The sequence below is a fragment of the Tupaia chinensis genome, unplaced genomic scaffold, assembly GCF_000334495.1.
Source record: "Tupaia chinensis unplaced genomic scaffold, TupChi_1.0 Scaffold000138_1, whole genome shotgun sequence".
Classification (NCBI taxonomy): Eukaryota; Metazoa; Chordata; class Mammalia; order Scandentia; family Tupaiidae; genus Tupaia; species Tupaia belangeri.
Genome location: NW_006159608.1, coordinates 4,560,106 through 4,627,359, shown reverse-complemented (window position 1 = coordinate 4,627,359; position 67,254 = coordinate 4,560,106). Strand labels below are relative to the sequence as shown.

Genomic DNA, 67,254 nt, shown 5'->3' with positions numbered 1-67,254 from the left:
TTGATCCACCTTGACTTGATTTTTGTCAAAGGTGAGAGGTAGGGGTTCAGATTCATCTTTCTGAAAGTGGAAATCCAGTTTTTCCAGCACCATTTTCTGAAGAGTTTTCCTTTTCCCACTGGATTGACTGGTACCCCTTGTCAAAAATCAGTTGACTGTATGTTTGGGAATTTATTTCTGCAGACTCTATTCTGTTCCATTGGTCCACATGTCTGTTTCTGTGCCAATACCATGCTGTTTTGATTACCACAGATTTGTAGTATATTTTTAGGTCAGGGAGTGAGATGCCACCCATTCCTCTCTTGTTGTGTAGAATTGCTTTGGCAATATGGGGTCTTTTATGATTCTAGACTAATTTTATGCTTGTCTTTTCTAGATCTGTGAAGAATGTGTCTGGTACTTTGATTGGCATTGCATTAAATATGTAGATTAATTTGGGTAGAATTGCCATTTTTATTACATTGATTCTTCCAATCCAGGAACATGGGATGCCCTTCCACTTTTTTGTGTCATTTTCAATTTCTTTTTTAGGTTATCATAGTTTTCCTTGTGGAGGTCTTTAACTTCTTTGGTTAGATTTATTCCTAAATATCTTATACCTTTGGTGGCTATGGTAAATGGAATAACTTTTTTCAGTTCTATCTCAGTCTGCCTGTTATCCGTATATGGAAATACTATCAATTTCTGTATATTGATTTTATATCCTGCAACTTTACTGTAATCATGTATTACTTCCAGTAATTTTTCCATGGAGACAATTGGGTCGTCTATGTATACACTCATGTCATCTCTGAATAGAGAGAATTTCACCTCTTCTTTTCCTATTTGAATGCCTTTTATTTTTTATTCTTTTCTGATTGTGTTGGCGAGGACTTCCAGTACTATATTAAAAACGAGTGCAGAAAGTGGGGGCATCCTTGTCTTGTTCCCGTGTTTATTGGGAAAGCTTTCAGCTTTTCTCCATTCAGGATGATGTTCAGGCAACTAAGACAATGGCCAACTTAAACATCGGTACAGATCCCGTAACATCAATAATAACAGTATTTTTGTCTTTAAGAGTTCAGCTGCTAATAATAAAGAAACATGTGTAATGAAAATGCATGGGAGGCTGGCTGAAATTCAGAGTGTAAACTCTACCTAAACTTCAGTTTAAACCCTGAGATACACATGTGTAAAGAAGATAGAAAGCAGCCCTGTCAAGAATAAAAGAACTGGGAGTGTGGACTCCAGATAGGAGTTTAGGGTTTAGGTATTCAGAGGGGAGATTCTCTCCTTCTATTAGTAAGGAAGTTAGGCAGAAAGAATTCCCCCAAAGTCTCCCATTTGTAGTAGAGGAGGGAAATTGGCACAGATTGTATGCATATCATAAAGAAGTACATGAGCACACAGCTATAGAAATCTACTCTAAATAAGTAGGAAGAAGTAAGTGTATCACCACATGACTAATAATCAAAGCAGAGCCTGAAGACATAGGAAAAAGTCAGGAAATACTTCCCCCTCAAAGGATTATCACTCCTGACCAACACTGGATAAAATACAAGAGATTGCAGAAATGTCAGAAAAATAATTCAGAATATTCATTGTAACAATATTCAACAAGATGCAAAAGAAAACAGAGAACAAATTGCAGGAGATGAAGGAATCCTTCCATGACATGAAGGAGAAACTCCATAAGGAGATATACACACTGAAAAACAATCAAACAGAACTTCTGTAGATAAAGAATACATTGTAAGAAATCAAAACCTCCTTTGATAGTATCAACAGCAGATTAGAACACACAGAAGAAAAAAATCTCTGACCTTGAAGATAAAACCTCCAATTTAGTACAAGCAACTGAAAAGAATAGAATAACCTTTAAAAGTGAGGACAATAGGGACCAGCAGATGGAGTATCAGTTATATTACTGGACTATCACATGGCTGATGGTGGTTCGAGTCCTGGACCCGGTGACTTGAAAATCACGCTGGGTGCCTGCCCAAGATTCTGGAAGGAGAAGAGATTGCAGTGTGGCCATCCCCCCGGGGAATGATTTCTCACTTTCCTCCTCACCATCTCTGTCTCTCTCTCTCTTGCCAGCAAACTCAAAACCTCTTAAAAAAAAAAACAGTGAGGACACTATACAAGAAATCCTAGACACCATTAAACAGCCAAACAGACACATGCTAAGTATTTCAGAAGGTGATAAGATAAGCAAAGGCATAGAAAACATCTTTCATAATATATTAGCTGAAAAACTTTCCAAATTTACAGAGGTATGCAGACATTCACTCCAGGAGCTACAAAGGATATCAAATAGATATAAGATTCTCTCCAAGGGATATCATGAAAAATTGGTAAAAATCAAAGACAAAGACAAAATTCTAAAACTGGCAAGACAGAAACACCAAGTAACAGAGGGTACTTCACTGGACAAACATCAGATCTTTGACCTGAAACAATGCACACAAGAAAAGAATGGGAAGAAATATTAAAAATTCTGAAAGAAAAGCAATTTCAGCCAAGAGTACTATACCCAGCAAGATGATCTATCAAATGGGAAGGAGAAATAAAAAAAAAAATATTCCCAGATAAACAATGTTTTAAGAATTCACAAAATGAAACCAGCTCTTCAGGAAATACTACTATATCAGAAATAGTGTATACTATTATATAGTATCAGAAATGCTAAAGAGTGACAACAAACAGAGGTAATAGGACACACACACACACACACAAAAAAAAAAAAAAAAAAAAAAAAAACACTAGAAAGAAAAGGTAAAAGGTAGGTCCACACATATTAACAATAACATTGAATGTTGGGACGATATGTATATTCAATAATCTTATACACAAACAGATTTAAACACAAATTCACTATTTGATAGAGAGTCGTCTCCACAGGTTTCAACTTATATAATTATTATAACCATTACTCAGTGTATAAAACTAGATAATACAGAAATCCAAAATGTTACAGCTTAGTCTTTCTTTTGAATGAACTTTTAAAAAGGCTAAAATCAAGAATTTTGTAAAGCCTATAAATCACCCAATCACTGACTTTACCAATTTTCCAGTTGTTTTTGTCTTTGCGTTGAGGACTTATTTATCCACAGTGAATACTATGGTCTCACTAGAGCTCACAGTGTGTGAGTAAAGGTGTGCATTTTCTACCTCTTTCTAATGAGCTATTATGTGCAATTTTACCTGTTTTAGCTGGGCCAGTGATTGATGCCCACAGATTTTTTTAAGATCATAAAGTCTTATCTACCAGAATCTGCTACATGGAAATTACACATTCTTCTTTCATTGGCTATGTTAAGATTATCTTTATTAATTTATGACATTGTTTGTTGCCTAATTTTTAATCAATATGTTTGTCTTTTGCACGGTACCTCACAGTAAAGAATGCCATAGACAATTCATCACATATTTGCAGAATAACCATTGGAGCGAGGTTTTGACTGTTCACGATATAATGTTAAATGTTGAAGGTGGTGAATGTGCTTATATCCTCAATTTGCTTATTACACACTTATACATGCTTTTAAAGATCATTTTGTAACCTATGAAGACTTGTAATGATGATTTGTAAATCATAAATTACAGTAAATGTTTAAAGAGGATAAAAAAATAAAGAACTGAACTGAAGTAAGAGATTTATTTCACTGCCAAAGAGAAAGTGTTTATAGTTTTTGAGTTCAGTAAGTTAATTGACTGCTATAACAGCAAAAACAAAATCAAAAGATTTTAGGGGAATATAGCTTAATCCAGTCCCTACACTAAAATATTCATCATGTTATGAGTAAAATCCAAACTTATTTATCCTATAAGGAAATAAGAAAACATGACCTGTAATCAAGAAAAGCAGAGGGGCAAGGTGGTGCTACAGGGGCTATGCAATGAGATCCATTTTGGAAAGATCCTAGGCTTGCATCCCAGGCCGACTCTGAGCATGCTGGCAGGTGCATGCTTTCCTATCACCTAAGCCAGCTGACACTGGAGGTGGACAGTGTCAGTATCTTGTTGGGGGAGCTCGTCTCTCTCCCTCTTTCACTTTCATAGAAATAAACTTTAAAAAAAAAAGGCAAAAAACAATCATCGTGAGTCAAATGTTGGAAGTGGTGCATGACAGCATTAGAACAGCTGTTTTAATTATTACATTGGAATAAAGAGAACTTTACTTGCAATAAATGAAAGATTAGGAATTCCAGGTAGATAAATAGAAACTATAAGGTAATCATCAAATTAAAATTCTAGAACTAAACTCTAAAATCTTCAAAATTAATGTAAAAATTCATGGGCTAACCAGCAGTAGGGTGCTGGATTCCAAATGACCAAGAGACTCAGCAGTTGAAAACTATGCAAATGCATGCCCAAAATCTGGAGAAAATGGAAGAGAAGGGATTGTAGCATGGCCATGCCCCCTGGGTGTGCATTCTTGGTCACTGTCTCTCCCTTTCTCTGTCTCTTTCTGATGAGTAGACACACTCAGTAGCATTTTTTTTTTAAAAGTGAAAATAAAATTCTCATAGGGCTGCTATGAAGATAAAAAAGAAAGAATCCGAGAATTTAAAATGAAGCCAATAGAAATTGCCAATTATATAGAAGAAGAAAGTAATATTTTAAAAAGAAAGAGAGCATTAGAGACATAATTATAGCACCATAAGGAGAAAAGAGGAGAATATTAGAATAAATAATGGGCAAAATTTTTCCAAATTTGATGAAAGACATAAATTTACGGATTCCAGTTGCCCAGTGAATTCAAATCAGGATAAATGTGGAGGAAACAATATACCAGCACAGCACAGTCAAACTACTGAAAAGCAAAGAGGAAGAGTTATAGTTTTTCATGACGGAGAATATATGAGCATGCAAATGAAAGAAAAAGAAAAGCACTTTCTGTACGGTCTCAACATTCCATGACCTCCTTTTCCCAATCCTCCAGATCAAATTAAAATATATAAATAAATAAATAAAGTTAAATATAATAATTCTTTTAAAAAAACAGGAGGAAAATAATCACATATTAAAACAAATTATTAACAATTTGAAATATTTCTGACTTCTGATCAAAAACTATAGAGGGGGCCAAATGGCGGTGCAGTGGTAAAACAGTGCTCTGAAAGGCTGATCCACAGAGTAGGGTTCAGGGGTTTTGTCCAGAAACTTCCGTGCAGACACTGAGCATGTGCCTGCCCCTTACTGCCGGGGTCTGGCCTCGGCAGTGGTGGGTGGCTCGTACACAGGAAGGCAACACGGGTGATCAGGAACAAAAAATTCGACTAAGACCTCAATGCCTCTTAGCATGTTCTCAGCCGGTCACAGCCAGAGCCAGCTCCAGGCTGCCGCGCTAGCAGCTACCAAACACACATATTTATTGAGGGATCTTACAGGAGTAGGAGGGGTGAGAGGGAAATAACAGATTTACTGTAAGAAATAGGGAATTCAAGGCACAGGAACAGTGATCATAAAACATGATGTCTGTCTTGTTTGAACAGGTGAAGCCAAACACAGTTCTCAAAACGAAGGGGTCTATTTGGGGCATTTTCTTCTTCTGTCTTGATTACCAGACAGGGTCTTTTGAAGAGGGGGTTTGCAGTCCCAGGTCAGCTTGATAACTTCAGTCCCGGGCCAGGGCGGCAACATTGCTGGTTACAATGGCCTAGATAGAAATCTTGTCTTGTTAAGTAAAGACACAGTTAATATATGGACTATTTATATATTACATCAAAAGACAATGAGTCTATTACCCATATGGGAAAGGAAGATGATCTTATAGCTCAGGAGACAACACAGGATGTTTTATTAGCAGTTTTTCATAGTCAACAGCACATAGATGAGAAACTCTTTGTAGTTGAAAACTACCTGTTGCTTTAGATAAGAGCTCCCAGCTAAGATAGGTAATCATTCTCTGGAGCCTTCAGGCTTGTTCATCTTGTCTTCATCAGTCAGGCTTTTTCTTTCTTATAAACTCACGGGTTCCTGTATTTTATTTGCTGTGTCTGTCAATTAGTGAGTTCTTTTGTTTTATCTCCGGATCCCTGTTATGTGGTGAATGTGCTGACTTTGCCTAGCATGAGTTAACTTTGGCCTGTAGCTTTACCAAGGGCTATTTACATAAAACTAGCCTTAAACTTAGTCTACATATGCTTCTAATGCTAATTTGATTTATACTAACTTAACCTATATGTTAATTTTGGCTTAAAACAGACAGGTGGGGGAGTCTCAAACTTCCTGGCCCTCCAGTGCCTATTTAAGGAAACCACATTCCTACCAGATCACTAATTGACTTTATTGTAATGGCTGGGGGTGATATTTTACCCTTGCAGAGTGTGGTAATAACAGTAAAACTCACGGCAGAGAAATTGAGTACCGGCCAGTAAAGGACACAAGGAGGGCTCGTAAACCAGGCCTTGCCTCAGTTTCTTCCCAGTCCAAGCCTTGCCTTAGGATGGGAGGCAGCCTCTTTACCAGTTTGTGTTGTCTGCATGGCCCCGTCACATGACCACTGAGGCTGGGGGTAGGTGGTGGTGTTTAAACCTTATGGGGGTACGCTCTCTCTCTCTCTCTCTTTCTCTCTCTCTCTCTCTCTTTCTCTCTCTCTCTCTGTCTCTCTCATTTATAGAATAAGTCAATACATAAACTTAAAACAAGAAGAAGAAAAATTATGGAGTTCAGAATATAGTAGGACACCATCTCTAACAGAATCTAGAAAAAAAAAACTAAACAAAAAGTCAGCATATCGTTATGTATCAGTTGAAAATATACTTCAAAATGAAAGCTAAAGAAAGACCTTATCAAACATAACACACTAAGGGAATCTGCCATCAGCAGACCTACATTAAAAGAAATACTAAAGAAAATTGTTTAGGTCAAAGGAAATCAGAACAAATGCAAACTCAAATCTTCAAGAAGAGCAAAGAGTGTTATAAGTTAAACTATCTGGATAAATAAAAACATAACAACTTTATTTTCCCAAAATATAAATATGTGTAACTCCTTAAAACAGTTATCATGCGGTGTTTTGTGATATGTATCATCTATAGAGATGCAGCAAGTGCATGTGTGTGGAAGGGGACTGTGGGGATGAGCATCAGGGCCGTATTGTGCAGCCGACTCACTCATCTAAATTTCCCATTAAATGCATTAGACTGAATGGGAAGAAAAGCTATTATTATTTTTCTTTTTTAAAATAATAATTTATTTATTTGCTTTAATTTGTCATTATCACTATGATTTTTTTATCTGACCAGAGAGGGACAGAGAAAGAGAGAAAGTGAAAAAGCAAGCCTCCAGATCCAGGACTTGAACCACAGTCACCCATGTGGGAGTCAGCCAAATTAGGAGTAGAGGCCCCAGGCACATGATCAGTTCAGTGATTGGTTCAAGATCATCTCATGGGAGTTCTTGACTGGTGAGGCCTTAGTTAATCAAATTCCTGTTCAGGTTTCTGTAGCTATGCAACCATAGTCTTTGAGCTCACAGCCAACAGTTTCCAACCTACAAAACATCTTACATATTGAAATGAAAAATCTTAGCTTACCTGTAAGTGAGCATTTTAGAGGTCAGATGGCCCTTTTTCATGCCCAATGTTGTTTCATTATTCTGACTAAACTCTGAAGTCTTACGCCTTACTCTGGGCCATTACAATGTAAATGTACCTTATATTCCAAGGCCTTAGAAAATACACTTTATTTTTAGTTCAGCCCTTATTGGATAAATAAAAACATAACAACTTTATTTTCCCAAAATATAAATATGTGTAACTCCTTAAAACAGTTATCATGCGGTGTTTTGTGATATGTATCATCTATAGAGATGCAGCAAGTGCATGTGTGTGGAAGGGGACTGTGGGGATGAGCATCAGGGCCGTATTGTGCAGCCGACTCACTCATCTAAATTTCCCATTAAATGCATTAGACTGAATGGGAAGAAAAGCTATTATTATTTTTCTTTTTTAAAATAATAATTTATTTATTTGCTTTAATTTGTCATTATCACTATGATTTTTTTATCTGACCAGAGAGGGACAGAGAAAGAGAGAAAGTGAAAAAGCAAGCCTCCAGATCCAGGACTTGAACCACAGTCACCCATGTGGGAGTCAGCCAAATTAGGAGTAGAGGCCCCAGGCACATGATCAGTTCAGTGATTGGTTCAAGATCATCTCATGGGAGTTCTTGACTGGTGAGGCCTTAGTTAATCAAATTCCTGTTCAGGTTTCTGTAGCTATGCAACCATAGTCTTTGAGCTCACAGCCAACAGTTTCCAACCTACAAAACATCTTACATATTGAAATGAAAAATCTTAGCTTACCTGTAAGTGAGCATTTTAGAGGTCAGATGGCCCTTTTTCATGCCCAATGTTGTTTCATTATTCTGACTAAACTCTGAAGTCTTACGCCTTACTCTGGGCCATTACAATGTAAATGTACCTTATATTCCAAGGCCTTAGAAAATACACTTTATTTTTAGTTCAGCCCTTATTAATTTTCAGTTTGAGAAATTCTTACTTTTTCTTCAAAAGAAGGGGAAACTGAGAACCCATCCCTTTTAGGGGTTCCCTGCTTGGTTTCATTTCCCCCTGTTCTTTGGGGAAAAACCTCTCAACCCTGAGGATAAATGGGTGACAATGGTTCTGGCTGCTTCTTGCGGAATGGGGAAGTATTTTCAGAGGTCAGGATTGGAGGAAATGGCATACTTCCATTTCAAAGTACTCAGAACTTTGCTTGCAGTTTTTCAATACCTTTCCACTAGCACCAGCTACCACTACTATGTTCCCAAATCTGAAGGCACATTTAATTATGGTAGACAACAAGGAAGACAGCAAAGTTGCTCGCCTACTTTCACTAGCAGCCAGTAGCTTAGTACTCTGTTTACCCAGATGAATTTTATTTTACCGAAGATTTGTGAGTGCCACATAAAAAGTTGCCATCATGAAGACTCCTCTTTAATAAGCCAAGACGAAAGCTATTCTTTGGTCTAAGACAAATTGTGCCAATATACAGGGAAAACATCCAGTTGACATGATCTGATAGAACTTCCTGGTGTGTAATTTGCATTTACAGTGGTTGTCTATCAGCTACTGTGGTGATTTAGGGAGTCTATCAAATTGACCATCCTCAGGGGGTAAAATTTCAGGAAAAGCAGCTTTAGCTTTAATGAATCAAAATTAAAAAATGTTAAGAAAAATTTGCTTAAGACTTAAAGTCAAGAAAAAGACTAGGATTCTGTCCAAACAGTAGGTAGATCCTAAAAACTCAAAAAACAAATATGGACAGGACTAAAATCTACCAACAAGTGCACTACAGTTTTCTTCTGAAATATTTTTCTTCTCTCCCTATTCCCCCTTTTAGCAAGGAGAAGCAAAGTAAAACTCACTTATTTGCAAAAAAATAAGTTTACTCTCAATTTGTTCTATTATTTGCACAAAGCTCAATAGTAATACTAATTGATTTAGCTGGCTTTGCTGGAACCTTTTATAAGGAACTTCTGATTAGTCTTTAAAAAGCCTCCCAAGGCTACTGAGCCATGTCAGGAATTCACCATTTAACTGTGGCTTTCCGTAATTGTACTCAAAAGTTTTGGGCCTGTCAAAAAGTGACATTCTTTACTTACCTGCCAGAACTGTTTACGGTACCACACAATCTTTCCAAGAGCTTCTATTGACTTTCTTGAGATCAACTTTAGTTCCTTAATTTTCTGGTCATATCTTCAAAGTCCTGACAATAATCAGTGTTTCCAATTTCTGATGTAAGTCAACAGGTATTATTGAACTTATGCAAATAACCATTCTGCACAAAATACGAATAATCAAAAACACTTTCCAACTCTGGAGGGGTCAGAAAGGGAGAATACTTTATGTTTCAATTCTGTTTTTAAAAAGCATTTTAATAAATTACTGAAGCTATCAATAGTGCGTGTGCACACACACACACACACACACACACACACACACACACAATCCTTAAACTTGGAAAACAAAGCATAGAAGAAAATCAGTAATGTTTTAGCCAAAAGTCATAAAATTCTATTTTACCAGGTCAGTCTCATGTAATTAGTTTCTCTTCTGTTGAGTTTGCAGTGCTACTGTGGTCCGATCTTTCCACTTAAATCCTGGAAGTTAAGAAATATGATCTCAAAGTTATCAAAAACCTATATTTAAGAGTACTTAATAGAGTCTTTTTCATTAATTTTTTTTAAAGAGGCAATTTTTGAATTGTAACCTATTACAAACTGTTTTAGAAATAGTATCAAAATAAAGCAATTAACTATGAACAACAAAACTTAAAATGACCCTTGATAGGTCACTTTGGCTTTGGGGGTACCAATAGTTACTTTTATATGTTGAGTGGACATTTGATCTTTGGTTGTATGCTGATTACTGGATGAAATTGGCTTTCTTTAGTTTTTGTTTTCTTCATGTACTTTTGTTAGGAAAACGTAAATATCTGATTCAGTCAGATAGCTGACAAAAAATAGCAATTTACTACAAGAGAAGTAACTTAGTCAAGGAACTTGTCGAGCCAGTCACCTGGCCTTGTTAACTAGTTCCTACACCATCTGCATACTTAGTAAAATATTGCAAGACATGTCTACAATTTTATGTTCCCTTGTTATCCATTTTGGTCAGCATTCTTTTTGTTTTTAAGATGCAAATTTCCTACTCTGCCTTCTCTAGAATTGGATTGAAGACTTTACCTATATGTGTGGATTAACTAACTTGTTCCATGTACAAAGATGCAGTTCAAAGCATACTATCCTTTCAAACTGATGATTTTTACAGTCTCGTGACTAAAATTCTAAATAAAAGCTGTAATTCTTTGACTCTGTATTATTTGTGTGTACACATATGCATGGTATGTTGTATTTACATATATGTGCTGCCTGGACATGTGGTACCAAATTGATTTAAATGCATGCTTCTGGTTAGAACAGGCTCAAACACTATTCAAGTTCACATGACTTGGGTAAAATCTTTGATAAATCTGATTTGAAATTGTTAAATATAAATTAAAATGTCTTCAGAATTGTCAGCATGTGAATCAAGGATCCAGGTGGCCTCTGTTCTTCATGGCCTTTCTGGGTGCCACATGGACACTTAGGGTAAAGGAAAACTTGGGAAACACCGGGTAAACATCTCTCTCTCTCTCTCTCTCTCTCTCTCTCTCTCTTAAGAGAGAGAGATTTTTGTGCTCACTGGAGAGACAAAGAAAGAAAGAAAGCGAGAAATCCCCCCCAAGGTGGTATGACATGCCACAATCCCTTCTTCTCCATTCTCCTCTTGGGACTTTGGACACACACACACCCAGCATGAGTTTGAGGTCACCAGGTCCAGGACTCAACTGCAGTAGGCCATGGTGAGTCCAGCAATGTAACCATTACACCATCTGCTGGCCGGTAAATCAGTCTTTAGATAAGATGAGACTAGATGATGTAGGGCTGGCTTGGTTTTCCTTTTCTTCAAAGGAAAGCACCTTAAATAGCCTTGTTTTCCATAAGTAACTTGAAAATAGAGTTAAAAAACAAACAAATTGGGTAAATGTAAATGGAGTAAATGTTTGTGATTGAACGTGTCATCATTTTTACATTTTTCAAAATAGTTTAAATCTCACGAGTCATGATATGTTAAATTAAGTAATAGAATGAACTGTTTGAGTTACTTCTACATATGGAAGCAATAATAATTAAATAGAAGTTTAAGTCTGTATACTTCAGCATCTTGTTCTATAGGATATAAAGAAGCTAAATATAATGGAATCTGTTAACAACCGTGTTGTAAGAAAATATTTCTAGATATTATAAAATGTATGCTAAAATTCCAAGATAATTTCCAAAACTAGAAATTAGAGCAACAATTCTGTATCCAAAATATACAAAGAAAATTAAAATGTTTTTGGTGAATAGGAAATAAAAAATATTTAGGCATATGTTTTTGTTCAAGAGTAGTTTTGTCTGATGTAGAGGATGTTCGAAAATTGTTTTAGAGCAAGAAAATGAAAAAGGAATATTATAAATATTCCTAAATTGATTTTCCTAAAACTAAATGAATATAAAAAGTTGGAAAAAGGAAATAAAGACTCTTTAAAGGTAAAACTAACTGAAATTGACTAAATTTATTCAAAAACACTGATAAAGTCTAAAGTTTCTTTTATTTTGTTTTTATATAATACTAAAAATAATAGGTAACTTTTTTTAAACTTTTTGAGTAGAAAAAAAAAAGAATCTGTCTGTCTTCTGCTGGCTTAATCAGGTTATTAGCTATTGTAGTTAAAAAGTCTGGTTCTACTCTATTAAAGAGTAACTTTTTTTTGTAGCTATGCTTTAAAATATTTTAAATTGTCACTTTGGTTAAGTAAATGACAGATAGTCACAGTGACCTGGTCCTGTTTTGATAAAGTATTGTAAACCTTTGATATTTGACTGTTTCCCAAGTCAAATTTCAATTCCAATTTAAGTTTTTTTTATTTCAGATGAATTTTTTGAAATTCTTAACAGGGCCCTTGGAAGTCTTAGAAAGACAGATTAGACTTTCTGACATGTTGAAATTATATGGGAAACTGTCAAATGTGAAATGTTGTTTAACTCTCTGCTCATAGAAATTTGCACCAATAGGTGTTCCAGAATTGTATGACACTCTTAAATATTTTTTCTGTATTAGTATTAGTCATACTTGTAACACTAAATAGTTCTAATGCAGTTCTTAATAGAGTCTTTTTCATTAATTTTTTTTAAAGAGGCAATTTTTGAATTGTAACCTATTACAAACTGTTTTAGAAATAGTATCAAAATAAAGCAATTAACTATGAACAACAAAACTTAAAATGACCCTTGATAGGTCACTTTGGCTTTGGGGGTACCAATAGTTACTTTTATATGTTGAGTGGACATTTGATCTTTGGTTGTATGCTGATTACTGGATGAAATTGGCTTTCTTTAGTTTTTGTTTTCTTCATGTACTTTTGTTAGGAAAACGTAAATATCTGATTCAGTCAGATAGCTGACAAAAAATAGCAATTTACTACAAGAGAAGTAACTTAGTCAAGGAACTTGTCGAGCCAGTCACCTGGCCTTGTTAACTAGTTCCTACACCATCTGCATACTTAGTAAAATATTGCAAGACATGTCTACAATTTTATGTTCCCTTGTTATCCATTTTGGTCAGCATTCTTTTTGTTTTTAAGATGCAAATTTCCTACTCTGCCTTCTCTAGAATTGGATTGAAGACTTTACCTATATGTGTGGATTAACTAACTTGTTCCATGTACAAAGATGCAGTTCAAAGCATACTATCCTTTCAAACTGATGATTTTTACAGTCTCGTGACTAAAATTCTAAATAAAAGCTGTAATTCTTTGACTCTGTATTATTTGTGTGTACACATATGCATGGTATGTTGTATTTACATATATGTGCTGCCTGGACATGTGGTACCAAATTGATTTAAATGCATGCTTCTGGTTAGAACAGGCTCAAACACTATTCAAGTTCACATGACTTGGGTAAAATCTTTGATAAATCTGATTTGAAATTGTTAAATATAAATTAAAATGTCTTCAGAATTGTCAGCATGTGAATCAAGGATCCAGGTGGCCTCTGTTCTTCATGGCCTTTCTGGGTGCCACATGGACACTTAGGGTAAAGGAAAACTTGGGAAACACCGGGTAAACATCTCTCTCTCTCTCTCTCTCTCTCTCTCTCTCTCTTAAGAGAGAGAGATTTTTGTGCTCACTGGAGAGACAAAGAAAGAAAGAAAGCGAGAAATCCCCCCCAAGGTGGTATGACATGCCACAATCCCTTCTTCTCCATTCTCCTCTTGGGACTTTGGACACACACACACCCAGCATGAGTTTGAGGTCACCAGGTCCAGGACTCAACTGCAGTAGGCCATGGTGAGTCCAGCAATGTAACCATTACACCATCTGCTGGCCGGTAAATCAGTCTTTAGATAAGATGAGACTAGATGATGTAGGGCTGGCTTGGTTTTCCTTTTCTTCAAAGGAAAGCACCTTAAATAGCCTTGTTTTCCATAAGTAACTTGAAAATAGAGTTAAAAAACAAACAAATTGGGTAAATGTAAATGGAGTAAATGTTTGTGATTGAACGTGTCATCATTTTTACATTTTTCAAAATAGTTTAAATCTCACGAGTCATGATATGTTAAATTAAGTAATAGAATGAACTGTTTGAGTTACTTCTACATATGGAAGCAATAATAATTAAATAGAAGTTTAAGTCTGTATACTTCAGCATCTTGTTCTATAGGATATAAAGAAGCTAAATATAATGGAATCTGTTAACAACCGTGTTGTAAGAAAATATTTCTAGATATTATAAAATGTATGCTAAAATTCCAAGATAATTTCCAAAACTAGAAATTAGAGCAACAATTCTGTATCCAAAATATACAAAGAAAATTAAAATGTTTTTGGTGAATAGGAAATAAAAAATATTTAGGCATATGTTTTTGTTCAAGAGTAGTTTTGTCTGATGTAGAGGATGTTCGAAAATTGTTTTAGAGCAAGAAAATGAAAAAGGAATATTATAAATATTCCTAAATTGATTTTCCTAAAACTAAATGAATATAAAAAGTTGGAAAAAGGAAATAAAGACTCTTTAAAGGTAAAACTAACTGAAATTGACTAAATTTATTCAAAAACACTGATAAAGTCTAAAGTTTCTTTTATTTTGTTTTTATATAATACTAAAAATAATAGGTAACTTTTTTTAAACTTTTTGAGTAGAAAAAAAAAAGAATCTGTCTGTCTTCTGCTGGCTTAATCAGGTTATTAGCTATTGTAGTTAAAAAGTCTGGTTCTACTCTATTAAAGAGTAACTTTTTTTTGTAGCTATGCTTTAAAATATTTTAAATTGTCACTTTGGTTAAGTAAATGACAGATAGTCACAGTGACCTGGTCCTGTTTTGATAAAGTATTGTAAACCTTTGATATTTGACTGTTTCCCAAGTCAAATTTCAATTCCAATTTAAGTTTTTTTTATTTCAGATGAATTTTTTGAAATTCTTAACAGGGCCCTTGGAAGTCTTAGAAAGACAGATTAGACTTTCTGACATGTTGAAATTATATGGGAAACTGTCAAATGTGAAATGTTGTTTAACTCTCTGCTCATAGAAATTTGCACCAATAGGTGTTCCAGAATTGTATGACACTCTTAAATATTTTTTCTGTATTAGTATTAGTCATACTTGTAACACTAAATAGTTCTAATGCAGTTTGTCACAGAAATTTTCAAATTTGTCCATCTTGGGTTATAGTATCAGATCTCAAAAAAATCAGATCTCAAACCATGGCCATTTTAGAGTAGAGAGGGGTTTACCACGGGACACTTATGCTCACTAGGAAGAAACAGAAAGAGGGAAAGTGAGAAATAGCTCCACAGGGGAGATGGCCACATTACAATCTCTTCTCTTCCATTGTCTCCCTAGGATTCTGGGCGTGCTCACACAGACACCTGGGGTGATTTGTAAGCCACCAAATCCAGGACTCAAACTGCAGTCAGCCATGTGGGAGTCCAGCACCTAAACCACTATTCTACCTGTGGGCCCCATACATTTTTTTTTCTTTTTAAAGTTTTTGTCACAGGGCATGTATGCTTGCCAGGAGAGATAAACAGAGACAGTGAGAGGGAAAGTGAGAAATCACTCTTCCCCTCCCCACAGGGGAGGGCCAAACAGCAATCCCTTCTTCCCCATTTTCTTCTTGGGATTTTGGGTACACATGCATATGCCGAGCATGCTTTTCAAGCCACTGAGACTAGAACTCAAATTGTGATTGGCCATGTGGGAGTCCAGCACCTTAACTACTATGCCACTTGCTGGTCCCAGTCATCCTTCTATTCACATTATACCAGTTAAAAAAGCCACTGCAATAAGATAAGAAAAGGAAAGTTAAAACTGATGATTTTTGAAAAAGAAATATATCTCTCACTATTTTCATAGAAAATATTAAGGAATCTTTCAAAGGATTTTTAGATGTAATAAGTAAATGCAATAAAAAATATCAAAATAGAAAGTTAATTCACAGAAATCAATTGCATATGAATAGGCTGGCAGTAAAAAACTTGAAAATACAATTCTGAATTCTTTACGTACATAAAAATATTTAGGAATAAATTCAATGAAAGTCATGCAAGTCTCTTTACTCAAAACCACATAACATTGCTGAAAGAAATTAAAATATTTTTATGTAAATGGTGATATATACCACAATGGGTGGGAAGATTAAATTTTGTTGTGAGTTCTCCCCAGATTCATCTGTAGATCCAGTACAATCCCTATTATACTCATCATAAGCTTCTTTTTTTTCTTTTTGAGAGGTTTTTGCTATAGGGCGTGTGGGCTTGCCAGACAGACAGAGAGACACAAAGCAAGAAATCACCCCCCAGGGGGGATGGCCAAGCCTCAATCCCTTTTCCTCCATTCTCCTCTCGGGATCTTGGGCATGCACGCACACATGTCCGGCGTGAGTTTTAAGCCACCGGGTCCGGGACGCGAACTGTGGTCGACTACATGGGAGTCCAGCGACATAGCCATGACACCAACTGCTGGTCTCATAAGCTTCTTTTTTTAAAATGAAATGGACAAATTGATTTTAAATATGTTCTGAAAATGTATTTAATATATCCAAAGTAATCTTATAAAATATTAAAAACGTATAAAGCTTAAACTATCTGATTTTAAGGTTTGTAGTACACCTATAGTAATTAAGACCATGAAATGCTCGCATATAAATTAATAAATACAGTAGTAGGACACTGTAAACCTTCCAGAAATAAGTCCACACATGTAAAATATTCTTGGTATTTGACATAGTTGCTGCTAAAGCAAGCAAAAGGAAAAAAAGAAAAATTTTAAAGCAAATATTACTGATACATCTGGATATCCATATGGAAAGAAATAAACCTTTACACTTACCTCCCTCTGTACTCAAAGTTTATTATGAGGTAGCTCAAAAATCAGAACATAAAATCTAAAATTACAATGTTATCAGAGAAAAAATATTGGGAACCAGCAGTTAGCGTAATGGCTATGTCGCTGGACTCCCACGTAGTCGACCACGGTTCACGTCCCAGACCCGGTGGCTTAAAATTCACACCGGGCGCGTGTGCGTGCGTGCCCAAGATCCCGAGAGGAGAATGGAGGAGAAGGGATTGCGGCGTGACCATCCCCCCTGGGGGGTGATTTCTCGCTTTCTGTCTCTATGTCTCTCTCTGTCTGGCTGGCAAGCGTACACGCCCTACAGTGAAAATCTCTCCCCCCCCCAAAAAAAAAGAAAAAAAAGAAAAAATATTGAGGATACTTTTACTCTACTGTTAGATAACAGGGTGCAGAATTTGACCACATTCTAGCTGATGGTTTGACTTTGTACATGGATGGATCTGCAAAACCCGAAACTAATGGGGTCTCTCAGGTCTGTAGTCATCCATCCCAAGGATGGCCACCTTGTAACTGAGACCTAAATGTAGTTATGGTGGATTTGCCTATGTTCATTCCCATAGCAATTTTCTACCACATACTACAGACTCATAAGTCATTAAGAACAGCTAGCCAACATGAACAACTGGTTGGTGGATTAATTATTGGACTATTACAGATGCCCCTGTGTGGCAACAGAAATTATGGCAGAAATTCAAAAAGTGAGACAGAGACCAATTTGTCACTCATTTGGTACTGATGGCAAATAACCATTCAAAAGAAAACATGAATGGACTCACAGATGACCCAGCATGTGCTCAGCAAATTATCTTGACTGCCCATCAGGTCCATGTCACAAAAGGACATTGGAGTCCACCTCAGGTACAAAAATAAGCCAAAGAACAAGGATTCACTCCAGTAAATAAAAGGCAAGAGGATGTAGCATAATCTGTGTCAAGGGTAGGCTATGCGGTGCGGTGAGTTGGCATTCATCAACCTTGGGCATAGAACCCAATCAAATGTGGCAAACTGACTTCATTGGACTACAGGTTCCAAGTGACAGATTCCAGTGGTGACTCACTGCCATAGCTACATGTTTAGAATTCCAGCATGATCAAAGTCCCTCACTCAGCAACCAAGACAACACAATGGGCATGTTTCCATGGCACCTTTCCTGTTCCCTATCTCTCATAGGCAAATGGAATGATAAAACTCTAAATCATCCAAGCAACAGCTACATAAAGGCCATCAGAAAGACAAGTTACTAGACGGTAGCCTCACCAAACGCCAGCCATTTGGACCTTAACCATTATATCCCAGTGGGAGAAAAGCAGAGCACCACCATGTAAGATGACAAATGCCAGGCTCAAGGGGCAGAGGATTAGGTGATCACTAGGCAGTCTGCTCCGGCTGATAAGCAGGAGGAGTTGAAAAGAGGAACTAAGCATATGAATGCATGAAATTATACAATTGCCTTCCCAGGAGGCTTCTTGGGAGAACCCCACTGGCCATTCCAACCAGGCTATCTGAATTTTCAGTAGTCCTCTACAATAGGATGAAGATGCAACACTAAAACATCCTTCAGAACATTTCTTTTTCAGAACATTCAAAAATTATAACTGCATCTTGAGAGCAGCAGTCAAGGTTCATGTAACTATTGCTGACAGAATTTTTAACAAGAAAAGTTATACTTTTCTGCTAACTGTACCCTGAGTCTGTGTGTGGAATGAGAGTTGTCAAGCGGGGTAGTGTGGGTGATAAAGTAATAGGATTGCTGCAGACAGTTAAGCCTGAAGAACACATAGATGTATAAAGATGGAACTGGAGGAGGATAAATCAAGCACTGCTAACTATCTGAAGTCTTCAGACTCCTATAGGTTCACAATATTTGAATTTGCATATTGAATATCTAGTTTATTTTTAGTATCTCACCTGCACAACAGAGATGATAACTTCCAAGAAACAATAAAAACTAAAATAAGAAGGATAGAAGTGGGAGTGCTCCCTCAAGAAATGATAATTATTATTCTCAGTGAGAAAATAATTAAGAATAGCTTATACAAAACAATAAATACATTTGAATTCATCTGAATGCAGTTGGATAGCAAGTCATCCATGTAGTTAAAGGTAAAGGATGAATTAAATATTATTGCAAAATTTCAAATATCGTCCCAAAGAAGAAGGTAAGAACATACTACAGCCTGGACCAGACAGTGGTGCAGTGGTGATGCAGCCCTCTGAGATGCTGAACCCACAGCAAGGGCCCGGGTCTGTGTCCTGAGATTTTGCTGTACAGTCCTGGTGCATGTGTGGGTATCCACGATCTTGACTGCTCTGATTGGGGGTTGATAATGGTGAGAAACCCCTATTGGAGATATGTGACTCTCTATTTCTTTCTCTCTCTATTTCCTAGAAGAAATACATAAAAAGTAAACTTTAAAAAAAAATTACATTCCACACTAGGCAATATTAAACTTGTACCAATTCAGCCACTGGGTGGTGGACCTTTCCATTGAGAGATCCAAGACAAGATGATAGACTGATCTCATGGTTCTGGTCTCTGAGCTGGACCTGATCTACTCATGGGGCCTCTCTGTAGGCTCTACTGTCTGCTCCCAGCATTATTCTCACAGTTGTATTCAAAGGCGAATGTGCCACAAATGCCCCCCACGATATTCAGTGATCCATGGAATCTGTCCATTAAACCCTAACAAATTGGGTATTTCTTATAAATAAATGTTGGCTAGCTTTATAATCCAGCTGTCAGTAGCAGGCGTAGACATGGACAAAGAAGGAGCAACCTTCAAAATTATTATTTGAGAGGACAAATTCTACTTGACTCTCTTTAATCTGTCAAAGTGCTGTGCTGTCTGAGTTTCCTGCATCAATGTTACAGGCTTTGGTCAAGCACTTCCCATGTGTATTTTCTTTTTGTCACAAACGAGGCCAACTTCTTTACTTCCAGTGCCTTGATGTGATGTATTTATCACGTATGAGCTAAACATAGAGCTAGCACTGGAAAGATGGGATCTCTTCATTGTAAGTATAGAGAAGACATTAAAGAGAAATCAAGTTTTATTTTCAAGATGTTGGTATTTTGATGATCCTATAATCACAACTCTACAAGGAGTATTATGGAATGAAAACAATCCGGATGGAAGATGGGCATCTGAATCCAGTACTAGCCTTTATACCAACCAACAGAACGACCTTGTAAAAGGTCACCTTTCCTCTCTGGATTGGCTTTTTCAACACAAAATATTACTAATAATAATTTTTCTGCCCAGGACCAGCAGTTAGCATAATGGCTGTGTCGCTGGACTCCTATGTAGTCGACTGCAGTTTGAGTCTAGGACCCCGTGGCTTAAACTTGTGCACATGTGCATGCATGCTCAAGATCCTGAGAGGAGAATGGAGGAGAAGGGATTGCACCATGGCCATGCCCCCTGCGGAGTGATTTCTCACTTTCTGTCTCTCTGTCTCTCTCTCTGGCAAGCGCACGCACCCTATAGCAAAAACCTCTCCAAAAAATAAAAAATTTCTCTGCCCTTCTCAGAAGACACTGCTTAAGCAACTCCAAATATAGTATTCTACCATGACCAGAATAGCTCCGGTCAAGGTAAAGTTCTTATCCCCCTGAGATTTTTCCAGTTCACAAATAGACATGAAAAGTAAGAGCAAAAGAAAAATAGAAAGCATAAGCTTTAGAAATAGAAAAGCAGCTTTGAGCAACAAAATATATCAACCAGCTTCCATAGTCCCTCCTTGTACGGAGTAGAAATCAGAAACTGAAGATGAAATTTCTTGGCTAAGAAAAGCATTAAACACTCTGTAGTGTTTGTAGACAACATTTATCAAGGATTTTCTCACAGCAGAAACTATGCTAAATACATTATCTCCTGCAATCCTCACAACCGTCTTAAGATATTGATAATATCTGTAAACACAATGAACTACAGAAAGCAATTCTATTAGTGTTTCTCAAATTTTGCTGTAGGAAAAAAATCGCTTGGAGAACCTATTATGAAAGTGCATGAGCTGTACTCCCAAGGATCCTGATTCAGCATGTGTTCAATATAGCTTGGGAATTTGCATTTTTAGCAATTCTCCAGGTGATCTGAAGCAGGTGGAATATGAACCACTTATACAGAAGCACTTTTATACATTATTAAATATGAACTATAAGGGGACATAGAGATCCTGGAGACCAGTATTTTCCAAATGTATATGACTATAGGTATCAACTGAAACGTTTGTTAAAGATATAGGCTACGACCTTTTGGCCAGAACCACCCTCTTCCAGTAATTCACCAAAATGATGAACACAAAGGAAAAGACGAGAGGCACCCCATAGGTTTTCTCTAGGCCATTTAGAAAACATGGAGTTGTTCCTTTGGCAACATAAATGCGAATCCACAAGAAAGGAGATATTGGGACCAGCAGTTAGCGTAATGGCTATGTCGCTGGACTCACATGTAGTCGACCGCGGTTCACATCCTGGACCCGGCAGCGTAAAATTCATGCCAGACACGTATGTGCACATGCCCAAGATCCCAAGAGGAGAATGGAGGAGAAGGGACTGCGGTGTGGCCATCCCCCCTGGGGGATGATTTCTCGCTTTCTGTCTCTCTGTCTCTCTCTGTCTGTTTGGCGAGCGCACGCGCCCTATAGCAAAAAACCTCTTCAAAAAAAAAAAAAAAAAAAGGAAAGAAAGAAAGAAAAGGAGATATTGTAGACATCAAAGGAATGGGTAATGTTCAAAAAGGAATGATCCACAAACGTTACCATGGCAAAACTGGAAGAGTCTACAACGTTACCCAGCATGCTGCTGGCATTGTTGTGAACAAACAAGTTAAGGGCAAGATTCTTGCCAAGAGAATTAATGTGCATATAGAGCATATTAAGAGTTCTAAGAGCAGAAATAGCTTCCTAAAATGTGTGAAAGAAAATGAGCAGAAAAAGAAGGAAGTCAAAGAGAAAGATACCTGGGTTCAACTAAAGCACTAGCCTGCTCCACCCAGAGAAGCAATGGAAAGGAGCCTGAGCTACTGAAACCTATTCCCTATGAATTCATGGCATGATGGGTGTTAAAATAAACTAATCTGTGGTGTATAGAAAAGAAAAAGATAGAGGGTACGAGGCTCATCCCTTGGAGATTCTGATTCAATACCTGAGGACAAGAACAAGATCCATTGTTGCTATTGTTATTGTTGTAAGTGCTTTCTGAGAGGTAGATAAGTCAAATGAATGAAGCTCAAATAGCCAACATTACAGGCTTACCTCCAAATAGGTTTGCCTACAGAAAATTTAAAATTTATTCTTAATTTCACAAATTCAAAATAACCCTTATATAAGAATTGACTAAAGCTAATTATTGTTGAAGTATTATTGACAAACATCAACTCCACTATGAGATGTTAGGCTTACGAATGTTAGCAAGGGGAGCATTTATAAGTGTAAAGATCCCCACTAGTATATCTATGCATGTCTTTACTCTTACATCTGCAAAGAGTGATAGGATCCTGAAACCTCAATGCCATAGTTCTTATCTGTTCTTATCTTATCCCTACCTGTTCCTGGACTTTGTGTCCCGAATTTAAGACAAAACAAAATTAAAAAAAAAAAAAAAAAAACACCTTTTTTTAAAACTTTGGTTATAAGAATTGCTGAGTGAAATGACTCATGGATTTTCAGCGCTGTGAGATACTATTGTTGTTGATTATCATGATAAGAAGACAATGATTGTGAAATTAATTGTAACAGGAGCTGATAATTATTGAGTGAAGGCTACATACATGCAAGTCATTAGCCCAAAGTATGCATATATTCTATTTAATCTTTCGAATAGAAGTATATAGCAGCCTGGGTTTACAAATGAGAAAGCTGAAACTGAGACTTTCCAGCCACCATAGAATTGTAAGCAGCAGAGGTGGGATTTGCCCTCAGACCTGTTTGAGTTCAATGCCAGCCCTCTAATGCCACACATGACTATCTGCATTGACTCAGTCTTTTCACTTCACAAATGTTGCTACTGAAATCTAAGAGGTTATATTTTGTAGCCAGGGTCAGTAAGTGAGTGATGAACAAATGACTAGAACCTAAGTGTCTCTACAGTTCTCTAGCTCTACTGTTGTTGTTGGTAACTGTTTATCAAGCACACTTTCAGTGTAATTCTCCCTCCAGATGCTTTCCCACTTACTGTTTCTTACTTAGGAAAATCTCTCTCAGGACTCACTCTTCAAGTCTCTGTTTAAATAGCTATCAGTCACAATGAGGCTATGTTACACCATGATGGTAAAGAGTCTTGGTAGCTTTAAACAATCATGGCTGACTTCACACTCATGCCCATGCACATTAAAAGGCAGCTCTGGGGGAACCAGCAGTTAGCGTAATGGCTATGTCGCTGGACTCCCACGTAGTCGACCGTGGTTCGTGTCCCAGACCCAGTGGCTTAAAACTCACACCGGGCGGGGAACCAGCAGTTAGCGTAATGGCTATGTCGCTGGACTCCCACGTAGTCGACCGTGGTTCGTGTCCCAGACCCAGTGGCTTAAAACTCACACCGGGCGGGGAACCAGCAGTTAGCGTAATGGCTATGTCGCTGGACTCCCACGTAGTCGACCGTGGTTCGTGTCCCAGACCCAGTGGCTTAAAACTCACACCGGGCGGGGAACCAGCAGTTAGCGTAATGGCTATGTCGCTGGACTCCCACGTAGTCGACCGTGGTTCGTGTCCCAGACCCAGTGGCTTAAAACTCACACCGGGCGGGGAACCAGCAGTTAGCGTAATGGCTATGTCGCTGGACTCCCACGTAGTCGACCGTGGTTCGTGTCCCAGACCCAGTGGCTTAAAACTCACACCGGGCGGGGAACCAGCAGTTAGCGTAATGGCTATGTCGCTGGACTCCCACGTAGTCGACCGTGGTTCGTGTCCCAGACCCAGTGGCTTAAAACTCACACCGGGCGGGGAACCAGCAGTTAGCGTAATGGCTATGTCGCTGGACTCCCACGTAGTCGACCGTGGTTCGTGTCCCAGACCCAGTGGCTTAAAACTCACACCGGGCGGGGAACCAGCAGTTAGCGTAATGGCTATGTCGCTGGACTCCCACGTAGTCGACCGTGGTTCGTGTCCCAGACCCAGTGGCTTAAAACTCACACCGGGCGGGGAACCAGCAGTTAGCGTAATGGCTATGTCGCTGGACTCCCACGTAGTCGACCGTGGTTCGTGTCCCAGACCCAGTGGCTTAAAACTCACACCGGGCGGGGAACCAGCAGTTAGCGTAATGGCTATGTCGCTGGACTCCCACGTAGTCGACCGTGGTTCGTGTCCCAGACCCAGTGGCTTAAAACTCACACCGGGCGGGGAACCAGCAGTTAGCGTAATGGCTATGTCGCTGGACTCCCACGTAGTCGACCGTGGTTCGTGTCCCAGACCCAGTGGCTTAAAACTCACACCGGGCGGGGAACCAGCAGTTAGCGTAATGGCTATGTCGCTGGACTCCCACGTAGTCGACCGTGGTTCGTGTCCCAGACCCAGTGGCTTAAAACTCACACCGGGCGGGGAACCAGCAGTTAGCGTAATGGCTATGTCGCTGGACTCCCACGTAGTCGACCGTGGTTCGTGTCCCAGACCCAGTGGCTTAAAACTCACACCGGGCGGGGAACCAGCAGTTAGCGTAATGGCTATGTCGCTGGACTCCCACGTAGTCGACCGTGGTTCGTGTCCCAGACCCAGTGGCTTAAAACTCACACCGGGCGGGGAACCAGCAGTTAGCGTAATGGCTATGTCGCTGGACTCCCACGTAGTCGACCGTGGTTCGTGTCCCAGACCCAGTGGCTTAAAACTCACACCGGGCGGGGAACCAGCAGTTAGCGTAATGGCTATGTCGCTGGACTCCCACGTAGTCGACCGTGGTTCGTGTCCCAGACCCAGTGGCTTAAAACTCACACCGGGCGGGGAACCAGCAGTTAGCGTAATGGCTATGTCGCTGGACTCCCACGTAGTCGACCGTGGTTCGTGTCCCAGACCCAGTGGCTTAAAACTCACACCGGGCGGGGAACCAGCAGTTAGCGTAATGGCTATGTCGCTGGACTCCCACGTAGTCGACCGTGGTTCGTGTCCCAGACCCAGTGGCTTAAAACTCACACCGGGCGGGGAACCAGCAGTTAGCGTAATGGCTATGTCGCTGGACTCCCACGTAGTCGACCGTGGTTCGTGTCCCAGACCCAGTGGCTTAAAACTCACACCGGGCGGGGAACCAGCAGTTAGCGTAATGGCTATGTCGTTGGACTCCCATGTAGTCGCCCGCCGTTCGTGTCCCGGACCCGGTGGCTTAAAACTCACGCCAGGCGCGTGTGCGTGCGTGCCCAAGATCCTGAGAGGAGAATGGAGGAGAAGGGATTGCGGCGTGACCATCACCCCTTGGGGGTGATTTCTCACTTTCTGTCTCTCTGTCTCTGTCTGTCTGGTGAGCGCATGCGCCCTATAGCGAAAACCTCTCAAAAAAAAAAAAAAAAAGAAAGAAAGAAAGGCAGCTCTGGGCTCTGGTCTTAGCAGCCTTACTCCCAGCACGTGTCGATGATGCAACCCGATCTGGGTGCGGCTAGTTCCTGAGCAGAGGAAAGGAGAGTGCTGCAGGTCTTAAACCATGTCATGCCGTGACCAAAGTCATGCACCTGGCGTCCATTCACAATCCTCTAGTTGCAAATGATGACACGATCCCGCCCAAGCATTATGGGGCCAGGCAGAGGATCTGCTATTTGCCTAAAAGGTGTGGAGCCCGAAATATTTATGGAACATCCTTGTGAAACTCCATAGTAACCTCCTCTGGAAAGAATCAGAGCCTCCTCCTGCTGATTCTCAGCTATGACTGCATTCTTCCTCTTGAGCTCTCAGCTCTGATGACTATACTTTCTGCTCTGTCAAAGCCCTTCCCTTCCCTGCAGTTGCTAGCCCTGCGGTTTCCTCACCCTTGCTGGCTACCTTGCCATGTAGATAGTTTCTTCATTAGGATGTCTTCAGCTTAATGAAGTGCTGTGTCATTATCCCCAGCACAGTGTCCCCTAACCTGCAATCTGACCTAACTCCGGAGTCTTGCTATTATTTCTCAACGGAGGAGGATTGATTGATTTCTTCTTATCAAAGCCTCCACTCTCTTCTTGGCACAGTGCAACATGTTTCTGCCTGTTCTGCTCTCCTATAATAGTTCTGTCTAACTTACAAGTAATCTCCATATTATACTGCAAATAGACGACATTCTGCTTTATCTCATTTCAATGCCCTTTTGACCTGCACAGATAGAAGTAGATCAACCTGCCTGCTATCTAAGGGCATAGACGGGCTTGGACCCACCACCTCAGGGGACAGCAGGCAACATTACCCTCGAAAAACTGCCACTGACCTTTCTTGCCTTACCATGGCCATCTTCTCATACTCATGGAGATTAGGGGATGATAATTGAGATCCTGTATTTTCATTTCTTTTAAGAGGTTTCTCCCCAACATATCTGTAGCTGTCCATAGAATATGTGAGTACTGTATATATCTTTGTCCTCACATTAGTCCTCTAAAATCCCCCTGATCTGGGGGCAATAGGACAATTTCATTTAGTATACTGCTGTAGCTTTCATTCTCATCTATTTTTACATGAAAAATAGTCAAAACTTAGTGCATTAAGACAACAGACATTTCATTAAATCTTATAATTTTGTGGTTCAGTAATTTGAGTAAGGCTAAGCTAGGCTATGCATCAAAGTCAGCTGCAGCTGGCTTGGATCAGCTTATGACAGCCAATTGCTAAATATCTAGAAATTTTATTTTGGCTTTGATTTTGATAAAAAACATTTCCTTTATTATTTCTTCTTAGGGATTAAATGGTTAAAAAGTCATTCCTTTTTCTATGAAATGAATAAAAAAGCTTCTTTTAAAGGAGTCCGTGTTCATCTGTCACAATTGCCTTCAACATGGCAGAAGAAAATCTCCACAGTTCCACCTTGGCCAAATCAACCATAGAATTTGCTCTGGTTCTTCTCTTTCATATGTCATAACAAGAGTTTATTTAGGGGTCCTTTTGTCAACTCATGGTGGATATATTTTCTCTTGTTTTATTTATATTTTATTAGTGTATAACTTCACAGCATAAAAAAAGGAATCTCCCCAGCATGCATACACTTCATATTAGTCCAGTCAAAGATATTTCCATACACATCATCCTTAATGCATGATTTTCACTTTTGTGTAGTTGGATTTTTCTCTTTTTTTTCCTCTAATGCCCTCCCTCCTGCCCCCAGTGCTCACCATCCTCCCACACTGCTCCTAGTATCCACCATTACTCTCTATGCTCTTATACCTTACAGTCTTTAAGTTTCTGTTGCAGAGGGCAGACATTTGATATTTATTAAGTGGGTACATACAATGCTTATCTTTCATAGTCTAAGTTGCTTCACTTCACTTTCATCGTCTGGTCACGTTGAATCTTCCATATATGTCCACTTTCTATTAAATGCTAGGGTCTCATTTTTTTTTTAATGGCTGAGTCCATAGTGTATATGTGCCACACTTTTTCAATCCAGTCATCTATTCTTGGGCATTTGGGTTGATTCCATGTCTTAGAAATCATGAATAATGCTGCAATAAACATGACTGTTCAAATGTTTTTCTAACTGGCTATATTCTGATCCTTTAAATAGATACCCAAGAGTAGAATTACTGGATCATATGGCAGTTCTATTTGTAGGTCTTTGAAGAACCTCCATACTGTTTTCCACAGTGGCTGCACTAATGTATATTGCTACCGACTGTGTAGAAGAGTTCCTTTTCATTGCAGCTTCACCAGCATTTATGATTCTTAGTCTTTTAAATATTAGCCATTCTGACTGAGGTCAGGTGGTATCTCAGTGTGGTTTTGATCTGCATCTTCCTTATGAAAAGGGATTTTGAGCATTTTTTATATGCTTTTAGGTTGTTCATAGGTCTTCTTTGGAGAGTTGTCCATTCAGCTCATTTGCACTATTTTTTTGGTTGTTTTTTTAGAGAGGTTTTAGCTATAGGGTGCGTGCACTCGCCAGAAAGAGAGAGACAGAGAGACAGAAAGTAAGAAATCACCCCCCCCCCCAAGGAGGGATAGCCCTGCCACAATCCATTTTGCTCCATTTTCCTCTCAGGATCTTGTGCACGCATACGTATGCGCCCAACGTGAGTTTAACCCATCAGGTCTGGGACTCAAACTGTGGTCAACTACATGGGAGTCCAGCGACATAGCCATTACCCCATCTGCTGGTCCCATTTGCCCATCTTTTAAATGGATCAATGTTCTTTGGGGAGGGAGGATGTAAGCTGTTTGAGTTCTGTGTATATTATGGAATTGAGCCCCTTATCCAAGGCATAGTTTGCAAGTATATTCTCCCATTCCAAGAGTTATCTGTCCACTCTAATTATTGCTTCTTCTGTTGTGCAGAGCTTTTAAACCTGATGTAATCTCACTTATCTATTTTTAATACTACTGCCTCTGCTTTGCGGATTTTATTTAGGAAGTATTTGTCACTTCTGATGTCCCCAAGAGACTCCCCTGTGTTTTCCACCAGTAGTTTTATAGTTGGAGGTTTTATGTTCATATCTCTGATCCAGTTTGAATTTATTTTTGTTCATGGTGAGATATAGGGGTCCAGTTTCATTTTTCTGTAGGTGTATATCCAATTTTTCTAGCACTGTTGGCTGAAAAGATTTGCTTTTCCCAGTGAATTAACTTGTGTCCTTCATATTAAATCAGCTTATTGTATCTTTTGGGGTTTATTTATGGGTTCTCTATTCTGTTCCATTGGTCTACATGCTAGTACCATGATGTTTTGATTAGCACAATTTTGTAGTATATTTTAGGGTCAGGGAGAAAGATATCTTGTACTTTATTCTTTTTGCACAATATTACTTTGGCAATACAGGGCCTTTTATGATTTCAGACAAATTTTATGATTTTTTTTTCCTAATTCTGTGAAGAATATCTCTGGTAATTTGATTGTGATTACATTAAAATTGTAAATTAATTTGGGAAGGATTGACATTATGATAATATTAATTCTTTCAATTCAGGAACATGAAATGTCTTCCCACTTTTTTGTATAATTTTCTATTTCTTTTTTTAAGTTTTTTATGGTTTTCCTTATAGAGGTCTTTGACTTCTTTAGTTAGGTTTATTCCTATATATCTTATGTTTGTGTGGCTATTGTAAATGAGATTCCTTTTTTCAGTTCTACCTCACTCTGTTCAATATCAACATATACAAATGCTATAGATTTTTGTATGTTGATTTTATATCCTGTCACATTACTGTATTCATTTATCACTTGATTTTTTTCTTTTTCTTGTAGCCAAACCTTTTGAAGAATTGGTCACAGTGACGGTATTTACAAAACAGATATCAGCAAACACTAAAATCTTCTTTGTTTTTTCTCAGAGGGCCAGTTTACTAGCATAACATTACTCTTCCCCCTCCCCAAAGGAGATAACTCAAAGCCCCATTTAGATGTGGTATCCACCCCAAAACCTGGGCCTATGAATCATGCACAGCCCTATCCATCAGATGAGATACTGCTCCTGTGGTTCAGTGACTTTTGAATGAAAATCCACCTTACCTTTTTACAAGTCTCCAATGTCAGCTAATATACCATGGTGCAAGAAAACAGCAATAAATTCTGCATTTGGTAAAGGGAGAAAAAGACTCATCTGCTCCTGAACCATGGTAATTCAGGTCCAGTTCTTCCTGGATAGACACTTTAAAAGTTTTCTACCTTAAAGAAAGGGAGAAGTTGGCCTCACATTGTTTTCAAGAAGGAACTCCTGGCTCCTTGAACTCAAAGGCCATCTATTTTATCTCCTAAAGAGTTCCTTCATATCTATAGCCTCACTTGGTTACATCTGAAGGGAAATGTGGAGTACGTTTCGCCTGAGAACACTACAGCTTTTCAGTCTGCTTCTTGCTCATGAAAGATTGCGGTTGCAGAATCATTGCAGAATTACTTTGAGTCTTAAACTCTTTTTCCCCTTCTACTTTTATTTTGGTTCTGTTTCCATGGCTTCTTTAGAAAAACAACTTTCTTATGAACGTGATGGACTTCTGGTTTATTTTTCTTTAGTCAATCTCAATGCTAGTTTCTGAACCCAAAGTTTCCCTGTAAGTCATGCTTCTCCACTCCAATTTATTTCTTTGCTTCTTTGTTGTGAGGCTTCTTTCTTTCTCTAGTGAAGTATAGTTGATAACTGATGCATGCTGGAATAATGCATCCACATCGTTATTTTGATCTTTGCCACAGGGATGAGTCTTTTTATTCAAATAAAATATTGTAGCAAGTCTTTCACATGAAGCCTTCTAAAACTGCATATTTTCATTTGGGAGCTGAAATAGTTGGATTTTCCAACATGGTACAATTATGAATTTCTGGACTTTGGCATTTTCTTTCTTTTCTGCATGCCAATCAGCGAATTCTTTCCTCGGATAGATTTTTTATTTATTTATTTATTTATTTTTTTTTTTTGGAGAGATTTTCACTGTAGGGCGCGTGCGCTCGCCAGACAGACAGAGAGAGACATAGAGACAGAAAGCGAGAAATCACCCCCCAGGGGGGATGGTCACGCCGCAATCCCTTCTCCTCCATTCTCCTCTCGGGATCTTGGGCACGCACGCACACGCGCCCGGCGTGAGTTTTAAGCCACCGGGTCCAGGACACGAACCGCAGTCGACTAAGTGGGAGTCCAGCGACATAGTCATTACGCTAACTGCTGGTTCCCTCTCAGATAGATTTTTTTAATTTATTTAATCATTGCCAAACACACCTAGTAATAACTAACAAACACTAGTAAAATATGTTTCCAACCCCCTTTTTAGTTCATAAGGAACATAATCTTCCCTCCAAATTATCATGACAATTTCGGCAAATAATTTGTTGTGGTTGAGCTTGGATCTGTAGCCAGCCAGTCAGCTCTGCCTGACCATCTTCTTGTCACTTGCCAATCAACAGCTAAGGAAATGACCCTTAAGTTTATTTTATTTTGTTTAATTTTTGTTGTTTGTTTTTCCATCAATCCCCTACTTCAAGAAAGGGGGTTCATTTAGTCAGGCTCAGCTGATGTGTGTGAGAATCACCACCAGCCCTAACTGGCTTAACCTGGCCGAGTACTGCTCTCCACTCACAGTGCCTACTGTGTCCTCCTTCCATGACGGCTCAGAATCCCAGTCTGCCTTAATTCTTGGTTCTATCATCACACTGAAGCTCATCACTTGGCAGCCATGGAGCAGCTGGTAGATTTTAGGAGCTGGGACTTGGGGTGATGCTTACCGTGCATGTCCACATTTCGTTGGGTAGAACTCAGTCACACAGGTCTACAAATCAATATTCCTATGGGCCTAGGAGGAAAAATAAACAGGGTTGGTGAATATAGAATATTTCCTGAGTCCCAGTCCCATGATTCTCTGTCTACATTTTGTATATAATTGAATAATAATAACATTCTTCAATTAGCCTCAGATACAAGGTCAAGAAGTAAGGTCTGTATAGCTAGTCTTTTACTAAGTCTTCATCTCCTTGACATCTCTCCACATGCCCTTTCCTACTGTGACAACCATGGTCTCGGTTTAGACATTCCCTTTTACCTTCTGGAAACTTCTATAGTCACTGCCAACTTGATCTGCCCACCTCCCATCAGGACTTTGCCAGTCTCATGATACACTCTGCTGCTAGACTTATTTTAATGAAGTGACAATATGGCCATCCAACTTCAGAGTTTTAAACCTTTCTACTGTGCCCTGTCTTTCAGGATAGATTCACAAAACTCCGTTAATAATTTGACCCTTTCTGCCCAGCTAGGGTGTTTACTTTATGTTGCCCACCCCTCTCCACTGTGCTCCAGCCTACACTAATAGTGTTTTTTTCTTCTTTTTAATTGAACCTGTTTTTATTTTGAGATGTAGTTATAAAAAACACTTTCAACTCTTGAAATCTATCCCATCCCTTCTTCCAGAGAGAGGTTTCTATCTGAGTGTGCACAGTGTAGGCCTTCTTTCAGCCATTACCCTCAGTGGGAGTCAGCTCTCACTGCTCGGGTTGTGGGGTGCTCCTTGCCATCCATCCCGTAACACGTACCTTCACTTTCACACACATCTTGCAACACTGACTTGCTGGCCAACATTGACTTGTTGATCAGTCTATCCTACTGTATGTAGGAAGCATTTTTTTTTCTTTTTTTAGCTTTTGGACTAAAATTGTTTTAAAAACTGAAAATTAAACTTGTACCCCACAACCAAGTTAAAAAAAAAAAGTTTGATGCCAGAAGACATGTGTGACTGCAAGGGAGAGAGGAAAAGAGACAGAGAAAACATCCCCCAGTGGGGCCTGGTCACTCCACAGTCCCTGTACCTCCAATTCTCTATCCCATGAATACCTCGAGCACGCACCTGCATGCTCAGCATGTTTTTAAGCCCATGGGTTGGGGCTCTATTCCTAACCTGGCATGCAGCATTTGACTCGCTCTGCATAGCGCTTCATTGTCGCACTATAGGGCTGGCCTCCAGAGCAAAAGTTTGTCAATATAGGTATGAATGTGTGATTTGATTACCCGAGGTCACCTAGTCCTTCGGTGTTCATAAAGTTAACTCAAGGTCTTATCCATTGCTCTTTGGGAAGACTAGTCTCCACACCTACAAGTGACAGTTTATAAACTGTCACTTGTAGGTCTGAATGACTGTTCCCATCTGCTCCTAGTTCCTGCCTCTATCCCTGTTCACTTCTCTTTCCTCTTTGGGATCTTGGATGTGGCACACAATTCCTTGGTTTCCTCTTGAAATTACTTACCAGATATTTTTAAACGTGGGAACCAGCAGTTAGCATAATGGCTATGTTGCTGGACTCCCACGTAGTCGACCACGGTTCGCGTCCCGGACCCAGTGGCTTAAGACTCACGCCGGGCACATGTGCGTGCGTGCCCAAGATCCCGAGAGGAGAATGGAGGAGAAGGGATTGCAGCGTGACCATCACCCCTGGGGGGTGATTTCTCACTTTCTGTCTCTATGTCTCTGTCTGTCTGGCGAGTGCACGTGCCCTATAGCGAAAATCTCTCCAAAAAAAAAAAAAAAAAGAAAGAAAAAAAAGATCTCATTAAACGTTTGGTGGAGATAGAAGGACCTAACATCACTGTAGCATAAAATTGAATATTAATCTTTCTTTTTTTTTTTCTAGCGCACATATGCTTTCTGGAGAGACAGAGAGACAAAAAGAAGCAAGAAATCACCCCGCAGGAGGGATGATCACACTGTTGTCCCCGTTGTGAATTTTTTTTGGGGGGAGGGGGTTTGCTATAGGGCGCGTGTGCTTGCCAGAAAGACAGAGAGATAGAGAGACAGAAAGTGAGAAATGACCCTCTGGGGGGATGGCCTTGCCTCAATCCCTTCTCCTCCATTCTCCTCTCGGGATCTTGGGCACACACGCACATGCCCCTGGCATGAGTTTAAACCACTGGGTCCGGGATTCGAACCGCAGTTGACTACATGGGAGTTCAGCGATATAGCCTTTATGCTAACTGCTGGTCCCCCCGGTGTGAATTTTAAGCCACAAGGTCTGGGACTCAAACTGTGGTCAACTATGTGGGGGTCCAGAGATGTCACCACTCTGTCATCAACTGGTCCCAGTCTTTCCTCCTTTAAGAGGGCCTTTGGGCTCAGCTGCTGTGGCACAGTGCTAACATGGTCAACTGCAGATCCAGATTCCAGGGTCAGCTTGAAGACATACTCAGTGTGCGTGTGCGTGTGCGTGTGCGTGTGTGCGTGTGTGCGCTGCTGTCCCGGATCCTGAGAGCCTGAAAGGCTAGGAACAGGAGCTCATGGTGTGATGAAGCACTGCTGAGGGTGGGAGTCTCTCTCTTTCTCTCATACGTTCACACTCTTAAAAAAAAAAAGGCCTTTGATTACGCAATTTGTTTGGCCTACTCCTTTCTCAGAGTGCTCTTCACTTAATTTCCCTTGCTTCATTCATTTTGAAAGTTTGTGTATTTTTTTTTCCCATGACCAATAGAGATCTAGTTAAAAAAAGGGACAGGAAGTAGCACCCCCAAAAGGTTTTCAACACTACAACCCACTCCACCTTCAGCTGGCCCCAGATCTTGCCCCAGTGTGTCCCCAGCACACTCAGGGAAACTCTGAACATGAGCCTGGAGCTTCCCAAGTAGATCGGCCTTGCAGGGTAACTTTTTATTACTGCTGTGTCAACTCCAGGCTCCTCCCCTCATTTATAAAGACAACTCAGCTCTTATGCCTCCATAAAGCTCTGGGCTAACTTTCACTAATCTGCAGATTGAGTGCTTTGCTCCGCCTAGCAGTGAGGCGGCTGAGGAAGCTCTAAAGTTGTAGTGTTTCTTTCTTCCTCGCTAGCCCCCATCTCTATCGTCCCATCAGCCTTTATAAATTGAAGTAGGCAGTATAAAGATTTATTTTTTTCTACTTGTACGACTTGCCCATCTTCCCTCCAAAGGAAGTTCTGGCTTGGAAGATGATCTTTCTCATTCTGCTACGTGTAATATTGCACCAGTAACACTGCAAGTCATAGAGAGGTGACACACATCTTCGGTTGCCAGGGACAGCCCAGTGCTCACTTGTTGGCTTGGAGTTTTATTTTTTCTTTTCTTTTCTTTTTGCTTTTTTTCGTTGAAACACAATAATAGTACATATTTATAGGGCACGATGTGATGTTTTGATGCATGTATACATTGTATAATAATCAATGAACCCATTTACATGGTTATTGTTTTAAGCATTCGAGTTTGTGGTAAAACATTCTAAATTGTTTCTTCTATTTATTTTGAAATAGAAGGTGTAATATCAGTAACAATAATCCCTCTTCTGTGCAGCAGCACACCAGAATTTATTCCTGCTGTCAAATTGTGACTCTGTACCTGTTAAACAGTCTCTCACTTCCTCCCAGGAAAGGATCATTTATTTTCCAACATCATCACCCTTAGTACACCTAAGGCGTGACTACACCTAAGTGAGTACACCTAAGGCACAGCTCTCGGCCCTTAGAAAGTCCTTAGCGAAGACTAGGTTCCTTCTTGGTGGACTTCATAGCGGCTAAGCATGCAGCCTCTGGGCGCTAGTGGATTTTGTACAGTATAGACCGACTCAGCATGCCTAGTGCGTTCAGTTCTGCACGTTCTGCAGAGGAGACTGACCCATGGTAGGTTCCTGGGGGATAATGTTTGTGCCCTTGGAAAATCCTGCCCTTTGCTTTCCTGGGGTATTGGGTCTCTCTAGATAGCCTATGCTAACAGTGTTGTCATGGTGGGGACCGTGGGCCATGCTTTATCAGTTCCTCATCTGGAGAGGCTGGAGATGGACTGGTTAAGGTCAGCCAGCTGGATGTCCATACCTGTTTCACTTATTTCTAATGGAAACCCTGGACACCTAGACTCAGGTGAGCTTTGCTGGCTGGCAAAACTCCACACAAACGGCCACACATCGTGGCTGAGACAAACACTTCCTATACTTTTCTGAGAAGACAACTGGAAAATCTTGCATAGGATTTCCTGAACTCTATACTAGCTGCTGTTGTTGTTTTTAATCTCTCTGTCTGTCATTATAAACTGTAATTGAGAGTATAGCAGTTTTTCTTAGTTCTATGACTTTTTCTGGTAAACTGACGACTTAAGAGTGATCTTGGAGACAAAGCACAGAGTGGAGCCTGATTTGAACGTGAATAGCTATGCAATCACGGACAGATCACTCACACCTATTGATCTGTGTTGAGCTCAGGAGACTCTTGTTCAGGTTCCACATTGCATGTAAAGCATTGGACTAATTACTAGTCATTGATAAATACTGGGTGTTGTCATTATTATACCACGAACATTTCCATGTTATTACACATTTTTACAATTTTGATAAATGTTATTTAAAAATATTCCATCAAAAGGTGACCTCGTGGTTTGTTTAGCCACCTTTTTATTGTTGAACACCTCCGTTTTTTCTCGATTCTCTTTTATCATTACAGATAACATAATAATGAGACCAGCAGATGGCACAATGGTTACATTGCAAGACTCCCACACAGTTAACTGTGGTTCGAGTCTCGGGCATGGTGGCTTAAAATCATGCCAGCCATGAGACCCCCGAAACACTCAGATAAGAAGCCATTCTAAATCTGAGGTGCGTCCTGGCATGTTCAGGGACCAAGGCGACTAAAGCTATGTTCTAAGCCACACTCATTGAAATCCTCAACACTTACTGCTTTAAGAAGAAACTTCTTTTTATAAACTGAACTCGAAATCTCTTTCTGTGGATACCATGTTGCAAAACACAGTAGAGGAGAGATTTTGTCAAAGAATGACCAGAAACCACCACATAGGCACAAGAGCCATGAGAAACCAAGAAAATATCTCTCCCCTAAGTGAAAAGAGCAATCCTTCATCATCCACAGAGAGTAAAGTGGAATTTGTAGAAATGTCTGATAGAGAAGTCAGAATATTCACAGTCACAAAACTAAACAAGATGCAAGAACTGAGAGACAATGAACTCCAGACGATGCAGGAGAAAAGAGACAACGAATTCCAAGAGATGGGGAAGTTCTTGCATGATCTGAAAGAGGAAGTACACACCATATGAAAGAATCATGTGGAGCTGCTAGAGATGAAGTCTGCGATACAGGAAATCAAAACCTCCCTTGAAAGTATTAAAAGCAGATTAATCCATGCAGAAGATTGAATCAAGGATATTGAAGATAAAACCTCTGACCTAGAAAAAATAACCAAAAAAACCTGAAAAATAATTTAAAAAAATTAGAATACTATAGGGGAAATACTCAATACCATTAAGCACCCAACCATCTGGATAATCAGTATCTCAGAAAGTGAAGAAACCAATAAGGGCATTGATAGTCTATTCCATGAAATCCTGGAAGGAAACTTTCCAAACCTAGAGAAACATTCAAATATTCAGACCCAAGAAATACAAAGGACCCCTAATAGAATCAATGCAAGAAGATCTTCTCCAAGGCACGTCATAGCCAGATTGGCAAAATCCACAAAGACAAGATATTAAAATTGGCAAGAGAGAAATGTCAGGTTACTTATAAAGGATATCCCATCAGGCTAACCTCAGACCTTTTATCAGAAACAATGTGAGCAAGGAAAGAATGAGAAAATATATTCAGAGTGTTAAATGAAAAACAGTTTCAACCAAGAATACTAAACCCAGCAAGATTATCCTTCATATAGGAAGAAAAGATAAAAACATTCTCAGATAAAGAAAACCTGAAAGAATTTACTAACACCGGACCAGCATTTCAAGAAATTTTGAAAGGAGTGCTCTACCAGGAAAGCTAAAGACACACATACAGAAATAAGAGAACAGAAAGCAACCAAGAAAATGACCAACTTAATGCTGGGGACAAGAAATATCAATAACTTTGAACGTTAACTTCCAGGATTTCAATGGAAACCTTGAACTGCAGTAATGCTTCAAATTCAACAAATGAGAGATTAATTACATAAAGTTGAACTGGTGAAATAGAATTTTATGACTTTTGAGTAAAACATTACTGATTTTTGCATTACTATGCTTTTCTCAATTTAAGGATTTTGCTCTCTTTTGAGCTGTTGATAGTTTCAGCAATTTGTTAAAATGTTTTTTCTCCTTGTTTCTTTGTTTCTTTTTCTTTCAGCTACAACAAAGATCTAATTTATTTTTTATTTTTACATTTTTATTATTATTCATACATTAAATCGCTATACATCATTTGGACTGTGAAGAGACTTTACCCAGCATGATAGACACCTCAGTCCAGCCCAGTTGAGAACACTATACACATCCTTGTCAACAGATAATAAACCTTATCTGTGCCCCTCAAGTGTCTTACCTCTCCATTTCCCCCCCAAATTTCCTATGCTCTTCTTTATTTCTTTAAATGGAAACAAACTTTTCTCCCTTCCTGACCCCTCTGGAATTGGCAAATATTTGGGAGTATTCTTATTTTATGGCAGATGGTCATTTGCACACGTTCAATAATACCTGTTGCCTTGAATCAGAAATTAAAAATACTCATTATTGGACAGGGCTTTGACTGGAATGTCATATCTGAAGATCAAACCAGAGAACTATGGAACTACTAAGGTAGATCTCAATGAGCCAACAGAAGCTCTTGGGAAGATGGCCTGGCACCATAAACAGTTCTGCCTGGCAGAGAGGATTAGAAAAGCCATATAAAAGGATTCATATCATAAAATAACCTGGACTTTTCCAGTCCAGCATTGTAATCAGTAAAGATTGCCAAAGAGTAGCCACAACCAGAGAATTATCTTGAGAAAGATATTCAAGGAAGAAAAAGAGACTGATCTTTGCCAGCAGCTGGTATATCACAGAATACTAGGTAAGCGGAGTTGAATTGAGCTGCAAGGTCGTTGACAGGTAAAAACATTCTCAAAAATATTTAAAACCATACTGTCTCTGTTGTTATAGAGTCACAAACAGAATTATAACAAATAGTTCAAACACTAGCTTTAAAATTCAGTTTTTTGAAGTTTCGAAAGTCATTTATTAACTGTCAAGAACTATAGAGTATGGGACCAGCAGTTAGCATAATGGCTATATCGCTGGATTCCCATGTAGTCGAACGCTGTTCGAGTCCTGGACCCGGTGGCTTAAAAACTCATGCTGGGCGTGTGTGTGTGCGTGCCCAAGATCCCAAGAGGAGAATGGAGAAGGGATTGAGGTGTGGCCATACCCCCTGGGGGGTGATTTCTCACTTCCTATCTCTCTGTCTTTGTCTGTCTGGAGAGCGCACGTGCCCTATGGCAAAAACCTCTCCAAAAAAAAAAAAAAAAAAACTATGGAGTATGAGCAAAAATTTTTTGATATGTAAAGTAAACGTTTGTGGGAAAATATAAAAATAATAAATAAATGATAAAAAAGTGAAAAACAAAACAAATAAACAAAAACTTATGCTGGGTGCATATGTGTGCATGTCCAATATCCTGAAAGGAGAATGGAAGAGAAGGAATTACGGCTTGACCATTTCACCAAGGTGTGTTTGTATGTGTGTGTGTGTGGGGGGTGATTTCTCACTTTCTGTATCTCTGGGTAGTGTACAAGCCCTATAGCAAAATTCACTAAAAAAAAAAAAGTGCATAATAATGGATATAAATATTGTAATTTCTAAAGTTAGCATTATACACATTCTAGAGATAAATTTTCTGGGTCAAAATGATTAAACATTTTAAATTTTGCATGTATATTGAAAGACTGGTTTCCAAAAGATCAGTACCATTTTTCACTTGTAAAAGCAAAGTCGAATTTTGTATATTTTCTTAGAACCATGAGGGCATAGGAAAGAAATGATTTTCTTTGGATGGAATATTTCAGAGTAGCAGATCATTCTCATGTGACCATAAATTTCCTGAGAAAAAAACTGAAAAAAATGATTTTTGTTCCCTCTATTGCTGAAAATGGAAGGTCCATGTTTGCACAGACCCAGTTAAGAATATTTTCTATTCACTCATCTATGCATAAGGTGAGAATCCTTACTCATTAATAAATGAATCATAATTAGGGAAAAAATACTTCTATTAGCAAATCTGCATCTATTAGAGAGGATTAAGGGGAAAAGAAAACATTTTTACCTTTGGTTCCACAGAAGGAATTAATTCATTAGGCAGAGTTATGCTAATCACATACATCCCTAATGTGATAGTCCCGTCAGTAATATTTGCACCAATCTGAGGCAGGAAATGGATATTTTTCCAGAAGTGAATTTTAATTTTGGCTTCTCCAAGAGTATCACTGCCATTATTTCATTGTCACCTTTTCTACACACCTCTTCTAATGAAATGAAGTTGACAGTCCAGATGAAATTTGTAGCAGCATACTAAGCCATTATCCTTTTCATCTTTATATTGGAACTTAATGTTTCAGGTCTAGCTGATTGTTGTCACGCAGAGATACAACACAAACATCTTGTGAACCGACCTGGCAAAGGAAACCGCAATGTCCTCAGGTCACAAAATGGCACCCTGGTCATCTATGGAAGCTCTTAAGGAACGAAGACTGCACAGGCTCCTTCCGGCTCACTGCACACAAAGCAGAAGATGCCTGCAGTAAACATAGGGAGGGTCTTCCCAGATATGGGTGTCTAGGGGGCTTACACACAGGTACAGAAACTAGTGGTTTCATTCCGACTCACCAAACATGCACACCCTTTTTCTTTAAATAATCCCCACCTTCTGAACTTGTATTAAATGCTACCTCGATGCACATGTCGAATTGTTTCTAATGGTTGTGCTGTCCTCCTTCCATCTCTGCTTAGCCAAGCCTTCAATATCATCGCAGATGGCTCTGCTGAAGCGCATCTGCCCAAGATTCCTTCTCTGTCTTCCTTGTGGAAATTTCAATTTGCTCAACGCATTCAGGCTATGTTATAGTAATTTCTGCATATGTCTGCTCTCTCCTACATAGCAAATTCTAAAGGTGATAAGTTCTGTCTAACTTCTTCTTTTTCTTTACTTTTTTTTGTTTGTTTGTTTAAATTTGCCATGCAGCCCATGTTCCCACCAGAGAGAGACAGGGAGAGAGAGGGAAAGTCAGAAATCATCCCCAAAGGAAGATGGCCATGCCACAATCCCTTCTCTTCCGCTCACATCTAGGGATCTGGGGCACTCATGCATATGCATCTTGGATGTTTTCAAGGCATGCAGTCAGCCATGTGAGATCCAGCCTCCTTAACTGTCAAGCCACCTGGCTGGTCCTGTCTGATATTTTAAAAATATTTCCAACAAATACTTACATATAGAAGCTGTCAAAAGGAACGTGTAAATGAGTAAGGAAGCATGAATAGATATTCAAATAAATAAAAGCTATTGTGCAAATGTGCACCAGAGTAGGAAAAATATTCTGGTTTTAAGGATACTTCTTCTTTAATCCAAATATAAATGTATTTATCACACCCCTACTCTGTTTCAGACACAGCTCACATCTAGGTTCTGCTTCTTTATAAGCTATATGATTTGGGACAATTTATTTAACCTCTCTGAAACTCAGTCTCCTCACTCACAGAGTGAAAATTATCGTCTAACCTAGAGGGATTTCATGAGCACTCAATGAGTAAAATTACCTAAACCTCTTTCAACTCAGTATTTGCTCAAGAATTACTCAATAATTGATATTTTTCTTCTATTTGACAGAAAAGATAAATAAATATAAAAAACTAATTTCTTGTATAGTCAGGACTGTGGAGTTTTTTGTACTTCAGTTAAAAGAAAATCAGAAACAAAGAAGTTAATCCTCAAGAAAAAAATTAATTTCATCTGACTTTCAGGATACATAGAAGATGCTGACAACACTAGCATGTGTAATAAAATATTCTCATATTTCTATATAATGTGCCCCCCAAACCCTGTAGCTGAAAGGGGCTTAATTCTGTCTTTTTTGTATGAAAGCTGAGTCTCAGAGACGTCAGATTTCTTTCTTACGAATATCCAGGCAGGAAACACCAGAGGCAGAATGTGCACCCCCGTCCTGAAACCCAGGGGAACCCTTTCCGGAACCTCTATCTGTAAGAAGTGCGTTGCCTAAACATGCATTTCAGCAGGGCCGTCTCTCACCAGGAGCCTTCCACCTATTATTTCCCCAGCAGGCCGATGTAAGCAAGCCTCTCCTTTCTGTGAGCTTCTGGCCTCCTGCTCCTGGAACACTGCAAGCAAGGCCTGGGAAACAGGTCCAGCATGTCATAAATCCATCAGCCTTTCCCAGCTCTGTCACGCGCTGCCGGGCCCTGCGCGTGCATCCCAGGTAGGCGCTGGTGAGCCCTAATGGGAAAACAAATGAGCCTGCTTTCCATCAGCTGGAACCTTCTGCCCGAGTTAGTGTTTCAGTGGATTTGTTTGCTTCCTGCAGCTGGCTAAGCAGTTTTGGTGACTGTGACAACAGTTTCCACAGATTTGTTTTTACCCCTCATCAGACTTGACACAGCCATTCTGTTTTACAATTTCCAGGCTGGAAGTGCTTTGTGATGAGCTTGAAACAGAGGGCCCTGCTCATGGCTCCGAGGGTTGAGTGAGGACACCTGAAATTCTAGCACAAAGGAAGGGAACTCCACATAGCCATTATCTTTTCAAAATCAGAGTAGAATAAGCACCTGTGCAGACCTTACACATACATCTTTTTCAAGAGGTAATTTACTGAAACGACTCTTCTCTGGGAATCTGAGGAACTGGGCTTTGGTTCTTTTTCTGATAGGATGTTACTAGGTAACCACAGACAATTCACTTAAACTAAAAATTGACCTGCCTGTGAAAATCACGTGGGACCCCCTCATGGCTGTTGGATGAAACTCAGAATAAGATGACCCAATACCACATGAGTAGGAAACCTGTGTCATCTCAGTTCCACAGCCACATACTGGGTTGTGAGAAAGGGCAGACACCGTGGCCTCACATCTGGAAATGCCCTCACTCTGAGCTTCTACTGCAGGATATATTTCAGTATAGCCTCTTTGATATGGCTTCCTGCTTCTCCTAGGTTGTAATTATTTAAGAGCAAGGATGCGGTCTTATCCCGAAGTGCCTTATAAAATATACGGCATATGATAGGCGTCCCTTGAGGGATTTCAGATGAGGCGGTTTGATCACCTGAGATACACAAGGTATTCCTTGATGGACACTAAGCCTCACATGTCCTAGCCAGGTAAGTTACAGGTATTGAAGTAGGGTTCTGTTCTAACAGCAAGCATACTTAGTCTTACTGCTCATTTGACAGCATTTGAGTTGTGTTTGTAGACAGCACACCGATAATTGCACTGAGCTGGGGTGATGAGTGGACAAGACTACTTTGAAAGAAAGTAATAAGGGGGACGATGAGAATAAGTACCTCTTCTCTCTCCTCATGGCTCCTCCCTCAAGCTCCTCAATTGCATGCGATTGCTCCGGAATTGTGGGAGAGGCAGAGGATGCCACAAGCAGGGGCAAGGATTATAGGAGCAGAAAAACAATGAGCTCCCACCCTCCAGTTGGTGCCAGGGAGGATGACAAGCATGCCCACTGCTGTGCAAACGGTTTAGACAAATTCCTTCATGAGGGCTTGGAGATGCCCCATTGCTCTTCCAAGACAGTATGAAGAACTAGTACCTACCAAATTTTTTCTTTGGTAAAATAACTAATTATATTGTATTTCAGTCACAGTGGCTCATTTTATTATCCTACCAACTCCGTGAGGCAGGCAGCATAATTTGCTTGTTTGGCAAAAAGAAAACTGAGTAATGGAGAGAGGAAATAATTTGTAGTCAATCATGGGCAGAAAATGGGTTAGAATAAAAATTAACCTGATTCCAAGTGTGTGCTTTTAATTACCACCTTATATTGCATGTTTTTGAAGTGAAATAGGCAAGAATAACTATTTCGCCCTTCAACCCTCATTTTTCTCATCTATAAAACAAAGAAAAAGAACTACCTCTCAAAGCTCTTACATTAGGTAGATGACAAAAGTGTCATCTAATGTCTGTGTGTGTTTATGTGATGTGATATCTGCCACAGAGTTGGGTATTAAAATGCCTATTTTTTTCCAAGAATAATAGTCTGTAGTCCAGCATTGTAGCACATTCTTTCACTAAGACGTAATCTTTTATTCACTTCCTCATGCAAATACTCTTTAGCAATAGCAGTTATCTCTCTAGGGGAATTACTTACCCAATATCCCTACCTGGCATTTGGCTTTGAATATATTTAAAGATGTTTCATTTCCCTTGCTGTCTTTGTTTGAACATAGTTAATTATCACCTTCATCCCATCAAGTTTCTGGAAATCAATGGAGGCTTTGTGAAGGCATTTTCAGACCCCAAGGACTGGCGGATCTTATAATCTCGGTCCTTTACTTATGTCATTCCTTCTCTTTTCAACTGCGCTTCGAGACAGATAGTGGTATTTCAGTTCATCTTTGTGGTTGACACTGACTTCCCACTTTCTAAGGATAGTATTGCTTAAACATTATATATTTTCCTGGCCAGTACCTAACATAGAAAAGTTAGAATAGTTCAAATCACCACCTTCAGAGAGTCCACAACTCTTTAAGAGGGCAAGAGAGACGAATAAAGAGAGAATTACAGTGTGGCGTGAGAAAGCAATTTCTGCAAAGGCATTATGAGATTTCAGAAGAGAGAGCCACATCCAAGGGAGAGGAGGAATGACCTTGGGAAGATACACAAGGAGATGTATCTGCCTGGAATCCCAGAGAATGAGTTTGAGTTGGATGAAGGAAGGGAGCAAGTAAGAGGGTAAAAGCAAGCACTATGGCAAAGGAAAGGAGTTCTTCATTTACTACCTATTCGTTTAATAAGCAATGGCTCGGAACCAGTTCTATGCCATATGCTCACGGGGTCATCGGGAAAGTCACGACACATTTTTGCATAAGAAAACTTAGAAAAAGTTATGACTTTCCTGATGACCTAATATATCAGATAGCCATAATATGACTTCACATAAGAGAATTCAGGTCCTTCCCAGCCTTCAAAGGTCTTCTTGCCTAGTGGTCACATACCAGGATATGATAAACACAAATCTTGCTCAGAATATGTAACAGGGTTGGGATGTAAGCAGTAGAACTTGGAGGCAAGACTCAAACTTCCATGTTGGGCTTCAAGGGGTTCTGATGTCAGGCAAGAAATGAGAAGAGATAAGAGCAGCATAAACTGAATCCTAGAAAAACACACTGGGCATGTGTGCATGTGTGCCCCAAATTCCAACAAGATGGTGAAATAGAGAAGGGAATGAGACATGACCATACCCCATTGATGGTGTTTTCTGTTTCTCCCTTTCTCTCTTTCTATTTTTCTGTGTCTCTTTGGTAAGTTTGTGAACTCTCTTTGCAAGAATAAAAAGGAAACAGAGGAGAAGAAAAGGAGAGGCGGAGAGGAGAGGAAGAAGAGGAGAAGAGAGGAGAGAAAGAGAGAAGAAAGAAAGAAAGAAAAGAGAAGAAAAGAAAAGAACAGAAGGAGAAGAGAGGAGAGGAGAGAAGAGGAGAGAGAGGAGAGGGAAGGAGAGAAGATAAAAGAAACGATGCCCTTGATTACTATTCATAAGAGGGAACTGGTTCCAACTGAGGTAGTTTGAGGAGGATGAAACAGGGAAGAACTGACATTTTCAAAATACCTAGGTTTGGATGTTTCATCCGGTAGAGTAAAGCACATATACAGGAAAAAAGGGGATTCAATAATGACCAAAATTATTGCAAAAATACCATGATTCAAAATCAAGAACATGAATCAGGAACACACCACCCATACATTAGCATGTATGTCACCAGTGAACTGTGCGGAAGTCAGCAAAGATGGCCTAGTATGCACACTTTAGTAACAAGTACCCTGAATACGTTATGACTTCTATCTCATCGTGCAGTGCAGATCCAGGGTTATCTCTTGGAGAAAGAGGGTTGTCCTTGTCTCCCTACAGCAAAGTCATATTTGGAGAAGGAGGAAAGATTATCAAGGGGCAAATTTAAAAAGAGTTATAGAGCACAGGACAAAAATCCAAGACCTGAACAATCAGAATTTGGGAAGGTGCTTTCTCCTGGCAATGTAGGAACAAGCAACATGTCTCTCAGAAAGCTGAACAGTCAGATTCCTTAAGGAAGACTTCTTTAAGAAAGGTCTAAAGAATTATACTGTTTACATAAAAGGTCACCCAATTCTATTTTTAAAAAGGTTTGATATTGCCTCTGAAAACCAAGTAAATTCCTTCATAAAATAATCCAGCTTTAAATTAGATCAGAATAGCAAAATAATTTCCCACATATAGCAAATTTCTAAATATTTATATTTCAACAGATACTTACATTTTATGTGAGAAACTAACAGAAAGATAAATCCAAGTTGCTATTTTCATCAGGTTTTTCATTAAACAGAGAGAATCTGTTTATATATTAAAATTATGATTCATCGAATGTGGTTCTAGACTAAGTTTGCGGGACAGAGAGATGAATAACTTACAATTTCCCTCTGCAGGAGACAGTCTTTAGGGAGGTGGATGGAGGCCCAGAAAGTAGTTCTAATATGATGTGGTAAGGTTCATAGCAGTGAGTATGCAGCCTTAGGGTTCCAGAGAAGAGAGACCAGCAACCCATACACAGGGGTGCTCAGAGAGGGTATCTTACAGGTTGATAGGTTGCATGTATTGAGTTGTTGGAAAGTCATGATGTAGTTTTCTGTTATTCTATGCAAGAATGATCATGACTTTTGTGACAAACCAATGAGTATTAAAGGGAAAAGAGAGGTAAAAACAAATAGAGGAAGAACAGCAAAAAAAGAAGCTTTAACCCCAGAGGGCACCATTAGCAGAAAACGAAGAAGACAGAAGTCACCTCAAGGGTATGCACTCAAACCAGCCCGTCAGGATTCCTGAAGCACAGAGCATGGGCCAGGTTGTGGTGAATATGAAGACAGAACACGGGGGAAAGTGGCACACTGGTGTGACCTGATGCGTTGTACTAAGGTGCGCTACTAGGAATCTGAGTGAGCAGGATAGAGGAAAACAAGGCTGACAGCAGAGCCAGGTCAAGGTAGGATCTGCCTCCTATAGTCTATTTCTTATCCAGCCATACTTAGCAGCTGAGCTCACTGCTTACTACTACTTTTTCTTTTTTTTTTGGAGAGGTTTTTGCTACAGAGTGCGTGCTCTTGCCAGAAAGACAGAGAGAGACAGAAAGCAAGAAATCACCCCCTAGGCAGGATGGCCACGCTGCAATGCCTTCCCCTCCATTCTCCTCTCGGGATCTTGGGCACAAATACACATGCGCCTGGTATGAGTTTAAGATGCCGGGTCCGGGACTCGAACCACGGTTGACTACATGGGAGTCCAACGACATAGCCATTACACTTATTGCTGGTCCCACTGCTTACCCCTTCTAACCTCAGTTTTTTTCTTCTTTAAAATCACACATGCCACAGAGTTGGCTATAGTGACTCCATTAGAAATGACATAGAATATTAACAACATACACACAAAAAGGACCATGCCACCTCTTGGAGGCTGAGTTACACATAACACAGCCATAGTGTGAGACGATGAGATTTTTGGTGGCATTTAAATGGATACTTTTAATAGTAATTATATATTAATTGCATAGTAGAAAATTATGACTACATACAAAATCAACACCTGTGTGCAATATGCTGTTTTGTTTTGTTTTATCAGACATGGTTTTACTATGGCATGATATTTTTGCCTCAGCCTTCCGAGTAGCTGGGACTACAAACTGGGACTACAAGCTGGGACTACAGCCTTCCGAGTAGCTGGGACTATAATGTCCAACTTTCTGGAGTGGGACAGGAGGCAAACCTGTGTCTCCCATGTGGCCTCAGGCTCCTGAGCAACAGTGTCCTGCCCATGGCTGGGCCTGAAGTCAATGTTTTCATTTATATTAGTGCTCAGCAAAATTTCAGCTATATTTAAAACTGAATTCTTTAACTACATGAACAATGGTACAATTGTTGTAGAGATAGAATGAACACAATGCAAAGAATTTTGAAGGTGGTCTACAAATACATGAGGTTTAAAATCTAAATTAAAAGGGTAGCTTTGCATAAACATTATTGGAAGTGATGCAGATGGCAGAAGTGGGGCTTTATGTGGAATGAAAGTGATAGATTTGCAAAATACCGCGTAAGACACTAAGAGAAAAATTGAGGCTACTGATCATCCACATGGACAGCAGAAACCCTGTCAATATTCAGCCAGTTGGAGGATACAGGGGAGTCAGGGGTAGCAGCAAGCATTTCTCTTACGCATGTGCTCTCTGACATGAATGTAGTGAGCTCAGCACATGGGCTTAGAGCTCATTAAAGAGACACGGGTATAAACCAAAAAGGAATGTTTGAAAGTTTGCTACTGCCTGTCTGTCTTTCCACAAGTATTTGTTTAGCTCTTGCTATGTGTATCTGTGCTAGACAATAGACACACAGGATCAAGCCAACAAATAGTTATCTTCTCCACAATCAGTGTTTGGAAAGGAGAAAAATCCTAAACAAGTATCCACATAAAATTTCATAATTTAGCATCATCACTAGCATTATGAAGGAAACGGCAGGAGACAGTGAGGTTGGGGTCCAAATCTCCGAGGCGCAGAGCAGTCCTCCCTGATGATAAAAACTGCTGAGTAAGAGGCAGGGAGCCAGGCAAACAGTGCCTGCTGTGTAGACTGGGGTTGAAACCATGGGAAAAGCTCCCTGGGCCTGCAGTAAAGTGTGCAAAGTAGAAGTAGCAGTGGATCAAGATGGACTCTGGATGTACCACCTGCAGGCTGTGGGCTTCTGTGGAGGCTGAGAGGATGTGCACAGAGAGACACTGGAAAACCAAGAGAGTGGGACCTTAGGAATCAGAGTAGCTCAGACCTTCAGGGAGGAGGCGTGGAGGAGGCCACACTGCCAGATGCTAGTGAAGATGGTCAGTTATAAAGGCCACTTTTCACTTGGAAGAGCTTTGCTCAGATAGCTTGGTTCAGAAGAGACTCAGTGGAGGTTGCTCCTACCAGCCTGTATTTCCCCCACCCTCATGACCTGACCCACAAGGAGCCTTGGGAGGAGCCAAGGACCTACCGGGAGCCCTTTCTTGCCAGGTGACCTTGAATGCCTTGTCTTTGCTCTCTTGAGTCTCAATTTCCTTATCTAGAAAACAGGGAAGAAATAGCATTTTCTTAATACCAAGCATAGTGTAAGTGCTAGATTTAAAAAAAAAGAAAATACAAAGTTAGGAAAGGGAATAAGATTTGATGTGTTCAGTACCCAGCATCTGGCAAGTGCCAGATAAATGTTAATTTCTCTTTTCTTTATTTCCCCTATCATATTTATGTATCAAAATTCAAACAGTCACTGAAGAAAAGGAAAAAAAAGAAAGAAAAAATAGAAAATAAACAATAACAGCAACAAGGCAGAACTAACATTTTCCTTTCTTGAGCTCTCTTAGCAGTGTGTAAACATTTCAATTATAATAGTAATCATATCGGATAATTGTTTTTAATGTACTTATTTTTCTCACTCAAGATAAGGATATTTTTGTTTGTTCATTTTAATGATAGCATCTATTTTGAGTTTGCACTTCTAGTGCCGAATACTAGGAGTTGATACTTTTCAGTTTCAATGAAAATTTATTACATGTCCTGATAGATTCAATCAATGATCCCCGTGGACATGGTATTATTTCAAATATTTTACACTGATAACTTGGTAGTGCTCAGAGTCCATATGTGATTCGCCCAAGGTTTTCTAGCTCGTTCGCAGCAAATCTGAGACTCCAACCCCACGCCTTTGAGTGTTAATAGCATGCTCTTTTCTAAGCCAGCGTCCTAAGAAAGAAAAGCAAGAAAGATGGGGCCAGACAGCATGGTTCTGGGTGTAGGGAGAGAAGAATAAGAAATGAGAGTGAATTTGCCTCGTCTGTGTCATTTTTTGCATTTCCAAAGCAGAAAAAGTATGCGCGTAGCTCAGAATGACCTTCACAGCTGTTACATAAACAAGTAGTCATGGAATCGAATGCTCCTGTGAGAGACCTGGCCATAGCTATCTCCAGCAAGGGAAGGAGGAAGGAGGTCTGTGAGTGGAGACTTCAGTGGTTTGTACTGTTGTAATGTCACTTTTTTAAAAAAGAGCTGGAGAAAACTATGATGAAATGATCATATTTGTTAAGTGGAGGTGGTAAGTTCACAGGTGTAGTATATTCCACACTTTTTAGATGTTTAAAATATTTAGTTTTGTTTGTTTTGTAATTTTTGCTATACAATGTGTATGCTCACTGGAGAGAGACAGAAGAGAGAGAAACTGAAAAAGTATCCCCAGGGAGGATGGCCCTACCACAGTCCCTTCTTCTTCATTCTCCTCTCAGGGTTTTTGGGCACCCTCAACCGTGTCTGGGGCCTAAATCACAGAGGTGGCTATGTGGGACCCAGTGGCTTAACTGCCATGCCATCTGCTGGCCCTAAAATATTTAGGTTTTATTTTTTTTTCCTTTTTCTTATTTTAATTCTCAGTGCACAGGAATCTGGAGCTCCCACTGCTCACACAGCGCAGAGAAGCGGCAGGAACCAAATGACTGTCAACCTGGTGGAAGACACAGTAGAAGAGGAGGGTCACGCAGGATGGGACAGAGGCTAGGAGAGTGGGGAGGTCTGGGCCCCCTAAGGGAGGGCTGTTAGGGAAGTGAGAGATTCCTAAGGGGTAGTCCCCTCTGGGGAAGTCCCAGGAGCTGGAGCTAGAGGAAAGGCAGGCCTTGGGGGCTGTACTGCTTAGCTTCCCAGAGGCAGAGGGGACTCTTCTTCCTACCATCCAGGATCCACCTTTATGGGAAGAGTCTGAAACTTTGCACTAGTCAAATTGTCTTTTCTTCCTAGAAAAGGAACACGAAACTTTTCTTGGCTTTCCGTGAGAGCCTGATAATGCTCTGATAAACTTCTTTGGGCTAGAGGAACAAAAACGTTTTCATTTCCAGTATTATTCTCCTCATAATAATAACTCTAGTGTGTCAATATGGATTATTTCTTAAGTATTAGAAAACAATAAAAATAAAAAGCTGCAGAGCACCGTTCTAGAGATTATAACACTCATATCTTATAGTTTTTAGCAACTCTGTTTTGTGATCACACTAGATAAATATACATTTTAGTTTCAGAATTTACACTTTTTCCCTTTATTCCCAGAAAGTGGTTGCTATTAAATCAATGGTGCCACCTGGTGGTCATGTGTCATACAGCATCTGAGACTGGAGTACTGATTTTCTCCTCTGGGGCAAGGTGGTGACTTCTCTGAGTGGAAGATGTAAACTTTTCTTTTGTCACAGGGCCAGGGACAGAGCAAGGAGAGGGGGAAAATATCTGCCGACGTGGTGTGGTTATATTGTAATCCCTTCTTCCATCTTCCATCCTGCTGGGATTTGGGGCACACCCACGTGACTGGCCTGTTCTTCAAGCTTCTAGGACCAGGATTTGAACTACAGTCACCCATGTGGGACCTGGATCCCTTAACACTAGACTACAGTGCCAGGCCAGTAACTGATATTTAGCCAGAAAGCTTGTTCCTGATGAAATATCAAAGTTCTATTCAGTACTTTCACTCATTTAATTTTCACAACGACCCAATAAAACATCCTATATATAAGCATGTAGGGTTTTTTTTTTTCTTTTTTAACTCTCAGTGCACACGAATCTGGAGCTCTCACTGATCCAGATTTTACACACACACACTTTTTTTTTTTTTTTTTTTCGAGGAGTGGAAAACAGGTTGAAAGAGGAGAGAAATCTTGCTGGAAGTCTTGCTGCTAGTGCTGGGAGTTGAAATTGTGACTCAGAACTTCTAATTCTGCAACCGTTTCCTCCACTGTATATTGTAGTCCCTTCAACACGTGGCTATCTGTCTCGGGAGGAAACGAGTCATTGGCATATTGCCAGTTCTGGGAATGAGATAGATATTCAACATGGACTTACTTGTTCATTCAATCATCCATTCATGGAGCACATATTTGACATCCACTGGACGCTGCCAGACCGTCCATGCTGGAAATGGAAAGTAATCAGGTAACATCCGCTATCGGGGGTCTGCTCAGACTGGATGACCACTTTCACAATTAAAACATCCTAAGCAACAGCAAAAATATAATTATGGTCACTGTGGGAAATTTACATTATGAAAGCAATCTCTTGGAAATAATTGAGCAGTGAATTTAAATTATTTATGCGGCAGCCTCGGTCCTCCAATTTGATGTGTGAAACGCTGGCGAGATGCGCAGATGTGCCCTTACCCACATGTCTGGGCGTTTGAACCTGCTTTGTCATAGAGCTGCATCAGCCACTTAATGAATACCAACTGCTGCAATGGCGAAGCCCTGAAGTCCCAGTGGCTTAATACAATGAAAGTTTATTTCTTACTTGTATCACAGTTTGACGGGGTTCAACAGCTGTCTTTCATCTTGTACCTCTTTTCATCTTGAGTCTCCATCTGGAGTATATAGCCCCGAAAGTCGCCGCAGCGGAGAAAGGGGTAGAGGAGGTTACACCAGATTTTACGATCACGTTGCTCTCAGGCCATTGGCCAGAGCTGATCACATGGCCCAATATAACCGAAAAGGACACTGGGAAATAAAGGACAGCACAGCAATATAGTGAGCCTAATTATCTCAGCACCAGAGGGGACGCCAATACAAGTGACGGGTCACCTACGAATTTTACAAAGGGGGGAAAGAGACTTAACTGTTAAAGAAATGGGACTTACTGGAAGGCATTTGTGAGACAAACATTCTCTGGAAAGTTTGGCAAAATCATTTTTTTTAGTGTCAACAAAAAGAAAGAAATGGGAAAACCTCTCACTGGGGAAACAACTAGCTGCTCATGGCAGATTTCCATCGTTAAGACGTGTTAATTTTGCCGGTGTAGACTGCTGGGAACTGTCAGTGGAAAAAGTGATAGTGCCGGTTGCCAGGGCATGTCAAGAGCTTTTATTCAGGACCATCACCACAGGTATAGGGGCCACGGCAATGCGGCCTTCCAGTGGAGGAGACAGACGGGGCTCAATCCTAAGTACAGAGTAAGTGGCCACTGACAGTCAGAGCGGGGGCCAGCGGATGCCCATCACTAATAGGAAATGTTATGGAAAAGGAGGATTCTGGCTAAACCGACCTAAAAGGGTTCCTGAGATTCTTGCTGCAGACAGGCAGAGTGATAAGACATCACGGGGGGTGGTAGAGGAAGAAGCTGCTACAGTATCGAGGGTGGGTGTTATTGCTGGATTGAGGCAGACATGCCTAAAACGGGGTTTTACATGAAGTGTGCGGAAGGTCTGGAAACCTGACGAAATCTTGGACAAGCCAAAAATCTTTTGCCACTTTATTAGTAAAATAAAAATCTAAGACTTTCTTCTTCTAGAATTGTACTTGAACACAGGGTGTTAGGAGACAGGAACCTCTTGTTACTTTTGAGATCAGGTGCTTTTGTATATTGCCTTCATTCATAGTTTCTTTACTGTGTTTTTTCACTTGGTGCCACCTGTTATTGTAGCAGCAGTCACTGTTATGTCACTGCTAATTGTGCCTTCTGGTTTGTGGTTACATGAACATGACGAAGTTGTCTTTATTTTCTATCATCCTGTGTTTGGTGAGGTGAGAGAGACAGAGAGGTAGAAATGGAGACTGAAGCAAAAATGGAAACAGAAGAAAGTAGAGAAACATTGAGATGTATGAAGACAGAGACAGAGGAAGACAGATTTTTTTTAATGTAATGAGATCCTAAAGTTTATCGGCACTATAAGCATTCTGATTATTACTTATGTAAGTGATTGCTTCTGAAGTCAGGCGGCTTGTTCTGACTTGACTTTCTCACAGCCCACATGAATCTGAAGTCTTCTCTAGCTCAAACCAGAAGAAAATCAGGTAGAATTAAAATGACCATGGGGCCTAGGATAAAAAGAGGCAAGGCTCTGGATGAAAGAGATAAAGGATAACATGAGAAGAAGAGAAAGATGGGTCTCGGGGCAGCGTTTCTGAGGCCCAGAGAGAAGACACTCCTTCAGCAACAAAATTGCAAGCAAAGCCCACCCACCATGGAGTGCACGTTTTTCTGAATCCCAGCTAACCATGAACGCTGTTTGCTATTAATTTTTGGTGTTGATAGTGATGCTTTCCGGTAGCTGCTGAGGTTACCCTGCCTTTCTAAGACTAAGGGTGTAGTCAGAACCTAAATGTAAAATAGCATTAAAAAATAACCAAAAGATGTCGTGGCATTTTGCAGATGTGCTTCTTTTCGTGGAATGCTCACCACAAGGCTTTAAGAAAAGCCAAATGGGTATCATGAAGCCTGGCTTTGAAGATTAGCATTAATCAAGGTGTTGAAAGTAACATGACTGAGCCAGTACTATTGGGTTGTTGGAAAAGTCATGATGCATTTTTGCACAGAAAAACCGGAAAACACATGACTTTTCCAAAGACCCAATATTATAGTGGAAAACTTCCGATGACTCTTCTGTGGTTGATTAGAAAAAGTCATGCTTGGGACCAGAGGATGGCATATTAGTTATGTCGCTGGACTCCCACATAGTCAACCATGTTTCAAGTCTGGACTAAGCAACTTAAAAGTCACTCAGAGGGCCAGCAGGTGGCCAGCAGGTGGTGTGGTGGTTCAGGGTGTTGGACTCCCACATGGCTGATGGCAGTTTGAGTTCTGGACTTGGCAGCTTACTTTCTCACTTTCTCTCTCTTTCTCATTCTATCCCTCTCTGTTCAAATTAAAATAAATAAATAAAATTACATAAAGTAATTAAAAAAAAAAAAAAACCTCACACCAATCACGTGTGTGTGCATGCCAAGGTCCCTAGAGGAGAATGGAGAAAGGATTGTGGCATGGGCATACCCACTGGGAGATAATTTCTCATATTCTGTCTTGCTGTCTCTCACTGTCTCTCCAGTGAGTACATGCGCCCTATAGCAAAAATCTCTAAAAGAAAAAAAGAAATCGTGTTGAACCCAACCGGTACTACCAGTCCAATTATCATCTTTGTCAACTGTGACTCAAGCTACCCCTTCATAAAACAGGTTTCAATAAAGTTCTTATTAATACACATATGTCTTTTTTGTATATATAATATATATTTAACATATAAAATATATATCTAATTAGATATAGCTGATATATATTACATACGTATCTTTTGTACATATATTTATGCATTAATATATCTTTTGCATATATAACATATAAATGTTTATCTAATTCCTATTTAATATGTAAAATGGAATATATATACTATATATATTCTGATACTTCAAGATGTAGGATACATTTATATATATATATTAAGATCTGTATTTAGTTTCCGAGATGCCCTTTAGTTAGATTTCGAAAGCTATGAAACCATGTTGAAAGCTCAGAAAAGCAGATGCAGTTACGACGGGCACTTTCTGCCTCCCCAGAGGACCTGGGAAGCCAAGCCTTGGTAATGACCAGCCGAGGTTGAGACGATCTCATTAGCTCCAAGCAGTGTTCAGCAAAATGCTAAGTGGGCAGGCTGGGGAGCACGCCCGGAAGGTAATAAAGTGCTCATTAGGGCTGCGTGCCCACGGATAGCCTTCCGGTTTTGCTGATCTGCAAGACGAATTCGCAAACCTAGTCCTGAAATAGTAGGTTAGTTGACACTGCAGTGAAGAGGTTGCCAGAATCACTTCCAAAATAATTCTTTTTTTCTTTGGGGGTTTGGACAGAGAGCGTGGAGAAAGGAGATCTAGCATCTCTCCCACCTGCTATGGCCTTTTGAAGAATGATTATGTGTTGAAAAGTCCCACTAATAGAAAAAGAAAATATAAAACACACACACACACACACACACACACACACGCACACACACACACCCCACCCCAAAGATAGCAAAAACACCCAGGATTTTTATGTTTATTTTTAAAATATTTTTAAAGAATTATTATACACAATTTTATTTATCATCAGCATTACTTTTTAAATTTGATCACAGAGCAAGAAAGAAAAAAAGTGAGAAAGCAAATTGCCAAGTCCAGGACTTGAACCATGATTGGCCATGTGGGAGTCCAATGCCTTAACGAGTATGCAACCTGTCAGCCCTTCATATTTATTTTTTGTTAAGAAGAAAGGGAAGTGAAGAGAAAAGGAAGACTAGAAGGAAACAAGTGAGAAAATTTCTGCATATCAGAATGTTTCAGCAATATTTTAAGAGATTCTTACTTAGAAGTGTTTCCTCTGAAATATCTCAGCCTTGTGAAATCATACTTTCTCTCATCAGGCTGATAACTTTTATTGAAAAGAAATAGAAAATTAAGGATCTCAGTGTGACTGTCTAGAGGGAGAAATAAAGAAAAGCAATCCTTTGTTATTTGATTTTAAGATCCAAAGAGGACTCAGTGTCAACCCATGATTTAAATTACAGAAATGTCATTATCGGTGAATCAGTGGATCAATGGATCAGTTAATTCAGTCAGGAAGCACCAAGCACCAACTCTGCCAGATGCCACACTACGTGCTGAGAGGCAATCTTGACTCTTGTTACTAAAGTGCAGTTCATGAGCCAGAATTGATATTGCCTGGGAGTCTGTTACCATAGTTCAGGCTCCACTCTAGACCTACTGAATCGAAATCTGCGTTTTAACAAATGCCCAAGTTCTCTGCACATCGAACTTCGAGACGTGCCAGGTTAGACATTTCGTTGTACTAATGCACACTTTAACGCATTTGTTTGGAATCTAAAATTCAACAAGCTGGAGATCTAACACCTTGATACCTTCTTTCTTTTCTTTCTTTAGAATTATTTATTTTTATTTGTTATTATTAAGTTTTAATTTGCTAAAGAGCACACGGACTCACCAGCGAGAGACAGAGTGAGAAATCAAGCCACCTGGTCCAAGACTCGAACTGCAGTCGACCACGTGGGAGTCCAACACCTTGACCACCATGCCACCTGCTGACCTTTTTCATGGGCTTACATTTCTGGCTTCCAACCATGGCACATGGGATGATCCTTTCTCAGCACCCAAGACAAACATAAGGACCAATGATTCAGCTTATGAGCCAATTTTGAGCCTTGGCTTCTTCATCTGAAAATATTGGTGAAACTTGTATCCTGAGAGTTAAATGAAATGATATTTATAAACCATGTGTCTGAGTGGCATGCTCATGGCAAGGCCTTCATAGTCAGGATGAATTCCCACTGTAATCTTTCCTCCCATCGTCTATGCACATTAGTCCTGAGCAAACACAAAGTCTCACTTCATTTCCACACTGTCTGGACCATCTATGACCTCATAATTCATTTAAGATGGCTTCAGGTCTTTACCCTCCTAGAGCCTGAGGGCAGGGCTGTGCCGAGTTGTCCTGGAACCATCAAAGCTATGCTGCGCGAAGACTCGGGGTCCCGTAATGATCAGAAAGACCGGTCTTCCTCTGTGGCCAGAACACCTGCTGGGCACGTATTTGGTAAGAACTCCTTGGTGAAGGTATGTAAACTCCGTGCCTTTGTCTGACTGGTAAAACTACAGTGATAATAGTCACTGCCTCTCACCATGCTACGCTACAAAGCTCCTTGTAATTACGCCATTATTTCTCATAGTACTTCAACTCTATGTTCTCGTCGGCATCTCTTTTTCAGTGTTATTCCAGTGTATGCACTTCAAATAATTCATTCAAGTAATTACTGCTTAATGCTTATTCTGTGACAGGTATTGAGCTGGGTTTTATAGCTCTGTGGATGAGCACACACACACACGTATGATCTTGAAAATTGTCACATACTTATATAATTACACACATTACAAAGTACTCTTACTTGACGTGATTGATTTCACCAGGAAGACCTAAAATGGTGTATATTTGGCATTTTAATTGACCCAAGAGTATAAAGTATAAAGAAACGACCAGTAGAGGGCAGAATAACCTAACAAAAAGGGGGCCCATTGCTCTTAAATCCTAGCGCTTCTCTCCTGGTGGCATTACCTTCTTGCTACTTCTTGGAATCTTGTGGATATTCTTAGGGAAACTGAGATCAGGTTCAGTCTTTGCGAGGGTCTCCCAATTGCTCGTCCGCCATGGAGAGACATCACAGTGATTAGGAGTTCAGACTCAACACAGACTTGGGTCTCAATCTTATTATTTCACACTAAAACAGGGTTTAAGCTTAATTGTACATAAAAAAATATATATGTCAAACCGTTTCTGATGACCCAGATCCTAAGCCTGTTTTCTCCTCTGTAAAATGGGAATAGCAATAATGCCTACCGTGTAGAGTTATTCATAAAGAAGTTACTAAGAGGTTTAAAGACAATATATTAGTACTGTACTTTATGTTATAGACACTATATTAGTTCTGTACTATTATGTTGTAGACACTATATTAGTGCTGTGCCATTACGTTATAGACACCGTATTAGTGCTGTACTATTACGTTATAGACGCCGTATTAGTGCTGTGCTATCACGTTATAGACACCGTATTAGTGCTGTGCTATTACGTTATAAACGCCGTATTAGTGCTGTGCTATTACGTTATAGACACCATATTAGTGCTATGCTATTACGTTATAGACGCCGTATTAGTGCTGTGCTATCACGTTATAGACACCGTATTAGTGCTGTGCTATTACGTTATAGACGCCGTATTAGTGCTGTGCTATCACGTTATAGACACCGTGTAAGTGCTGTACTATCACGTTATAGACGCCGTATTAGTGCTGTGCTATCACGTTATAGACACCGTATTACTGCTGTGCTATCACGTTATAGACACCGTATTAGTGCTGTACTGTTACGTTATAGACACCGTATTACTTCTGTACTGTTACGTTATAGACACCATATTAGTGCTGTACTATTACGTTACAGACACCGTATTAGTGCTGTGCTTGTAATTACGCCATTATTTCTCATAGTACTTCAACTCTATGTTCTCGTCGGCATCTCTTTTTCAGTGTTATTCCAGTGTATGCACTTCAAATAATTCATTCAAGTAATTACTGCTTAATGCTTATTCTGTGACAGGTATTGAGCTGGGTTTTATAGCTCTGTGGATGAGCACACACACACACGTATGATCTTGAAAATTGTCACATACTTATATAATTACACACATTACAAAGTACTCTTACTTGACGTGATTGATTTCACCAGGAAGACCTAAAATGGTGTATATTTGGCATTTTAATTGACCCAAGAGTATAAAGTATAAAGAAACGACCAGTAGAGGGCAGAATAACCTAACAAAAAGGGGGCCCATTGCTCTTAAATCCTAGCGCTTCTCTCCTGGTGGCATTACCTTCTTGCTACTTCTTGGAATCTTGTGGATATTCTTAGGGAAACTGAGATCAGGTTCAGTCTTTGCGAGGGTCTCCCAATTGCTCGTCCGCCATGGAGAGACATCACAGTGATTAGGAGTTCAGACTCAACACAGACTTGGGTCTCAATCTTATTATTTCACACTAAAACAGGGTTTAAGCTTAATTGTACATAAAAAAATATATATGTCAAACCGTTTCTGATGACCCAGATCCTAAGCCTGTTTTCTCCTCTGTAAAATGGGAATAGCAATAATGCCTACCGTGTAGAGTTATTCATAAAGAAGTTACTAAGAGGTTTAAAGACAATATATTAGTACTGTACTTTATGTTATAGACACTATATTAGTTCTGTACTATTATGTTGTAGACACTATATTAGTGCTGTGCCATTACGTTATAGACACCGTATTAGTGCTGTACTATTACGTTATAGACGCCGTATTAGTGCTGTGCTATCACGTTATAGACACCGTATTAGTGCTGTACTGTTACGTTATAGACACCGTATTACTTCTGTACTGTTACGTTATAGACACCATATTAGTGCTGTACTATTACGTTACAGACACCGTATTAGTGCTGTGCTATTACGTTATAAACGCCGTATTAGTGCTGTGCTATTACGTTATAGACACCATATTAGTGCTATGCTATTACGTTATAGACGCCGTATTAGTGCTGTGCTATCACGTTATAGACACCGTATTAGTGCTGTACTGTTACGTTATAGACACCGTATTACTTCTGTACTGTTACGTTATAGACACCATATTAGTGCTGTACTATTACGTTACAGACACCGTATTAGTGCTGTGCTATTACGTTATAGACACCGTATTAGTGCTGTGCTATTACGTTATAGACGCCGTATTAGTGCTGTGCTGTTACATTATAGACACTGTATTAGTGCTGTACTATTACGTTATAGACACCATATTAGTGCTGTACTGTTACGTTATAGACACCATATTAGTACTGTACTATCACATTATAGACACCGTATTAGACATATATTAATATGTAGACAATATATTAGACTGTTACTATGTCAAAATTGATCCGTGGAAATCAATGCTGACCTTACCCTTCCTCCTTAACCCTCACAGTGCATCATGGGAAAATGAATTCACTCTCTTCAGTAGATATACAGGCAATTAATTCAGTTTTAAAGGAAAAGGAGGAAAGAAAGCAACAGTTTTAGAAGTTCTCTCCCACTACAGGTTCTGCAGTAGCCATCATGAACATCATCCTTTTAACCCTTACAAAAAGTCAAGAAATTGGCGTTAATCTCATTTATTCCTGAAACAACTGAGGCTCAGGAAGGCCAGGTTATTTGACCCAGGATACAAACCTAAAATGCAGTTCGAAATATGATTCAGCTCTAAGACTGTCAGATTTGAGAGTCAGTGGTCTTTCTGCCCCACTGAGTTACAGCAATTTCAGAATATCCTTTCTGAAGATCGATTCCAATCTTCACTTCTTCACTCAAAACCCTTCATCAATTGATGAATCAATTGGTTCGCTCATTCATTCATTCCGTAATTACTTACTGAATAGCTACGGCACTTTTTGCAGATACTAAAATTTCAGAAATGAAAAATAATATGGAATCTTCCTTTTCAAATAGCTAAATTAAGTGGTGTAAAAGATAAATAGGGGACTAGCAGATAGCGTAATGGCGATGTCACTAGACTCGCATGTAGTCAACCACGGTTCGAGTCCCAGACCCGGTGGCTTATGTTGGGCATGTGTGCGTGTGTGCCAAAGATCCTGAGAGGAGAATGGAGGAGAAGAGATTGCAGCATGGCCATCCCCCCCGGAAGTGTGATTTCTCACTTTCTGTCTCTCTGTCTCTCTCTGTCTTTCTGACAAGCAAACATATCCTATAGCAAAAACTTTCTCCAAAAAAAAGATAAACAATTAGTATTTAGACATGAGAAATGGACAAAATATATTTGACTTAGTATTTCGAATACAGGTAGTTGTTGGGAGGTTTGAGACAGCCGCGGAAGGGGCACCATTTGGCTCTTTTCCGATGACAGCGTCTGCTGTCAGAAATGTGGATGGCCGGCTGCCTGCGCTGCTGCTCCTTCAGGACGCACCACGACGTTCTCACAGTTCACGCCCTGCAGTAGGGTCAGACTAGACGGTTCCCGTCCAGTGCAGGACCTCACTAACGGGCAGTGTCTGCCCCAGACCTCCCTCTGGCGGAGCGTATGCGTTCTCGGAGCCGGGCTGTGGTCTGGAGAGCTCCCTCCGTGTCCACTCTTCCTCCTCTCCACAGGCCCTGCTCAGCTCGGCCCCACCCTCTGCCCGTTATTCCTCATCAGTGCGTCCTCGAATAACCCTCTTGCACACTGAATTCCCTTCGTGTGTACTAAACCATCGGCTTCTGGAAATCTGAGGTCACACACATACATGCACGCTCACGCACACATATACATACACACGCACATAAACGCACACACATGCGTGCACACGCACATACACACACACATATACTCTCATGCACACGTACACCCTTGAGAATATAGTAGTCGCTTAATATATAAAGTCATTCTCAGTATATGCAGTTGCCCTCCTAAGTAAAAAAGTGACTAATAACAATGTCTAAAATAAGCAGGCTTTCCAACAGCCATACTTCATTAGTCCCTTTTACCTGAGTTTCTCTCTCTGCTCATCATTGAGACCCACCCTAGGGCCACATCTCCAGCATGTTAAATGAGACCGTCGTCTTCCTGGCGCTGGACTTGGGTCAGACTTCACAGAGTATCGTCAGTGCACACGTGTGTACTTCACATATAAAACCTAGAGTCCACTTTAAAAGAAAAGTTTCGTTAGCAGTCATGGACACTCACCAGAGACAGAGAGAGAGAAGCCTTCATGGGGGACGGCCACACTGCAATCCCTTCTCTTCTCCTGTCACAATGTTAGGCATTCTTGCATGTGCACCCCATGTTTTTCAAGCCCCAGGTCCAGGGCTCGAACTGCCCAGTTGGCCATATGGAACCCAGCTTTCTAAAGCACTACACCACAGGCTGGCCTCCTAGTATCCACTTTTAAGGGAAATGGGTGTGTTCCAAGTTTCAGCGTAGTTTGGAGGAGTGGTCGGCAAGGAGAGAGGGAGGGAGACAGACTGCATCATATGACATCACGACGCGATTTCCTAACAAGGGCTGTTAGACCTGGAGAAGACCTCGGACCTACCTTCATCGGCTGGCTAGTGGCTGGTGAAGAGGCCTGACATGTAAAGCTCCATTAAAATAAGGTCAAGTCGAGCAATACCATTCTCTCAATGTGAATCTGTAGCAAGAAAAAGAAAATTAGGCGGTGGGCAGTAGGGACCCAAGTATCAGACGGTAGCGAGTGAGTCATGCGGGGCACCGGTGTGCTGAAGTTATGCGAAAGCTGAATTTATGAGTAGGAAGAAACCACAGAAAACAAAAGGGCCGGTTAGACAGAAATCTTCAAATGGGTAAGCAGTGAATAATGTGGGTCTGAAGTCAGGTGCCTCGGTGCGAAGTCCAGGTCTCACTCTCCTTAGCTTTGTGATGTTGGCAAATTATAATCCTTTCTACTCCAGTTTCCTCCTCACAAACAGAGGGCAAAAATAGCTTTTCCTTGATGGACTCTGGCCTATTTCAATCAACGTATCTCATCTCCAAGCCCATCATAACTGAATAGGAGTCATTTGGATCACTTTGAACCAGAAGACAAGTCGAGCTCTTAGGGGAAGAAGCTGCCCTCCTCACCACCTGCCGTAAAATCTAGTGACAGGAACTGCAGCTTAAGTCCATAGGGAGAACGTGCCTCAGGAAGAAGTCAAGAAAACAAGGACAGGGTGAGAACTGGAGCGCTTGTTCCCGACTCGAGTGTGGCTGCAGTCAGCCCTACATGCGGGCTTTTCTGTACCGTGAGCCAGTGCGCCATGTTCTTTCCGTGTGAGTGGGCTGCATTTTCTGTCTCCTGCAAACAGAGTTCCAGTGGCCGGTCCCAGGACTAGACTTCGCACTACAGTTTCTTTGTTCTTCTAAGAGTCTCCTCTTCCCATTTTTTTTTTTAATATTTTCAATAAAATTTTACTATATTTAAGAGATCCTGAGTGAGTCTCATTACTTTTTTTTTTGTCCAGAGGGTACATGTGCTCACCAGAGATGGGGGCAGAGTGGGAGGAGATGGGAAAGCAGCTCCCAGAGGACATGGTCACACCACAGTCCCTTCTCTATCTGTACTTCCTTTGGGAGTTTTGGGTACACACACACACATGCCCCCAGCATGTTTTTCAAGCTGCTGAGTCTGAGACGTGAATGGTGCAGTGGGTCATGTAGGATCCAGGCCACAGGGTGGGCCTCAAGTCTCTACTCTTTGTATGCAGAGGTCCCTGACCTGCTGATTGTCTTGTGCTGACCTCTGCATTGTGATCAATATGATAAATTATGTATCTTTTAATTTCCTACAAAAGTGGTTACCAAACTGGGTGACCTATAAAAATCACTTCAGAGAATCTTCTAAGAAACTTTGGTGCAAGGCCAGTCTCACAGCTGTGGAATCTCTTCAGTCATACTGGGCCCAATGTTGAGAAGGGCCCTGCTCGGTTACTACACTGCAGCTGCCATCTTGAAATCTTTCATAAGATTTAATAAAGAATCTCCACGTCCTTTTTTGTCCCGGAGCCCATATGTTATATAGCTGGTCTTGTTCCTATGCCTTACATTTAAAGTTTTGATTCAGAAGCTCTGCGGTCAGTCCTGAGAAATCAACACAGTTTCTACATTAACGTCTACAGGGCCTAACATATTGTTTCAATCTGTATCTTTTTTAATGAGTGAAAAAAATGTTTTAATTTACCCATGTTCTATCACAAGTTTTAAAAATCTAAAAATAAATAAATAAATAAAAATAGATTTATTTATTAAGTATGGCTGAGGGAAACATTATAATTATGAATTTAGCCCTTGAAAAACCTCATAGATTTAGAGACCCTTAGAGTTAGAAGGGCCTGTAATATCCTAAGATCCTCTTTTCAACTGGTTCTCCATGTATGTTGTACATATGTATACTTAGGTAGGTTGAAGGGAAAAAAAGGAAAAAGAAAGAGAGAGAGAGAGAGGAAGAGAAATAGGAGGAAGGAAGGGAGGAAAAGAGGAAGGAGGGAGGGATGGAAGAAACAGCAATACCCATACTCCAGGCTAGCTCTGAAATTTTTATATTAAGTTGATGGCTCTGGGGAATATATTATTTTTAATCTGCTTAGGATTTTCTAGTATAAACTAGGGTTGAAAACTAATGAACTAGGCTTATAGTATTATCTGAGGAAATGAAGACCAGTGAGGTAAAGTGACTTATCCAGGATAGTAGCAAATACCATGGACATATCAACAGTAATTTTTAAAGACAATGGCATCTGAGTAACTGGTATCTTACTAACACGGAACCTTCAGCTCCTTACCCTTGCAGATCCTGTGATAAGTACTAGTGGTTCATCCACTGTGATCTAGACTATCGTCCTCAGAGAGTAAGTTTCATAACTCTTAGTAACTGATTATGGTTTTTTTTTTCCCACTCTCACTCTAAGAAAATTGTTAGATGAGAGTTACTTCCTACCGTTAAATGTTAACAGACGCACTATTTTGAATGAAAACTTAGAGTTAAAGTAATGCATGCATTAATAACTCCAAATGTAAAAGGCGAAGCGCACAGAGAGGATGACGCACTGCAGAAAGACACCCTGAGTTCCTCTCGATAAACAGCTGAACTAGGACTTGGCCCGTACCGGTGTCTCGTTCCGCTCTGCTTGGCTTTAGCCTCCAGGTAGGTCAGAAAAGGTCAGGACAAGTCAGCTCAGCTTCTCCAGTGACTGAAGTTAGTCACCTAGGCTTTGAGGTCACAGGTGCAGCACTGAAGATAAATCCAGACACGTAACTAGCAGGTCAGCTTGTTTGTCTTCTAGACTTGACTATGTGGGTTTACAGAAAGCAGAAACAACTGAAAAATGGTAGAATGTTGACTCTCCTCCAGAGATTTATTAGACTGTTAAAACTACTCATTCACTAGTTTGCTATTGTCCCTGCATTTCAATAACCTCTTAGACTGAGTAGCCTCAGTGCCTCTAACTGTGGATGGAAGCTGGAAGGAAATCCGAAAATACTTGTTGAATCGATAAAATTCACCCTTGTGTTTGTATATGGATACCATATCTGTGTAATAATGCAAAATATTCCTCTTATGAATGTTATGTAACTTTACTAATAGATTTTACTTTTAGAGAAGTTTTCGTTGCACAGCATAAAAAAGCAGAAAGGCGTGGGAAATTCCCACATATCCCTGCCTCCACACACGTATAGCTTCCACAACTATCAACACCCCCCACCAGTGCAGGACATTGCTTACTATAAATGAACCTACATTGAAAAGTCATTATAACCCCAAAACTATAGTTTCTATTATGATCCACTTTTGGCATCACACGTTTTTAAGGTTTTTGTGTGTTTGATTTGGGCATTTTTTTTTATAGTTTATGTTATGCATACGAGAGACAGACACCCTCTACAGGATCTTACACACAAGAATCCCCTCCCCCAGCCCTCCAGTCTGTAAGGATCTTAGGAATGCATGCACATGGCATGTTTAAGGTTAACTGGGAATCCAAACCAGTTGGAGACATGTAGCTTCCAGCACTGCAGCTCAGTACATTAACCTTGTATACCACCAAGACTGGGCCATTCTATAGGTTTTGACAAATGTATAATTGTGTGTATCAACTGTTACAGTAGCAAACCAAATGGTCTCACATAATCTGCTATTACACTGCTAGCAAAAATTACCAAGACTCTGTGATTTATTAAAAAAACAGCAAAAAAGGTTTATTTGACTTATAATTCTGGTGGCTGGAAAGTCCAAAGATATAAGCCTGGCATCGGGCTGCTTTATGTCACAACATGGCTGACAGAAGCCAGAAGGATGGTGGGCACATACAGAGAAAAAGACCTGGAAGAAATCATTTCCTTTTATAACAAATTGAAAGCTAGAGCTCACTTGACCTCTTAAGACATCACTAATCCATTCATGAAGCCATGCCTCCATGATCCAATCTCCACCCAGTGTCTTCTACGTACCATTCCACCTTCCAGTGCTGTTGCTTCGGGAAATAAGTTTCAAAACATGAACCTTTGGAGGACAAGCCATTATCCAAACCACAGAGCTTCCCTAAAATTCATTTCTTCTCTGCTTATTCATCTCTTCCTTTTCTCTAAACGCTAGCAACCACTGATCCTTCTGCTACTGAGTCACTGGAAAAGTCACAACAATTTTTTTTTTTTTTGCATAGAAAAACACGTCATGACTTTTTTGATGACCCAATATTTCCAGTTTGCCTTCTCTAGAACGTCAAAGTTCAAATCATACATTATGTAATCTTTTCAGGTTCCTTCACTTCGCAATATGAATTTAAGGTTTCTTGTTTTCTCATGGCTCAATAACTCACTTTTTTAGCAGTATTAATATTCCATGATCTGGATGTAGCACCGTTTATCCATTAACCTACTGAAGGACATTTTGATTGCTTCCAAATTTTGGTCTTTATGAATAAGACAGTTAAAAACATCAGTGTGCAGATTTTTGTGTGGACATAAGTTTTCAACTCATTTGAATAAATACCTGGAAGTGCTGTTGTTGTATGGTATGGTAAGAGTATCTTGTTTGTTGTAAACCCTCAGGTTGTCCTCTAAAGTGTATCGTTTTGAATTTCCATCAGCAATGAATGAGACTCTCTTTGTTCCTCATCCATGATTTGGTCATTGTTTTTGATTTGGTGTTGCCTGTGTTGTGGATTTTGTATATTTTGATGTGTGTAGTGGAATCTCATTGTTATCCCTACTCAACCTTTTATTTTAACAAGTTGTTCATCAGAAAAATATCACAATACTGGTGTTGCTGATTTGTTCCATTTATCTTAATACAAAGGGAAAAATTTCAGGTGTTCAATTAATATAAATACCCTAGCGCCAAATCCACTTATTACCGTAAATATTAAAGGTGACTACATACAAATTAATGCATATAGTAACACCTTTTATATTAATACATATAGTTAAAATCCAGTACCAGATAATAATATAGCAACAATAAAAAACTTGAAATACCTACAGTTAAATCTTTATAGAAAGTTTATAAGATCTATATAAGAAAATACTGAAAGCTTCTGGAAGAGACCCAGGAGATTTGAATAAATGGAAAAATCTAATTTGTGGGGAACCAGCAGTTAGTGTAATGGCTATGTCGCTGGACTTCCACGTAGTCGACCGTGGTTCGTGTCCTGGACCCAGTGGCTTAAAACTCACGCTGGGCGCGTGTGCGTGCGTGCCCAAGATCCCGAGAGGAGAATGGAAGAGAAGGGATTGCAGCGTGACCATTCCCCCTGGGGGGGTGATTTCTCGCTTTCTGTCTCTCTGTCTCTGTCTGTCTGTCTGGTGAGCACACGCGCCCTATAGCAAAAACCTCTCAAAAAAAAAAAAAAA

General features: G+C 40.0%; 1 long non-coding RNA gene across 1 annotated transcript; it reads right to left on the bottom strand.

The window, feature by feature from the left end:
- Positions 1-31,236: 31,236 nt before the first annotated feature.
- LOC102477654 (uncharacterized) lies at positions 31,237-56,314 on the bottom strand. Its single transcript, XR_334027.1, has 4 exons — positions 56,278-56,314; positions 51,388-51,537; positions 48,512-48,580; positions 31,237-31,305 (listed from the first exon to the last, which is right to left on the bottom strand). It is a non-coding gene; the product is annotated as an uncharacterized LOC102477654 (long non-coding RNA).
- Positions 56,315-67,254: the final 10,940 nt, after the last annotated feature.